The 72,089-nt window shown below is 38.6% G+C and overlaps 2 protein-coding genes across 2 annotated transcripts; both read left to right on the top strand.

Moving 5' to 3' along the window:
• The first annotated feature begins 46,170 nt into the window (after positions 1-46,170).
• LOC145028927 (zinc transporter 1-like) lies at positions 46,171-47,758 on the top strand. The gene is made up of 3 exons (XM_078977614.1): positions 46,171-46,766; positions 47,095-47,244; positions 47,351-47,758. The coding sequence occupies exons 1-3, from the start codon at positions 46,203-46,205 to the stop codon at positions 47,654-47,656; spliced, it is 1,020 nt and encodes a 339-aa protein (XP_078833740.1). The 5' UTR covers positions 46,171-46,202; the 3' UTR covers positions 47,657-47,758.
• A 20,300-nt stretch (positions 47,759-68,058) lies between these two features.
• On the top strand, positions 68,059-69,646 carry LOC145028926 (zinc transporter 1-like). Its single transcript, XM_078977612.1, has 3 exons — positions 68,059-68,654; positions 68,983-69,132; positions 69,239-69,646. The coding sequence occupies exons 1-3, from the start codon at positions 68,091-68,093 to the stop codon at positions 69,542-69,544; spliced, it is 1,020 nt and encodes a 339-aa protein (XP_078833738.1). The 5' UTR covers positions 68,059-68,090; the 3' UTR covers positions 69,545-69,646.
• Positions 69,647-72,089: the final 2,443 nt, after the last annotated feature.

The raw sequence follows: 72,089 nt of genomic DNA, 5'->3' as shown, positions 1-72,089 counted from the left end.
AGGAAAAAGGGTTTTTGGGCTTTATTGCCCTCAAGCCCATATAGAAGTTAAGTTGGATGATTTTTGACCTATAAAAATATTATATGATTTTTACACTTTGTTGGGCTAGTTTATGTTAATCATGGTTCAAAATTATTAATTTATTTCATTCTAGGCCCAATATGGCCCAAAATGTTGAAATAAATGGATGTGGGTCCAATTAGAGCCCATTTAAAGGTTGTAATCCCATGATAGTCAAATTGAAGGCTTATTGGCCCAATGAGTCCAATAAGGAAGTCCTAGTCCCAAAATGGACCTAACAAGAACTTCTAGGGTTTCCAATTGCTTGTTGACTATTTGTAGCACTTATATGGTGTACTTGTTTGAAAATTAGATGTCATAGAGTAAGCATCATACATTCTCTTTGAGTTTTTGATTCTACATTTAACTTGAGTGTAGAGATTACACGACACAAAATTTCTAGTTGTGACATCATCCCCCCGTTAGAGGGAATTTCGTCCCGAAATTCTGTTTGAAAGCTAGATTTGAGAATGCTAGAATAGGTGAGGGTACTTTTGCTTCATTTGGTCTTCGCGCTCCCATGTGAATTCTGGCCCACGCTTCGCGTTCCACCGTACCTTCACGATCGGGATGCGGCTTTGCTTAGTACGCTTCACCTCCCTGTCCATGATTTCAACCGGTTCTTCCATGAACAGGAGATTCTCGTTGATTTCGATTTTGTCAAGGGGAATGACGAGTGTTTCATCCGATAGGCACTTCTTTATATTAGAGACATGGAACACGGGGTGAACACTGTTTAGCTCTGTGGGTAGCTGCAACTTATATGCCACTGGACCTATTCGGGCGACGATCTCGAAAGGTCCAATGTATCGTGGGTTCAGTTTTCCCTGTTTTCCGAAACGTATAACCCCTTTCCAGGGTGAGACTTTCAACAGTACTCGATCACCGACCTGAAACTCTAAGGGCTTTCGCCGTTTATCGGCGTAGCTCTTTTGTCGGTCGCGTGATGCTTGTAATCGGGCCCTGATTTGGACGATCTTTTCTGTGGTTTCGCGAATGATCTCCGGTCCCGTTAGTGCTTTGTCCGATGTATGTGTTTTCGCTAGTTGGGTATCACCCACCTCAGCCCAACATAACGGTGATCTACACTTACGCCCGTACAGTGCTTCGAAAGGAGCCACCTTGATGCTCGAATGATAACTATTGTTATACGAGAATTCGATTAAAGGTAAGTGGGTATCCCAAGACTTCCCAAAGTCCATCATGCATGCGAGGAGCATGTCTTCGAGCGTTTGGATGGTTCGTTCGCTTTGACCATCCGTTTGCGGATGATAAGCGGTGCTCATGTCGAGATGAGTTCCCAATGCCTTATGCAGTGATTGCCAAAAATGTGAAGTGAACCTACTGTCCCTATCCGAGAGAATAGATATTGGCACTCCGTGGAGTCTCACAATTTCTCGAACATATAAACGCGTCAATCTCTCCATCTTGTAGCATTCTTTGATTGGCAGGAAATGGGCAGATTTTGTCAATCGGTCGATTATTACCCATATGGTGTCTAGTCCATCCGACGTTTTGGGTAGCTTGGTCACGAAATCCATAGAAATCCCCTCCCATTTCCACTCAGGAATTACCGGTTTCTGTAATAACCCTGAGGGCTTCTGGTATTCCACCTTTACCTTGGCACACGTAAGGCACTTACTAACATAGGTAGAAATTTTCGCCTTCATGTTAGGCCACCAATAGTGTTGTTTAATATCCAAATACATCTTGTCTGAGCCAGGATGAATGGAGTATCGCGTCTTGTGGGCTTCCTTCATAACTACCTCCCTAAATCCTCCGATTTTAGGGACCCAAATACGGTTCATGAAGTAGTGTACTCCATTCTCCTTTGCCTCTAGGTTCTTCTCCATCCCGCACAATGCTTCGCTTGCCCTGTTTTCCGCTTTCATGGCCTCCGACTGGGCTACCGCAATTTGAGTGGCTAAGTGAGATTGGATGGTTATAGAGAGAGTTTTCGTATGACGATTTGAGTACTCATTCCGACTTAATGCATCGGCTACCACGTTGGCCTTGCCCGGGTGGTACTTGATCTCACACTCGTAATCGTTTAATAATTCAACCCATCTTCGTTGCCTCATGTTCAACTCTTTCTGGTTCAAGATGTGCTGGAGACTTTTGTGGTCTGTGAAGATGGTGCACTTTGTACCGTACAGGTAGTGCCTCCAAATTTTTAGGGCGAAGACCACGGCTCCCAATTCCAGGTCATGGGTCGTATAATTTTACTTCGTGCGTCTTTAGTTGGCGAGATGTGTAAGCTATCACCCTTCCACGCTGCATGAGAACGCAACCTAAGCCCTGATTTGACGCGTCACAGTAGACCACGAAATCTTCCATTCCCTCCGGTAGCAATAGTACCGGGGCGCTACAGAGAGCTTGTTTCAGGGTTCAGAATGCGGCTTCTTTGTTTGTCCGTCCATTTGAATGGTACGCCCTTTTGTGTAAGCGAGGTAAGTGGCTTGGTGATCTTATAGAAGTTTTGAATGAATCTCCTATAGTAGCCTGCTAGACCCAAGAACTGACGGATTTCCGTAGGTGTGGTCGGGATTGCCCATCCTTCAACATCTTTGACTTTAGAGGGATCCACATGGATTCCATCTTGGCTGACTACATGACCTAGGAAGTTCACACTCCAGAGCCAGAACTCACACTTGGAGAGTTTGGCGTATAGCTTTTCTGATCCCAGAGTTTCTAGGACTTGTCGGAGATGTTGACCATGCTCTTCTTTGTTTCGAGAATAGACGGGGATGTCATCGATGAAAACAATGACAAAGTTGTCGAGGAATGGTCGACAGATTCGATTCATTAGGTCCATAAATGCGGCAGGGGCATTTGTCAGACCGAAGGGCATTACGACAAATTCATAATGTCCGTAGCGAGTTCGGAAAGCGGTTTTTTGAATATCTTCTTCCCGGACTTTGAGTTGGTGATATTCGGACCGCAGATCTATCTTAGAAAAATAACTAGCTCCTTGGAGCTGGTCAAATAGATCATCGATTCGTGGGAGTGGGTAGCGATTTTTAACAGTGAGTTTATTTAACTCTCTGTAATCGATGCACATTCTCAATGATCCGTCCATCTTTTTGACAAAGAGGACTGGAGCTCCCCATGGCAACTAACTAGGGCGGATGAATCCCTTGTCCAAGAGTTCGCTGAGTTGGCTGGACAATTGCTTCATTTCAGCAGGAGCTAGTCGATAGGGTGATTTAGCGAGAGGAGTTGCTCCTGGAACGAGGTCAATTCGGAACTCCACTTGTCTCTCCGAGGGTACTCCTGGAAGATCTTCAGGAAACACGTCTGGAAATTCACATGCTATGGGAATGTCTTGAACGTTAACCTCTTCCTTGGTTTTATCCACTATGTGAGCCAGGAACGCCAAATTGTTCTTTTGTAGATGTTTTTGTGCCTTGATGCACGAGACGAGGTGGAGGTTCATGCTAGGTTTGTCTCCGTAAATTACTAGGGTTCCATGATTGGGGAGGCGAAGGCGAACGGCCTTCTCATGACACATAATTTCAGCATGGTGGGGGCTTAACCAGTCCATGCCAATAATCACATCGAAACTCCTAATTGATACGGGCATCAAGTCTATCCGAAAGACGTGTTGATTTAGGGTTAAGTTACATCCGATGTAGATTTCCCCGGTGGATTCGGTTTTCCCATTGGCCATTTCCACCGTAAAGGTTTCATTGAGCTTCTGGGGTGGTTGTTTTAATAATTGCTTAAACTTATTACTTACGAAGCTTCGTTCCGCTCCGGTGTCAAACAGGATGCATGCATAGGTGTGGTTTAGGAGAAACATACCGGTCACAACTGCGGGATCCTGAACCGCCTCTCCTTGACCCATGGTCAGCATCCTTCCTGTTCCTCCGTTTCCAGGATTATTGTTGTTAGGGCAGTCTCAGCAGAAATGCCCAATCCTCCCACACCCGAAGCAGGTGTGGCTAGGCCCTGCATTATTGCCGCCGGTAGTGGTGTTGTTGTTGTTGCGATGGTTGTTGTTTTTGTTTCCTTGTTTTTGGTTCTGGGGAGGGTAAGCCCTACAGTTCCTCGACGTGTGTCCTCTTCGATTACAACTAGTGCACTGTAACTCCTTGCATTCTCCATTGTGATGGAAACCGAACTTGTTGCATTTGGGAAGATTACCAGAATAAGGTCTGGAAACATTTGAAGCCGTTGAGGCTGGAGTATGTGGTGTGGCTAGAACCGGTACGGTGGCAGCATTAACTGCCACTGTCTGCTGCTTTTTAGAGGTCTCGGGGCCTTGACGCCCCTTCCTCTTGTTGTTCTTCCCTTTCTTGCCATCACCTTCCTTCTTGCCCTCAATCTCCGCTGGCTTCTCACCCTTTTTGTTGTTATGGTCGTACAACTTCTTCGCCAATCTTTTCGCACTGTCGAATGTTTCCGAGTTTGCAGCTATCACGTTTCCTTGGATTGGTGATGTTAGTCCCCAAATGAATCGCTCAATCTTCTTTCCTTCCGAGGTGATCATACCCGGGAACAACACGGATAGTTCACTAAATCTCGATATGTAGGCATCGATATTCGCATTCTGCACAGTGAGGTTCCACAGCTCCTGCTGCATTTTCTGAATCTCACCGCATAGACAGTATTCAGCCATCAGCATTTCCTTCATTTCCGACCACGGCATGGAGTTGGCTACAGGGAGAGTCATGGCTTCCACGTGTCCGTTCCACCAAGTGAGCGCTTGGTCGACCAGGGTGCAAGCTGCGAACTTCACTTTCATCTCCTCAGGACAGTCGCATATCTCGAATACCGATTCCACCTTCTCGATCCATCGCTTCAGAGTGATCACTCCTCCAGTGCCGTTAAAAGTTCATGGTTTGGCGTTTGTGAAGTCCTTGTAGGTACATGTTTTGGTGGGTCCTTGATTCATCCCATTGTTCGAACTCCCGGACCCTTGCCCGTTGCCTCCTCCGTTGTTCCCTCGGTGAAGTTGTGCCATAGTTGCGGTGACCGCAGCAGACACGGCCTCTTGGAATGCAGCGGAGTCAACTTCGCGTGGGATTGGTTCGGGGTTTCTGCGAGTAGCTCGGCAAGGCATCTTTCTGTCATGCAACGGAAAGACATTGAGTGCTTGGGGGTTTCTGGAAGGTTACGACCCTACTGTAGTCACTTAAACATAGAGTCGAGTAAGAGCATACATGAGTGACACTAGTTCGACAGCATAACGGCTCTATGAGTAGTGTAGTCACTTAAACATAGAGTTGAGGTACATAGCATAGTTCCTAATGATCTACTAAGATAAGTCTAACCCTAGTCGCGATGAGCTGCGTCCTACGTGGTGGCGAGGTCATATGCCAAAATGTTGTGCCAGTAACTGAGCCATCTCCGTCATGTCTCCGATAACTTCATCCCTCTCATGCTCAGCTCGCACTGCCCGGGCCTCCATCGCGTACAACTGTTGTCGCAGTGCAGCGATCTCAGCTTCGGGAGAACGGTTCTCCCTTGGGGGGTTCATTGGTGGAGCAGGGTGGTCTGGTTGCGCCTCATCCACACACGACGTGACGTGATCCTTTTCCCGGTCTTGCCCTTCCTCGACGTCATCGTCGGTCTCTCCAAACTCATAGTCGGTGTCTATGTATTCGTCATGTTCGATGTCGTGTGCTTCCTCCGGATTCCCTTCTGGTTCATCCTCAAGCATCCCGTGAGCCACTAGGACTTGATGGAACTGGATAACCTACTGATCTTCCTCCATGACGACTGGGGAAAATATAAACTATCGTCACTCTCCTGACTATGATTTACGCTAAATACACGCTCTCTTTTTGATGATAAAGGGGTATAGTTTTAGGTTCCCTAGCTATCACGATCTCATTAGAACGTGTGTTAGTTATACTTTGGAGAGAACGTAGTTGATCAGGCTACATCCACTCCTTGGTACTACTAAGAACAGTCCTGATTCAACCGAGATACTAGCATTATCTTGTTTGGTTTGGTGTTATGCTCCTTGTTCCTAATGCAAGCAAAGGTGTTTTAGTGTTGTATTTTACTTGTTTTGTTCAGAGTTATGTTAGTCCCGCTTTTGGTTTATAGTTGCATATCAATGTATGGTTAGATATGCTAGTTCACTATAAACAGAGCTCTGATACCAACATGTCACACCCCCGAACCAGACGACGAAAACGTCCGGGGGCTGTTGTGACTCAATTGAATACCATCACAATGAATATACATGAAACATAACATCATTCATCACCAAGCATTTGAATATTACAACTGATAGTGTTTACATCCATTACATTGTTCCATAATATTACATGCCCAAAAGCAAATTGTTCGTTACTAATTAAACAACAGCAAAACGTCATAGAGTACAATTCTTCCTTCACTTTATCTGTTACCTAAGAATACAAGTATTTTGAAAAACGTCAACATATGAAATGTTGGTGAGCTCATAAGTAATGTTTGAAATCCAATGTTTTGTATTGTTTTGAAAACCACAAGAAAATCCGATATTTTCTGAAAATAGTATAGTATAAAAGGTGTGAAGATCCATAAGTATGCTTGTTTGTTTCTATAAATGTAAGTGTACGATTTGTAAAACTCGATATGTAGTTCGTAGGTGTAATAATTGAAAACCCTAGGAAAACCCGACGTTTTCCTATCACTTCGCCTTAATTAGTTTATGTGTTGTTATTTCGTTACGACAGGTGTATTCGTTGAGCTCCGGAGACGTTGGATTAATTGTGGATTGTGAATTGTTGTAACGTACATTAATGAAAACGACCAGTTGACAACTGTACAAACGATCCCTTAGGCATCGCTTGCACTAATTCACTTAACCCAACCCCCCGGACTCATGTAGCCCCACGACCGAGGGGAAAAAGAGGGTGCGAAGCCCCCAGTAATTCCCTACGTCGTTCAAGGCTATCGTGAATGCAAAGGGCCCTTAGCCGAACTCGCATTGGTGAATTCTCGACTTCGCTAGCAGTACCGAAGGACCCTTGGGGACCAGCAACACGTTTTCCATTGAAAGTCCTTTTACACGGAATTAAGTTGTATTAGACCCAACTACATGTAAGCAAATTTCCTTCGGGCCTAAAGATCATGTCATTAGGCTAGCAAGGCCCAACAAGCAAGATTTGAAACTTTTGGGCCCAAGGACGGTGTATCGACGTCTGGTGTATTCTCGTGTGTGTATCGAGTTTCTGAGATTTCCATGTGTGTATTGAAGTATCGTCGCGTTAGTAGTTTCGGATTTGTTATCGATTCGAGACCGAATCAATTCGTTTGGTAACGATTTTTGGTGTTGTAGGTGTATTGTAATTTGCCGATAGTCGCGGTACTAGCATTTCATCGTGTCGGGTTCATTGCTTAAGACATTAGTCTTTTACATTTTTCAGACGCTTCTTTTTAGATGAATTTACACTTTTGGACCCTTATAAAATAATTTATATTTTAGTCCCTAAACCATTTTTCTTGGCACTTTAGTATCAAAACTTGTAGAAAAAGTATTTTTCAGCTCAAAGCTTTTTGAAAAACAGTTTTACTCCCTCAAAATGAAACTTCTTCGGCTGGAACCTTCATTTTCGCAAATTTTACAATTTTGGCCCAAAATAGAGAATTTTTGCATTTTTGGTCCCTTTTAAATGTGAAAAGCATTTTTAACATTTGAAATGGACTTGGGACACTAGTAGTCCCCTGTTTTACAAAAAATTGCATTTTCAGCCCCTCAACTTTGAAATTTCCGCATATTGGGCCTTATTGGGCCGAAAAGTTCTCTTTTAGCCCATTAAGTTTAAAAAGTTACATTTTAATCATTCTAAAGTGTAAATTTCTTTCAAATTCCTTTATGAAACTGTTTTGACACATATTAACCTCCAGAATTTATATTTTGACATTTTGAGCCCTTAAATTTCATATTTTTAGCCTTTTAAGTCCAAAATTGTGATTTTTAGCCCAAGATGTTCATCTAAACCCACTTGGTTATTTTTCTTGTAATGACTTATGTATAATGATATGTTTTAGCACTTGATTCATGCATCATAATGCAAATCTTGATTTTTAGATCCTTTTGACTAGTTTCAACACCATAAACACACAAAAGTATGTAAATAAACATAGAAATCATACAAGGCATACACATAATCATAGATCTACACATTTTCTTGTATTCTCCCCCCACAAAACTTATAAAAACCGAAAATAAGGGGGTATGAAGCTCACCTTGGGTGTGGTTTCGGTTTTGGAGAGGATTGGAAGAAGTTTGAGGTGATTTTTGGCCCTAGCACACTATAATGAAGATCTCGGCCTTGAGGTGATTCTAGGATGCAAGATCATGATTTTTGCATGGATTAGGAAGAGATTTTTGATAAAACAAAGAATCTAGATCATAGATCCAAGCATAACCTTACCTTAGATGAAGAGTTTGTGGAAATATCCCCTTGAAAACCTTCTAATTTTCGAGATCTTGATGAAGAATGGAGGGAGTTTTCTTGAGAGAGAGTTGTGAGAGAATTGTGTGTGTGTGTGTGTAATCGGCCGAGAGTGAGAGAGGGAGAGAAGAAGAGGGTGGTTTGCATGGAGAAATGAGACTTGCATGGATGTTTGGGGTGTAAAGGCTTCGATATCCCCCATACAAAAGTGAGGTGGCATGAAGAAGTCAACCCCCCCCCCCCTTTTCTTCTTGGATTTGGGCCTTGGGCCGAGAATTTGGAAGGAAAAAGGGTTTTTGGGCTTTATTGCCCTCAAGCCCATATAGAAGTTAAGTTGGATGATTTTTTACCTATAAAAATATTATATGATTTTTACACTTTGTTGGGCTAGTTTATGTTAATCATGGTTCAAAATTATTAATTTATTTCATTCTAGGCCCAATATGGCCCAAAATGTTGAAATAAATGGATGTGGGTCCAATTAGAGCCCATTTAAAGGTTCTAATCCCATGATAGTCAAATTGAAGGCTTATTGGCCCAATGAGTCCAATAAGGAAGTCCTAGTCCCAAAATGGACCTAACAAGAACTTCTAGGGTTTCCAATTGCTTGTTGACTATTTGTAGCACTTATATGGTGTACTTGTTTGAAAATTAGATGTCATAGAGTAAGCATCATACATGCTCTTTGAGTTTTTGATTCTACATTTAACTTGAGTGTAGAGATTACACGACACAAAATTTCTAGTTGTGACATCATCCCCCCGTTAGAGGGAATTTCGTCCCGAAATTCTGTTTGAAAGCTAGATTTGAGAATGCTAGAATAGGTGAGGGTACTTTTGCTTCATTTGGTCTTCGCGCTCCCATGTGAATTCTGGCCCACGCTTCGCGTTCCACCGTACCTTCACGATCGGGATGCGGCTTTGCTTAGTACGCTTCACCTCCCTGTCCATGATTTCAACCGGTTCTTCCATGAACAGGAGATTCTCGTTGATTTCGATTTTGTCAAGGGGAATGACGAGTGTTTCATCCGATAGGCACTTCTTTAGATTAGAGACATGGAACACGGGGGGAACACTGTTTAGCTCTGTGGGTAGCTGCAACTTATATGCCACTGGACCTATTCGGGCGACGATCTCGAAAGGTCCAATGTATCGTGGGTTCAGTTTTCCCTGTTTTCCGAAACGTATAACCCCTTTCCAGGGTGAGACTTTCAACAGTACTCGATCACCGACCTGAAACTCTAAGGGCTTTCGCCGTTTATCGGCGTAGCTCTTTTGTCGGTCGCGTGATGCTTGTAATCGGGCCCTGATTTGGACGATCTTTTCTGTGGTTTCGCGAATGATCTCCGGTCCCGTTAGTGCTTTGTCCGATGTATGTGTTTTCGCTAGTTGGGTATCACCCACCTCAGCCCAACATAACGGTGATCTACACTTACGCCCGTACAGTGCTTCGAAAGGAGCCACCTTGATGCTCGAATGATAACTATTGTTATACGAGAATTCGATTAAAGGTAAGTGGGTATCCCAAGACTTCCCAAAGTCCATCATGCATGCGAGGAGCATGTCTTCGAGCGTTTGGATGGTTCGTTCGCTTTGACCATCCGTTTGCGGATGATAAGCGGTGCTCATGTCGAGATGAGTTCCCAATGCCTTATGGAGTGATTGCCAAAAATGTGAAGTGAACCTACTGTCCCTATCCGAGAGAATAGATATTGGCACTCCGTGGAGTCTCACAATTTCTCGAACGTATAAACGCGTCAATCTCTCCATCTTGTAGCATTCTTTGATTGGCAGGAAATGGGCAGATTTTGTCAGTCGGTCGATTATTACCCATATGGTGTCTAGTCTATCCGACGTTTTGGGTAGCTTGGTCACGGAATCCATAGAAATCCCCTCCCATTTCCACTCAGGAATTACCGGTTGCTGTAATAACCCTGAGGGCTTCTGGTATTCCACCTTTACCTTGGCACACGTAAGGCACTTACTAACATAGGTAGGAATTTCCGCCTTCATGTTAGGCCACCAATAGTGTTGTTTAATATCCAAATACATCTTGTCTGAGCCAGTATGAATGGAGTATCGCGTCTTGTGGGCTTTCTTCATAACTACCTCCCTAAATCCTCCGATTTTAGGGACCCAAATACGGTTCATGAAGTAGTGTACTCCATTCTCCTTTGCCTCTAGGTTCTTCTCCATCCCGCACAATGCTTCGCTTGCCCTGGTTTCCGCTTTCATGGCCTCCGACTGGGCTACCGCAATTTGAGTGGCTAAGTGAGATTGGATGGTTATAGAGAGAGTTTTCGTACGACGATTTGAGTACTCATTCCGACTTAATGCATCGGCTACCACGTTGGCCTTGCCCGGGTGGTACTTGATCTCACACTCGTAATCGTTTAATAATTCAACCCATCTTCGTTGCCTCATGTTCAACTCTTTCTAGGTCAAGATGTGCTGCAGACTTTTGTGGTCTGTGAAGATGGTGCACTTTGTACCGTACAGGTAGTGCCTCCAAATTTTTAGGGCGAAGACCACGGCTCCCAATTCCAGGTCATGGGTCGTATAATTTTACTTCATGCGTCTTTAGTTGGCGAGATGCGTAAGCTATCACCCTTCCACGCTGCATGAGAACGCAACCTAAGCCCTGATTTAAAGTGTCACAGTAGACCACGAAATCTTCCATTCCCTCCGGTAGATACCAACTTGTAACACCGTGAATTTTCAAAATAATTTTTCGCATAATATAAAAACATATTCATTTAATTTTCGTAAACATCAATTTTTGAAACTCCAATCAATGTCATACAAAGTATCCCAAGATCACATATCATAAAAATCCCATGTATGTGTACTGATCAAGCCGGCGCCTTCCCACGGTCATCACTAGTACCTGAAACAAATAACACCAACACTGTAAGCACAAACTTAGTGAGTTCCCCAAAATACCACTAATAACACATATTAGCCACTCGAGGCTATAACTCTGTGGGTCCGTAGACCCTACTCTATGAACCCTCTGGTTCTAACTCTGGGAACCTTCCGGTTCCAACTCTATAAACATGCACAACATAAATCACATAGAAATAATGCAGTACAACACATAACCTACATATAGCATACAAATACTCTGTCTCATAACTTTGATTACCTACTCAAGGTAAAGTATAGTGAGAAGACTCACCTCGCGTATCTCGATAACTTGCATTTCCCGGAAATCACTCGCGCACGATCCTCCGAGCTATAATTCTCCTATAACACAATATATCTCTAATTAACACTTCCTCAACTAAGGTTGACTACCCTTATCAAGTCAACACTGGCCAACTCTGGTCAACGGTCAATGGTCCACTTTGACTGGACTCGGCGAGTGCACTAGAGTGACTCGGCGAGTCTATACGTGTTCACTGACTCCCTAGGATCCTCTTTTGACACGTCGAGTACTTCCCTGACTCGACGAGTTCCACCTGGCATGAATCGTGGGGCCACCACGACTCAACTCGCCGAGTCTCAAGAACAACTCGGCGAGTTCCAACTCGACTTAGTCCATCTCTCAACCCTCTCTAACTCTCCCTGACTCACTGAGTCAAACCCTTAACTCGGCAAGACCACTCGCTGAGTGGTTAAGGACAATCTTCATGCTACTCGTCGAGTCTGTTCTTCAGACTCGGCGAGTCCATGCCATGCTACTCGCCGAGTCTGTTCTTCAGATCCGATCCATTAACTCATAGATCTAGTCCTCTCAAGCACATTCATCACGTAAAGTTACAATCTTGGCTACCATGCAACGTCTACATGGCTCCTTTTGGTGAAATGACCTCTAAAATGGTAACCTAAGTCCCCAACTCAAAAGGAAAGACATAAAGCAGGGCATTTGGGACTCTCTGGACCTACTAAGGTCCAGATCTAGGTACCATTTCCCCAAGGGACCTCTCACACTCCAAATACAAGGCAACCAAGGCATGAAGAAACCCTAGATTTGGCCATAACAACAAAAACACGAGCATAAGCTCTGGATATTACCTCAAATAGCTTCCTCTGCCGAAATAGAAGTAGATCCAAGCTCCCCAACTCTCCTAGCTTGGCCTTCCTCTTCCTTTCTTGCAAACACACACAAAAATGGTGAATAATGGCCTCTTGTCTCACTCACAAGGACTCTCAGATGCTCTGGCGCTCTCAAGGTCGAAGGTAGCCGGAATGAAGGGTTATAAGGTCCTTTAAATAGGGCTCAGGGCCAGGAAATTAGGGTTTCATTAAACAGCGTGGACTCGCCGAGTCCACTCTTGGACTTGCCAAGTCCGGACGCGAACCCGCGTCCAAATCCGCGATCATACTCGGCGAGTCTAGGCTCCAACTCGCCGAGTCTCCTCACAAATTAACAAAAATATATAAATGAATAATACCTGGGAAACCGGGCTATTACAGCCTAAGTGTAGTTGTGTGGTTGCAACAAGTCTAAAATCTTACCAACAATACCACGATGAGAATAGCAGAACATAACACTAAACTTAAAATACTATAGGAGTATTTGGTGTTACTATAGGTACTTTATACTTGAGAACTACAGGGGATCTTCATTACTAAGTTGATAGTTGCTAAGTGGATACACTAAATTTATATGTAACTAGGATGTTATAGAGTTAGAATCTATGAAAATTTTGCTTTACCCCTGTTCTTTGTGAATTTGGAGTTAAGGTCACTTATTCGAAGGCCTATCCTATTTCGATTACATATAATTGGTATGCACTTCACAGATAGTGATGTAACTAATGAAGATTTTCTTAATAATTATCTAGATAGTTCATCTAATAATTATTTTCTTACCTCAATCTCACGTAGATAACATGGCTGGACTCCATCCCTACGGAAACCAGTACCTTCCGAACGAAGTCATTGCTGGATGGTTTGGAGAAGAACCAGAGAATGATCATCCGATTCCATTGAATGGTCACCATGATGAAGACCTCACAGATGATGGTAACTCTGAACCCGAGGTTGAGAACCTACCACATGAAGCTCCATTTCCAAATCCTAAACCTCGTCCGGATTTTCATGGCCCGACACCTCCATGGGTGGAATGCTTGGAAACATGGAACCAAGGACAAGATCAACCAATGCCATTTAATAGTGACCAAAGCTTTTATGACCTAAGAAATGGGGGCTCAGCAGACAGAATCTTGCCAATCCTGGTCCGTAGAGTGGCCCGCAATGAGATTCAAGGCAGGACAACCTTACATCAGATCACAGAAGTTGTCACCAATGCGAGAATGCATACCCTCTGCACCATTCGCCTGGAAGATGCTCGTGAGAGATCTGAGAGAAATCATGAAGCCCTACTTCAAGCACTAGCTGAATCACGAGTCGAAGTCATAGAACTCCGAGTACGCCAAAAGGTGTACGAAAGACACCTACTTGATGTGGAACGTCAACTGGCTGAGCTAAGAGTTCACCAGAGAGATGACAGTCGCCAGTAGTAGATGCTTTACTTTATTTTCCTTGTTAAAAGGAATCGTTTTTCTGTTTATGCCCAATGTGGCATTTTCAATAAAACTATTTTGTATTATAAGTACTTTAGTTAGGTCTTTATGTTGTCAAAGACTATCTACTCTGGATATGATGTAAGACCTGTTACAAGGTCATTTTCCCGAACTTTTACGTCATGAATATCAAAGATAATGACAGTTGGCTAACTTCTGTGTCATTCTTTATTCAAGTACTCTCATCATACTTTCATTGGAGTCTATCTGGAACATGCTTTGGTCAAGACATTGGACTATAGCAATTTAACTCCGGAGACATTTCCAAGTCTCTTTTAATGGTTGGATCATGTTATTCCATAGCCAACAAGACCTCGGCTTGAACGACGAACATCTTGAGACCATTCTACGGACTTACTCCCACTCAGTACTAGGACTGCATCATAGGGATCTAGGTCAAAACTTCACGAACATACTTCCAATCCGTACTAGGAATGCATCATAAGGATTTAGGTCAAATTTTCGAGAACATACTCTTACTCTTTACTTGAACAATCGCTGTACATCTAGGGTCAACCAGAATCGCTCACAAAATCCTAATCTTTCATGTTACAAAATCATGTCGTCATCCGGAAACAATCAGTCGAGCAACGAAACCCCTATCCTCCATATCGGCGCCACTACATTACAAGCTGCAGTAGCAGCTGGTGTGACAACTTTCCTTACACACATCAACTCAGGCAACACAAGCAAGACTGGCAAAAGAGTCGAAAATTCTGATGGTAGCACCAAACTGGGAAACCAACAAATGGCAACAGTCATGGACTTGCAAAGCCGTAAGATCGAAAAGAAGAGATGATATCGTCAAGCCCTAAAGGTACGCAAGAGATCCCAAAGACTTGCCATGCCACAACAACAAGTGGCAACTCCTGCAGAACGCTTTAGGAAGAAATTTCCAAGGTGGAGTAATGAGGAAGGCACTCATGTCCACATAACACTGGCTAAACACCTCACTCCCACCACCAATGCTAGTGCTAGCCAGTCATGCAACCAATGTGGTGAGATAGGGCACTTCAAGAAGGATTGTCCTATAACAAAGAACTCTGGTGCAGATGGCAGAACTCTAAGGATCACAGCTGCAGGAGAACCTACTCCGGACCCATGTTAATGTAATTAAGGCGTTTCATTGTAACAAACTTATAAACCGTCCAAAACTATTCCAACCAGAGTCTTATCTTTTGTGGGATCCGTCGGAATAGGGATGCTCGTGTTGCATATACTTGTCTTTTGTAGTATACTTTATTCACAGCAATAGTCTTGTAGTAAGTCTAAAGTACTGTAACTCCGTTGATGGTTGCACGGTTGTGTTTTGTCTGTAATGCCTTATGTTCAAATCTAATGTCTTTAAGTTTCCTTATGATTCCGACATTATCATACGACTCGATTCGATTTGATCCGCTCAATATCAGCTTCATACGTACACCTCTTTCTTCTAAATTTCCTTTCCAGCGAAACCGTCATATCAGAACACTGAAGTACTCATGCATGGAGTACCTCATAATTCTTTTCCTTTCCGAAGAAATCCCTGAAGTACCACTCGTACAGTACGTTAAGTTCAATCCAAATATCCATACGGTTGATCTGTCGCTGAAGAATGTATACATAGGGGTGATATATAATCAAGGTTCTACGGGTTTAGAATTGATGATTCCACTTTAACTTCTTTTTCCTCGATGGATATGAGCTTAAAGAGGAATCAGTTATTCAACTATCTTTTCAATCTTAATTATATACGACTCGTATACACGGGATAGTGATTGTTGAACCAAGTATGAAGTCTAATATGAACTTCAGAACGGAGAACTGCCCAAGACTATGAGTAATCACATTGTCATATGAACAAATTTAGAACCCAGTACGAGTTCTGTAAACAGATCGCCCTACAATCTAAACACTTACGGAGATACAAGAACAGTCCGGTCAACTTAGCAAACTACACAGAAATAGAATTGGAAGACTAGGCTTCTCACCCTGGAGAGCTCTGGTCTTAATCTTGCAGAGGTAGACGGAGTCAATCGTATGTACCTCAGCTATCGAGGACTCCGTCAAGATTTTCCATTCGAAATCATTGTCTTTGCATCGCATATATGAATTGGTTGACCTAACACAAGGAAAGAATTACTTTCAGAAATCGACCTGAGATCCAAATATCACCAGTTTGAGTGTTAGCGAAGGATGTCCGGAAGACTACCTTCCAAACTCGATGCGGACACTTCGAGTCCGTAGTGATACCCTTCGGATAGGACCTATACGCCCATAGTATTCATGAGCTTAATGAAAAGGGTACGCCATTCTTACTTGCATCGGTTCATCATTCCCCTTATAATGACTTACTTATCTACCCTGGTAGTAAGAAGGAATCCATGGAAACATTACCCTCAGAGGAACTTGCGCGAAGTTCTCTAAACACGAGTTTTGGAATTGAAGAGTCAGATTCCTAAGACACACTATTAGTGATGTGGGAATTCTTGAGTACTCTTTCAATTTATCAAAACCGTTGAGAATTTGTCGACAACGAAGACGCCGACAGAAATTCGCCAAACTCTAGGTCTTGCAGACCTGCTATCGTAGTCCATTCAGAACTCCTCGCAAATTACAAAAACCCTTACGACTTTGACCCGGCAGGGGGTGGCCCTTGACTGGGAAGTTAAGCAAGAGAAAGAAACCTTGGAAATTCTAAGTGAGAGACCAATTTCTTTAGGAAATCTCACTCTGGGTATGGCTTAATACGCTCTGTAACGCGTGGAAAGCTAAAACCAAGATAGTCAGGACCTCCGAGAGTCTTACCGGAATCGGTCCTCTATCTCACAAACTAGACCTACTCCGCAAGCGTAGTAATGTACATTTTACCCTTCGCGTCTTGATCTTGAAACCGTACCTTTCCGTTAGGACTCTCGTAAGTCCACTCGACGAGATTCGAATTCACAAGATCCTCGCCTTCGTATAAGAGCTGTAGTGACCCTCGACCGAGAGGTCAAGCGGATGAAGCATCGCCGCCTCCCTGTAGTGAAGGTTCGTTGGGATACCAACTGAGGACCCGAATTCTCTTATGAGCATGAGAACCAATCGATTAGGAAGTTTCCACCTCATGACTCGATCATTCATACCTACTTCCTTACCTTAATTTTAATTTCAAGACGAAATTCCCTCTAACAGGGGGATGATGTGACAACCAGAAATTTCCATTCTGTGCAAACAATATCAAGTCAATAGAAGTTAGATCAGTTGCAGTAAATTTTCAGACTTTTGGTATAAGTGTGAGTATTTCAGGATTTACACTGAAAGAGATATCAGGAGAGAGGATGCAGTAGGGTATTGTGTAACTCTGTTATTCCAAAACTCATTGATATTAGAGTTCACTGCCTGAATAAAATATTTTCTGCCAAAAACCCCAGGAGTATATATATGATTCTGAGCCATAATTATTCATTTGTTACATTTCCAACTAGAGAAAAGTGGAATTCTCTCTCACGGATCTTCGGACTTTCGTCCCAAAACGTGAGTACTTCTATCTAAGTGTGTTATAAGGCTTGTTATGTGTTTAATACACTAGAAATCATAAGAAAACAACTAGATTGAAGAGTTTACGGCCCAAGAACATCTTGGACCGTAAACCCTTCTTTAAGGGACAAAAGGTGCCCTAGTCCCTACCTCTTGCAATGAAACTAGCTTAGCCTTGTATCCTAATCCATTTAGGACTAGAAAACACCCAAGAACACCAATAGTAAGGTGTTCACGGCTCAAGAAGTTCTTGGACCGGGAACTCCAAACTCAAGGGCCAAAAGGTGCTTTAAACCCTCCAAAAGCCTTAGACACTAGCCTAGATTCATTCCTAGTTAAGTTAGGGGCTTGAAAACACCAAAAACACCCTTTCCATGGGAGATTATAGCCGTAATCTCCAAGGGGTTTGGTCCCAGGGTCGTGAACTCCTCAAAGGAGTTATAGGATGCCCTAAACTCTTCCAAAGACCATGCCATTAAGTAGAAATGCTTCTTAGGGTCTTCTATAGCCTCAAAACATCAAGTGGTCAAGTAAGTAGGAGCTTATGGCCGTAAACCCATGAGTTTACGACCATAAACTCCTTTTTTGATGACCTTAGGGCCGTGAACTCCATTATGGAGTTTTCCTTGAACCCTACACACAATAGCTTTTCCCTACAACACTTAGACGCAATCCTAGAGGCTAATAACACTTGTTTAAGGTGTTTAGCATGTTCTAGCGTGCCTTGACTTTGTTTATTATTTGTTTATAGACTAATTTGTTACACATACATGATATTATATGATAACTAGGATCATGGAGTGTGTTCAAGAGTTCACTTGACACCTAGCAATCCTACATCTTCAGTTCATCCGTACCACTCACAACAGGTGAGTTCATACCCCTTAATCAATGGTTTAAATGTTTTTAAATGCTTTATGGGGGGAATACAAGTTTAATACTTATACTTATTACATCAATCACATGTGATTAATAACGACAAAACCAATGTTTTTCTTACTGTTCAAACTGTTTATCAAACTGTATTGCTTCAAAACTGTTTTACAAAATCTTTTACTTATCAAATAATTTTAGTTAAACTCTTTTATACTTATTATCAAATGCATGTCTGTGTATGTATAGTTATATAAGAAATGTTTAAAAGGCTTAGGAAGGCCTGCCTGCCCTATTTCCTTTTCGCCATTGAGATGTGGTCTGGTGGGATATCGGGTACCCATCCGAAGGTCTTTTAAATATTAGTTATATATCATGTGTACATATATAGTCATAAAGGTTCTTCCAGTCCATTCAGTACCATTGGGTAGCAAGGGTATACTTCCATGTTCATACGTACCACGGTAGTCACTTATTACAAATACTACGGTACGATAATATTTTCCCATTATATTCACTTCGTGAGTATTCACACAATGCACGGTAATGTAGAAACTATATTTTTGGTTAATGATAATCAGCATTGGGAAAAACACACACTCTAACAAGAGACATACACACAGACACGAGATGCCTTGGTAGAAGGCTACAGTTAGAAGGAAACATAGGGTTTTCTAGGAGAGTTCAAACAGTATACAAAACATTATACAAAACATTGTACAGAAACATCTTTCAAACGTTTTCATACAAACTCAGACATTAATATACGTATGATCTCACCAGCATTAAGTTGATACTCGCTTTCAAAATAACTTGTATTCTCAGGTCACCACTAGACAGGTACAAGTGCCAGGCTTTTGAGAAGATGGAGTTCGTTCAAGACTCATCTTTTATTTTGATATGTATATTTTTGTTGTCTTTAACTTTGACAAACCACAAATGTATGAAATTATATTACTAATGCAATGAATGATGTTGTTGCTTGTTTACTACTATTCATTGTTGTTATACTGTACATGACGTCCTCCGCCCCAGAATGTTTCCACCATTCATGGTTTTGGGGTGTGACACCTACTCACTCTCTAGGCATCTCATAGCAGCAGCAATTTCCTAGGATAAGGCATCCCAAATCATGCCACTCTAGTCCTAATATGAATACCTAGCCTACTCTAGCATACATATCATATCACATAATATCTCATAACACATAATGTAAGGGTATTTTAGGAAATCACCATTCGGGCACTGACTGATCATGCACACTGTTCCTCCTGCTTTTTCTCAAATTCTATTACTATTTTAGAAAAAATGTTTCTTTTATGAAAAAACTTCCTCAAATCCTCAGTTTGAGTTCAGTTACACCTGAAGGTGCATCCGAATCCCTCAAACCAAGGCTCTGATACCAACTTGTAACGACGTAAATTCTCAAAACAAATTTTCATTTCCAAACATAAATAATTTCATAAAAATTTCAAAACTCATTGTATCAAATCTTGTCTCAGAAAACATATCCCAGAATCTCAAATACATGGATCTTCATCAGTGTGTACAGATCATGTCGGCGCCTTCCCGCGATCCTCATCGGTACCTGAAACACATAAAACACACAACACAGTAAGCATAAATGCTTAGTGAGTTCCCCAAAATACCACATACAACACATACTCCACTCAAGGCTGTAACTCTATAAGACCTTCCGGCCAATCTTTCTCAGGGGGTTTCGTCCCATAATCCTGGTAGACCTTTCGGTCCCACTTCTCTGACATTCCGGTCTGTATCATCTTGACCTTCCGACCCATACATTGTTGACCTTCCAGTCCTTATCATTCTACTCATAACATAACGTAGCACATACAATCATATAACAACATAAATCACATACTCATCTTAGCATGTAAGACCTTCTGGTCACACATAATTACCACTCTAGGTAAAGTATAGTGAGAAGACTCAACTCGTATGATGTCGGATAACCTTTCGTGCTCGATAACCCGACCTATCCTCCTCCTATCAAAATGATAACATCTCTAATCAATAATTTCTCTTGTCCTCATCTCTAAAGAATGGGTAGAAGACCATTCTACCCTTCTGTTACCTCTCTTGAATCAGCTTGACCAAAACCCTAAGGTCAACTAAAGTCAACTCTAGTCAACGGTCAAACTTTGAACAGACTCATCGAGTGCACTTAGGTGACTCGTTGAGTCCATGCGTGTTCTCGGAATCCTCCTAAGGCCTCACTCGACTCGTTGAGTTAGCCTTTCACTCGGCAGGTTACCACTGGTCACAAATCGTGAGGCATCCCGACTCGACTCGTCGAGTCCCCTTATGAACTCGGTGAGTTCCCTCCATGGCAACACTCAAATGACCTTTTAAGGTCAGATCTGCTTCTCTAACTTATAGATTTGACCTCCTAACACCCAATAATCACGTAAAGGTTCAATCTTTAAGCTCATGCAACATTTATATGCCCTTATTTGAAGAAATAGCTCCTAAAATGGCAACCAAGGTCCACAACTCCAAAGGGACTGCATAAAGCTGGAAGGTTGGGACTCTTTGGACCTCTTAAGGTCCAGATCTAATGCTTATTCCACATTGGGACTTCATATGCTCCATATTCCATAGAAAACAAGTGTCAAGAAACCCTAGATTCATGCAATCTACACCATACAGAACAAAAGGGTCGATTTGTTACCTCAAAGTGAAGCTCCTTACTCCAAAGTCTCAGAATAACAACATCCTTTGGTTCTTTTTGCTAAATCTCTTCCTTCCTTTGCAAAATTACACCAATAAAGTTCAAGATGGCTCCTCTCTTACTCTCTATGCTCTTTGGTTCGTAGGGTTCTCTCAAGGGTGAAGGTGGCCACCAAAGAAGGCCATAAGGACCCTTAAATAGGGCACAGGACCAACTATTTAAGGTTTCTGTCCACAGTACGGACTCGTCGAGTCGACTCTCCAACTCGTCGAGTCCATTCATTAAATCCAGTCATCATTCGTTGTCACACCCCAAAACCAAGAATGGCGGAAACGTTCTGGGGCGGAGGACGTCATGTAAAGTATCACAACACAGTATAACAGTAAATAAAACAACATCATCCATTGCATTAAATATCTAATTTTAATACAAGCGTTCTGTATAGTTATAGACACAAAAAGTAAATCAAAATAATAAGATGAGTCTTGTATGCGCTCCATCTTCTCAAAAGCTGGCCTCGGTACCTGTCTACTATCGACCTGAGAATACAAGTTATTTTGAAAGAGTTTATCAGCATTAAGCTGGTGAGTTCATAAGTATTTTAGTGTCGGTGTTTGTATCAAAACGTTCGAACATGGTTTTAAGTATGAATTTGTAAAAGGTATGTAAATGTTTGTAAGTGTTTGTAAAAGTTTGAATCTCCTAGAAAAACATATATTTTCTGTTAAAGTAGCTTTCTACCAAGGCATAATTGTTCCGTATGTTCGTTTGTTGTAAAAGTGTGTAATTTCCCAAGTGTAACTATCATTAACAAAATATAGTTTATACATTAATGTTTAAGTGAAGTGATCACTAAATTACTGTAGTACTGTAGTGTTGTATTATAGGAACTACTGTTGTACTAACTACCTTAAACTGGATTTATATTAAGATATCATGTGATTAATTGTACCATACTATCGACTGGATAAACAACGACAAATGTAAGTCGTAAAAAGGTATGACGTTTGGCACCCGCAGACCTGCAGGTTCGGCTGTAGCTAGCAGCAAGGTGTAGGATAGTCAATCCAGTATAGATCTATACGTAAACTCACGCTCTCCCTCCAAGAGAATCTGGCTACAACTCGGGCCATGACATTTAAGGCATGCTCCAATACAGTGGATCACAATTCTGTCAATGTATATATGTATATGTAATGTATTGTTACTCGTTCTAGTATCGTTGTTTATGTTCTCTTTCTAGTATAGTTGTATATGTTCTCTTTCTAGTATAGTTGTATATGTTCTTCCTCTAGTATAGTTGTATATGTTCTTCCTCTAGTATAGTCGTATATGTTCTTCCTCTAGTATAGTTGTATATGTTCTCTTTCTAGTATAGTTGTATATGTTCTCTTTCTAGTATAGTTGTATATGTTCTCATAGTAACGTAATGTATATGTTCTCATAGTAATAAGTATTGACTCACGAATGAACTGACTCATTGATCTAGCAATAGTATGAGTATGATCCTATGCTACCCCGATGGTAGCTTACTAATGATGTAACTAGTACATATGAATATGGAAGCGCTTTTATGTCTATATATGTACACATGATATATAATCAATATTGAAACGACCTTTAAACGACTACCTGATATCCCACCAGACCACATCCAAATCGACGAAACGGAAACAAGGCGGACGGCCTTCCTAAGCCTTTTAAACATTGCTTATATAACTATACATATACGGGCATGCAATTTATAATAAGGGTAACAAAGGTTAAGTAAAAGTATTTGATAAGTAAAAGAGTTTGTAAAGCATTTTGAAGTAAAACAGTTTGATAAACAGTTTGAACACTAATAAAATCATTGGTTTTGTTGCTATTAATCACATGTGATTGATGTAATAACTATAAGTATTTACCTTGTATTCCCCCCCCCCCCCCATAAAATCATTTAAAACATTTAAAAGTATTTCAAAGGTTAATTAAAGGGGTATGAACTTACTTGTGGTGAGGGGATTGGATTGAAGTGTCGGTTACGGTGCTAAGTGAGAAATGAAGACTTGTACACATGCACGAGCCTAATTATCATATAATGAACATATATAACTAATTAGCCAATTTATAACTAACAAATTAAGTTGGGAGACCCTAGAACATGAAAACACTTTGTTTCAAGTGTTAAAGGTCACAAGGATTGCATCCGAGTGTTGGTAGGGCAAAACTAGTGTGCTTGGAGTACAAGGGTAAACTCCCTTGGAGTTTACAGTTTTGGTGGTCAAGACCTAGGGAGTTTACGGCAGTAAACTCTAGAGTTTACGGTCATAAACTCTAATCTTAATGTCCAAGTGTTGTTTTATGGTTTAGCAAGCCTTTTGAAGCAATTCTACTAAGTGGTTTGGCCTTTGGAAGGGACTAGGGCAACAAGTCCCAAATACAATTAGGTAAGTGTATGTGCTAGTCTCTAAGCCTAAGGAAGGAAAATGTCCAACTTAAACCCACTTTAGGGTGTTTATGGTTTTGGGAGATCCCCAAACCATAAAAACCTATGATTGTTGGTTTTCGATGTTTTTCAAGGTTTAAACACAACAAGGAAAGGTTTAAACATGTCAAGGATGGCTTAAACATCAACTAGGACTTAGATTTGAGGCTTAGACACACTTTGGTGTCATTTATGGTGTTGACGGTCCAAGCATCTCCTTGGACCGTGAACACCTATAACTTTGTGTTCTTGGCAAATTTCCTTGATATACAAATGTAATATTAGCTTAAAATCACTCAAGGATGAAAGCACTTACTATTAGAAGGCTTGATTTGAGCTAAAAGGCAAAGAACACTTAGTGTGTGTTCTTGGTGTTTTGGAAAATCTAAACATGATACATAAATGAATGGATGAATAGATGCACAAACACTAGATTAAGTGTTTTACGAACTTGAAATGGTTAGAACACTTACAAGATTGAAGATTTGGAATTAAATCTTGGATGATACTTGAGAGAGTTTTTGGAGTTTACTCTTTTGACTTATGGGGAGTGAACACAAATGACTAACTTTTTGGGGAGTAAACTTATACATAGGCATGAATTCCCTGTTTTGGGTGATTTCTAAACCAAAAACATAGAAGTTTGGTCGGGTGTTTCTAATACGCGAAGTGTTTGTGGTTTTCAAAAATCAAAACCCGAGACAACACTTTCTTTCACCCGTTCGTTTAAAAATAATATTAAAATAATCAAACGAACTTTATATTTCTTAAAAATAAGAAATAATGATATTAATTTATGATACGAAGTGGTTGACTTTTAGGGTTTAACGGAATGGAAATTTCGGGTTGTCACATCATCCCCCTGTTAAGGGAATTTTGTCCCGAAATTAAAGTCTAAACAAATAAAGTAGTTACAAATAACTAAGCAAAGAGATGAGGGTATTTCAGTTTCATCTGATCCTCACGCTCCCAAGTGAATTCCGGTCCTCGCTTGGCATTCCAGCGAACCTTCACTATTAGGATACGGCTTTGCTTCATCTGCTTGACTTCTCGGTCCATGATCTGTACGGGTTCTTCCACAAAGTTGAGGCTCTCGTTGAACTCGATCTCGTCGAATGCGATTACAAGAGTCTCGTCGGACAAACACTTTTTCAAGTTAGATACGTGGAATGTAGAATGTACGTTACGAAGTTTGTTTTGTAGATTGAGTTTGTAAGCTACAAGACCGATTCTTGCGAGAATCTCGAAGGGTCCTATATATCTCGGATTAAGCTTCCCACGCTTACCAAAGCATATCAAGCCCTTCCAGGGTGAGACTTTAAGAAGGACTCGATCTCCCACCTGGAATTCCAAAGGTTTCCTTTGCATATCAGCGTAGCTCTTCTGTCGGTCTCTAGAGGCTTTCAATCGTTCACGGATCTGAACGATCTTCTATGTCGTTTCCCGAATGATTTCCGGGCCTGTGAGAGTACTGTCAGAAACTTGCCCCTAGCTAATTGGGTATCACCCACCTCAGCCCAGCATAGAGGGGATCTGCACTTTCGGCCGTAAAGGGCTTCAAATGGAGCAGCCTTGATGCTCGCCTGATAACTGTTATTGTAGGAAAACTCGACAACGGGTAAATGAGTATCCCATGTCTTTCCAAAGTCAATCATACAGGCTCTCAACATATCTTCCAGTGTTTGGATGGTCCTCTCACTTTGTCCATCGGTCTGTGGATGGTAGGCTGTGCTCATGTCCAGCCTTGTTCCTAGGGAATGTTGTAGCGATTGCCAGAATCTTGAGGTGAACCTACTATCTCATCGGAGATAATGGATATAGGTACACCATGTAGCCGTACGATATCCCTAATGTAAGTTCTCGTAAGCTTCTCCATCTTGTCAGTTTCTTTGATAGGTAGGAAGTGTGCAGACTTGGTCAATCTATCGACGATGACCCATATGGTATCAAGTCCACCCGTCGCCTTGGGTAACTTGGTTATGAAATCCATCGTGATCCGCTCCCACTTCCATTATGGAATCTCCGGTTATTGTAGCAAACCGGAGGGCTTCTAGTACTCGACCATAACCTTTGCGCAAGTAAGGCATTTACTTATGAAGGTAGCAATTTCTGCATTCATATTAGGCCACCAGTATAACTTTTTAAGATCCAGATACATCTTATCTAAACTTGGGTGGATGGAATACCGAGTGTTGAGCGCCTCGGTCATGACCAAGTCTCAGAAACCACCATGCCTCGGTGTCCAGATTTGGTTCATGGTTTACGAAGCTTAGCTCCACTCCACTATCGAACAGAGCGCATGCATAGGAGTTATCGAGGAGAAACATACCAGTCACCACCGTCGGGTCAGCAGCTGCTTCCCCATGGCCTATTGCTAGTACTCTCCCTACTCCGCCAACATTCTTCGCTTTAGGGAAGTCCCTCTTAAAGTGGCCTGCTTCACCACATCCATAGAAGGTCGGGCTCGTGCCAAAGCCGAGGACTTGGGTGATCGGGCTCGCCGGGGATTTACAGAAAGGAACGGTATGTCCTTTCCTATTGCAGTTAGAGCACTGCATTTCACAGCAGGGGTTGTCGTGGTGGTAATTGCATTTTCCGCACTTAGGCAAATTTCCAGCATATTGTCGCATCGGAGCAGCAGGGGTTGTTGTGGCATGCACTGCCATAATTTGCTGCTTTTTGGCAGCTCGCTGTTTCTTCTTCTCCTCCCAGAACTTCCGCTTAGTGTCAGAAGGTTTGGAGGGTTCCAAGATGGCTAGGGTTGTTGTTGTTGCAGGGGTTTTGACTCCATGGTCGATGAGTCTCTTTGCCAGTCGCTTGGCACTGTCGAAGGTAGCGGGGTTTGATGATAGGACATTCCCCTGATACGAAGGCACTAGCCCCCATATATACCTCTCGATCTTTTTCCACTCAGTGGGAACCATATTGGGGCAGAGGGCCACTAGTTCGCTGAATATGGCAGTATAAGAGACTACGTTGGTGCCCTTCATGGTTAGGCTCCAAAGTTCCTGCTCCAATTTCTGGATTTCGCCCCTCGGGCAGTATTCCTCAATCATCAGGTCCTTCATGGTTTCCCAATCCATGTCATTCGCCACGAAGAGAGTTAGCGCTTTAACGTGGCCGTTCCACCACGTCAGGGCTTTTCCTTCAAAGGTGCATGTGGCATATTTGACTTTGCTCGCAGCAGGGCATGAACAAATTTTGAAGACTGATTCCGTCTTCTCGAACCATTGCGAGAGGGCAATGACTTCGCCGGTTCCATCGAAAGACTTCGGCTTACAGTTGGTCAAATCCTTGTAGGAGCACTCTCTCGAGCGCACAGGGGTTTCAATAGGAATCGAGTTCAGGGCTGCAGTATCGAAAACCGGAGGAGGACGTGGTGGAGGTGCAGGGTTATTCCTGGGAGATTTGCGAGGATGCATCTTTCAGATATAAGTAAAGATAAACAAAGTGGTAAGAATCGATTGTAAGTGAGGTGAGAGTGACACATGGACTAACTAACCATAGACCAATAGTTGAATGAGTGTTTGAGATCGCAAACAAGAGTATTAGTAGGAAAACACAAGCATACAGATTTTTCCCACAAATTAGATATTGTCTAAAATACTGGTATTACTGATGCAATAAATTTAGGGAAAATCGACCTAACAGTAGGTCTTACATCATACCATACGAAAAAGTTTGACAGTTCCTAGATTCCTAATTAGAGTACTGAAAGTTAGGAATATTTTACAGACAAGTGCTACCTAGAGCACAGATATTAAAGGCTATTTCTTAATCAAAAGACAAAGATGTACTAGACATCTTCTAACGGCGATGGGAATTCCTCGGGCGAACCCTGAGGTCTGTCACTTGACGAAACATTTCCTGAAGGTGTCATTCATGAGCCCTATGATGGGCTCGAAGCTCCATGACTTCGGCTCGGGAGGCAGCTAGCTGTTGCCGCAGGGTCTCATTGGTCATCCTGGTCCGTTCCATGTCTTCTTCAAGACAGCGGATGCGGACTGTGTTGACACCAGAGTTGGCGTCAATCTCCATGACTTGGTCGATGGTTACTCGACCTTGCTCAAAATTAAGAGCTATCCTGTGGATAATGATGGGCAGAGCTCGGTCAGCAGAACCACCTTCGCTGACGTTGTAAAAGCTTCGGTCCCCAAAGTATGGTAAGGGTTTACCCTTTTCGTCACTACAACGATTTAAGTTGGTTGCCCACAAGGGAGTGGGACTTGGGAAAGCTAGTCGAGGGTTGTTGTTCGGGGCATGACCTACCGGTGGTTAGTTGTTGACTTCAGGCTCAGAGTCAGATCCATCAGAAAAGCCTTCTGCGAGGTGATCATCCAAAGGGATTGGATGCTCATCTTCGGGCTCTTCTTCGATCCACCCAGCTTTGCCTTCGTTGCGAAAGTACGGGTCGCCATGATGGAGTCCAGCCATTTAATCTACACGAGAAGAGAGGTATAGGAATCTAGTATATAAGTAGCTAGTAGTAGCAAAAAATACACCCATAGTATTTTAAGTTTAGGTTCTACTGTTCTCCTTATGGTATTGTTGGTAAGTTTTTAGACTTGTTAACATATCACAACCATTCTGGGGCATATGCTAATCACCCCTCGGACCAGCATAGTTGATCAGGCTATGCCATTCCCAGGACTGACCATACATCCCTGAGCTCACTTGTGATATTTAACAATCGTAATACTTTTGTTCTTGTCATTGTGACACTGACTTTAGTATGAATGCAGACTAGTATACTTAATTAACTATTTTAATATTTAACGTATAGACTCTTGGTCAGAGTGTTTTAATCCCAAATGGTTTTATAGTTAGTATACCTTTTATTGGTTGATCTACTCAATTCACTATAAACAATGCTCTGATACTAATCTGTCACACCCCAAAACCAAGAATGGCGGAAACGTTCTGGGGCGGAGGACGTCATGTAAAGTATCACAACACAATATAACAGTAAATAAGCAAACAACATCATCCATTGCATTAAATATGTAATTTTAATACAAGTGTTCTGTACAGTTACAGACACCAAAAGTAAATCAAAATAATAAGATGAGTCTTGTATGCACTCCGCCTTCTCAAAAGCTGCCCTCGGTACCTATCTACTGTCAACCTGAGAATACAAGTTATTTTGAAAGAGTTTATCAGCATTAAGTTGGAGAGTTAATAAGGATTTTAGTGTCGGTGTTTGTATCAAAACGTTTGAATATGGTTTTAAGTATGAATTTGTAAAATGTATGTAAATGTTTGTAAGTGTTTGTAAAAGTTTGAATCTGCTAGAAAAACCTATATTTTCTATTAAAGTAGCCTTCTACCAAGGCTTAACTGTTCCGTATGTTCGTTTGTTGTAAAAGTGTGTAATTTCCCAAGTGTAACTATCATTAACAAAATATAGTTTGTACATTAATGTTTAAGTGAAGTGATCACTAAATGTATATAAAGGGTAAATTACTGTAGTATTGTAGTGTTGTATTATAGGAACTACTGCTGTACTAACTACCTTACACCGGATTTATATTAACGTATCATGTGATTAATTGTACCATACTATCGACCGGATAAACAACGACAACTGTAGGTCGTAAAAAGGTATGACGTTTGGCACCCAAAGACCTGCAGGTTCGACTGTAGCTAGCAGCAAGGTGTAGGATAGTCAATCCAGTATAGATCTATACGTAAACTCACGCTTTCTCTCCAAGAGAATCTGGCTACAACTCGGGCCATGACAGTTAAGGCATGCTCCAATACAGTGGATCACAATTCTGTCAATGTATGTATGTATATGTAATGTATTGTTACTCGTTCTAGTATCGTTGTTTATGTTCTCTTTCTAGTATAGTTGTATATGTTCTCTTTCTAGTATAGTTGTATATGTTCTTCCTCTAGTATAGTTGTATATGTTCTTCCTCTAGTATAGTCGTATATGTTCTTCCTCTAGTATAGTTGTATATGTTCTCTTTCTAGTATAGTTGTATATGTTCTCTTTCTAGTATAGTTGTATATGTTCTCATAGTAACGTAATGTATATGTTCTCATAGTAATAAGTATTGACTCATGAATGAACTGACTCATTGATCTAGCAATAGTATGAGTATGATCCTATGCTACCCCGATGCTAGCTTACTAATGATGTAACTAGTACGTATGAATATGCAAGCGCTTTTATGTCTATATATGTACACATGATATATAATCAATATTGAAACGACCTTCGAACGACTACCCGATATCCCACCAGACCACATCCAAATCGAGGAAAAGGAAACAGGGTGGACAGCCTTCCTAAGCCTTTTAAACATTGCTTATATAACTATACATATACGGGCATGCAATTTATAATAAGGGTAACAAAGGTTAAGTAAAATTATTTGATAAGTAAAAGAGTTTGTAAAGCAGTTTGAAGTAAAACAGTTTGATAAACAGTTTGAACAGCAATAAAATCAGTGGTTTTGTAGTTATTAATCACATGTGATTGATGTAATAATTATAAATATTTAACTTGTATTCCCCCCCCCCCCCATAAAATCATTTAAAACATTTAAAAGTATTTCAAAGGTTAATTAAAGGGGTATGAACTTACTTGTGGTGAGGGGATTGGATTGAAGTGTCGGTTACGGTGCTAAGTGACAAATGAAGACTTGTACACATGCACGAGCCTAATTATCATATAATGAACATATATATATATATATATATATATATATATATATATATATATATATATATATATATATAACTAATTAGCCAATTTATAACTAACAAATTAAGGTGGGACACCCTAGAACATGAAAACACTTTGTTTCAAGTGTTAAAGGTCACAAGGATTGAATCCCAGTGTTGGTAGGGCAAAACTAGTGTGCTTGGAGTACAAGGGTAAACTCCCTTGGAGTTTACGTTTTGGTTGTCAAGACCTAGGAAGTTTACGGCAGTAAACTCTAGAGTTTACGGTCGTAAACTCTAGTCTTAATGTCCAAGTGTTGTTTTGTGGTTTAGCAAGCCTTTTGAAGCAATTCTACTAAGTGGTTTGGCCTTTGGAAGGGACTAGGGCAACAAAACACCTCCTTTGAGGAGTTTACGGCCTAATGGCATTTTCCCTTGGGTTTACTACCGTAAACTCTTATGGAGAAGGGTAAGGCCATGTTTTCAAGTCCCAAATACAATTAGGTAAGTGTATGTGCTAGTCTCTAAGCCTAAGGAAGGAAAATGTCCAACTTAAACCCACTTTAGGGTGTTTACGGTTTTGGGAGATCCCCAAACCGTAAACACCTATGATTTTTGGTTTTTGATGTTTTTCAAGGTTTAAACACAACAAGGAAAGGTTTAAACATGTCAAGGATGGCTTAAACATCAACTAGGACTTAGATTTGAGGCTTAGACACACTTTGGTGTCATTTATGGTGTTAACGGTCCAAGCATCTCCTTGGACCGTGAACACCTATAACTTTGTGTTCTTGACAAATTTCCTTGATATACAAATGTAATACTAGCTTAAAATCACTCAAGGATGAAAGCATTTACTATTAGAAGGCTTGATTTGAGCTAAAAGGCCAAGAACACTTAGTGTGTGTTCTTGGTGTTCTTGGTGTTTTGGAAAATCTAAACAAAATACATAAATGAATGGATGAATAGATGCACAAACACTAGATTAAGTGTTTTACTAACTTGAAATGGTTAGAACACTTACAAGATTGAAGATTTGGAATTCAATCTTGGATGATACTTGAGAGAGTTTTTGGAGTTTACTCTTTTGACTTATGGGGAGTAAACACAAATGACTAACTTTTTTGTGAGTAAACTCATACATAGGCATGAATTCACGGTTTTGGGTGATTTCTAAACCCAAAACATAAAAGTTTGGTCGGGTGTTTCAAGTACGCGAAGTGTTTGCAGTTTTCAAAAATCAAAACCCGAGACGACACTTTCTTTCACCCGTTCGTTTAAAAATAATATTAAAATGATCAAACGAACTTTATATTTCTTAAAAATAAGAAATAATGATATTAATTTATGATACGAAGTGGTTGACTTTTAGGGTTTGACCGAATGGAAATTTCGGGTTGTCACATTGGCAATCCTACTCGACGAGTCTAGGCATCGACTCGTCGAGTCCATGTTCTTGACTCAAAATAAATAATTAAAATACGGGATAATGTCATAAAAAGCCTTAAATTTGGCAGAAAATATCGGTTTATCCTTTGACAGATTTTTGGTTCATTTATACCGCAAACTTGTCATTTTTTGTTGGTTTTCCCTTTTTTTAACAGTAATTCCAGGTTACCATGAATTATTCTTTGCGAAAAAACCCTTAAGTTTACAAATATTTTGCAAATAAAAACCCTCAAGATTATAATTATATTATATTATATTATTTTATATTATATATATATATATATATATAAATTCACAATTGGATAAAACTAAATAGTTTTTTAAAAATTAAATGTCAAAAGTTTATATCAAACTAATATAAGTTTTATTGAACTTATATTATGAAACCAAAACTGAAATATATTTATAGCTTTACCTACGGTAAATTTTATATTGGTTCGATATAAACTTTTATTATTTAAATTTTAAAAAAGTTACATAGTTTTATCAAAATTTGAATATATTTCTTAATTAATACTTAAAATTTTCAAAGCAAAATTAAAAAAACATCTATTAGTTAATAATTAATTTTGCTAAAATAGTTAAACATATGAATAATATTATATAATTACGTTCAATTGATTTTTTTAAAAGAAAAATAATAATATTTTATATGTTTAAAATGTTTGTATTTCAGAAAAAATAACGTATTATATTTTTTATATGTTTAAATAAATAATAATATTATCATATTTTTCTTATAATATATCATAAACATTTTAAACATCAAAAGTAAACATAAACATTTTAAACATATAAATTATAAATATATTTGTCTAATTTATTATATAAATAAATTTATTTTTATAAAAAATATGATAGTTTATTATTTCTGAAATAAAAACCTTTTAAACTTATAAAATATTATTATTTTTCTTTTAAAAAAATCAATTGAATGTAATTATATAATATTATTCATACGTTTAACTATTTTAGCATAATTAATTATTAACTAACAGACGTTTTTTAATTTTACTTTGAAAAGTTTAAGTATTAATTAAGAAATACATTCACATTTTTATAAAATTACGTAACTTTTTTTAAAACATAAATATAAAAAGCTTATATTGAATCAATATAAAATTTACCGTACGTAAAGCTGAAAATATATTTCAGTTTTTGTTTAATAATATAAGTTTAATAAAACTTATACTAGTTTGATATAAACTTTTGACATTTAATTTTTAAAAAACTATCTAGTTTTATCAAATTTTGAATACATATTTATATTTTATATGTTTATAATCTTGAGGGTCTTGTTTTTCAAAATATTTGTAAACATAAGGGTCTTTTTTTCTCAAAAAATAATTCATGCTAACCTGGAAACCTGCTATTACAGGTAAAAAGGGAAAAACCGATAAAAAATGACAACTTTGCAGTATAAACGAACCAAAAATCTGCCAAATGTTATAACCGACATTTTCTACCAAACTAAAGGCTTTTTATGACATTATCCCTTAAAATAATATACCTGGATTTTTGGATGTTACACCTTTCCCCTTGGACCTCCAACCTTCTTCTTGCTCTTCCAAGCTTCAAGAATGCTTCAAGAGTCACAAAATGGCTCACAAGATCAATTGAGGCTCTAGGGTTTTCGTTCTGGACTTGAGAGAGTATCAAGGGGGGTTGATGAAGGCTATAAATCTATAATGATCCTTAAATCGGGTACAAGTCCCGCATTTAGGGTTTTCCCAAAACCTGGCTAACTCGCCGAGTCAGTCTTCTGACTCGTCGAGTAGGTTACTCAACCCACGACCAAATCGGGCTTCTTCTCGTCAAGTCACCCATTGTCACACCCCCAAACCTGAACAGCGGAAACGTTCGGGGGCGGATGACTTCATGTGGTAACGTAACAAATGAATACATAGTAAAGAAAGCAATACAACCATCATATATATAATTGAAAGTTTACATTTGTCAAAAGTTACATGTTCAAAACCAATTACAATATGATGTCAAAATACGAGATTAAACTGGCGCCGCAGCATCCGTTCATCAAAAGCAAAATGAATACCTGAAATTTACTGATTTCCTGGGACATACAAGAAATTTTGAAAGAGTAGATCAGCATTTAAGCTGGTGAGTTTCATAAGTATTTAAATGACAATGTTTGAATGAAATGAAATGTTTTGTCCTTGTTTGTTTGTGTTTAGAAAATCCTATATTTTCTACTAGTATAAAAGTAGCCTTCACTCAAGACCAATGTTTGTTTCTAAAATGTATGTAAGTGTAAAATAACCAATGAGTTTGAAAACCTTGTAAATCAATGCATTTTTAATACCCCTTGTGAGTTTTATAACCATACTATCGACTCGAAATGCCTATACACAACGTTCTTCAGGTGTTGGAAGGTTATGACGTTTGTCACCCCAAATGGTGGACTGCAGCTAACAGTCAGGGTGCGGCTTGTCAAGCCCGTATAGATCTATACACAAACACCACGCTCCCCCTCCAAAGGATTCGGGTATATAATACAGGACTTGAAATGTGTACTCGAATGTACATGAAGTTAGTATCTCATAAAACCGTGGTATAAAAACAGATCTACTTGTTAAAATGTTACATTTGTTCTTGTATACGAAAGTAAACTTCTTGAAATTCAGGTTTCTAGTACATAAGAGTTAGAAATTTGTTCGTAAAACTATACCTATTATAGTTTTCTAAAAGTGTGTCTTGTTTGTTTAGAAATACCTAGAAAAGGAATCACTTGTTTATGAAAGCAAAGATTTTTGGTGTAGAGTCTAAGATAGACAAGAATAATCTAAGAAAAGTTTAGTTTATACATGCATTACAACAAATTCATATTTCAAAAGATAGAATGCTATTTTAACATATGTTATATATATGAAAGTTCCTTAAAGGTTTATAAATCGCATGTGATTTGGATATATAACAGCATATAAAAGAGTTTCTTTATGTAACACACGATAATACTCGTGTGTTTTACTTGTAATCCCCCCCCCCTTGAAAGCGTATAAAAGAATTTATAAAATATTTAAAAGGTAAATTAAGGGGTATGAACTCACTTGAAAGTTTGAAGATAACGAGATGGAAAACCGGGCAGAGTTTCGTCTCGGGAAACGGATTTTCCTCGGGATTCTCGGGAATCTCGGGAGTAAAATCGACCCTCGGGACTTGAGCAAAAAGACCAGAGCTTCGGGTTTGAATGGGCACGAAAAACGAGGCAAGATTGGGAGAGAGAGGAGAGAAATGAGCCCTTTTCTCGGAAGCCCTCGCATCCTATTTATAGGAAGGCTGGACTGCCTCGGTACGGGGGCGTACGCTCGTACGCAGCGCGTACGCGTACGTCATGCATGACCGAAGCCTCGACTGCCTCGGCTTCGGATGGGATGGGTTGCTGGGAGGCGGGTCGGATGGGACGGCGGGTCGGACGCTTCAGACGGGTCGGACGGGTCGGACGCCTCGGATAGGGCGATGTGGACGATCAGAGGCCAAGTCTCTCGGGTACGCAGGGCATACAGGGGTACGCAACGCGTACCTCGGATGAGGATGCTGACCCCTCTTTGGATAAGGTCCGATTTTTGAATTAAATAAATATATAATTTATTTAATAAACTTCAAAAATTCATATCTTCTTCATACGAAGTCTGTTTTCGATGGTCTTTATATCCACGCGTAGGTGAGACTACGCTCTACAACTTTCGTTTAGACTCCGTCGGCAAATTCCGAAATTATTTTTTTTATTATATATTTTAAACTCATCGTGTTTAAGGAATTTCTTTGAAAATTCATAACTTCTTTATCTGATGTCGGTTTTTGCCAGACTTTTTACCGCTGGAATACCATTGTCGAGACCTTCTATTCTCGTTTAGGTCATTCCGGCCAAAAGTCGCTCGATCTCCGATTCGAGTTTTTAGATGTCTGTTGCTAAGCCGAACTTGGAAAAATCATAACTTCGCTATATGAAGTCGGATTTGGGCGTTCTTTTCACGTACGATCATGGTTCAAAGACATTTAAACATAGAAGGAAATTAAATAGAACTATTTGTACCTTTTATTATGAAAGTAAATTTTATTACTCAAAAGTGGTTACAATACTTGACCCTTTTTGGTCATTACAAAGAGTTGAAATATCGGGTTGTCACATCATCCCCCCGTTAGAGAGAATTTCGTCCCGAAATTTAAAGTAGTAAAGATACTAGTGAACATGAAAGAGATGAGGGTACTTTTGTTTCATCTGATCTTCGCGTTCCCATGTGAATTCAGGTCCCCGCTTGGCGTTCCAGCGAACCTTCACGATGGGTATGCGACTTTGTTTTGTTTGTTTGACCTCTCGGTTCATGATTTCTACTGGTTCTTCCACAAAGTTGAGGCTCTCGTTGATCTCGATCTCGCCGAGTGCAATAACAAGAGTCTCGTCGGACAGACACTTTTTCAAGTTTGAGACGTGGAAGGTTGGATGGATGTTACTAAGTCCGCGCGGTAGGTTAAGCTTGTAAGCCACAGGGCCGATTCTGGCAAGGATCTCGAAAGGCCCTATGTATCTTGGATTTAGTTTCCCCCACTTTCCAAATTTTATTAAACCCTTCCACAGTGAGACCTTTAATAAGACGTGATCTCCTACTTGGAATTCCAAAGGTTTCCTCCTTTGGTCAGCGTAGCTTTTCTGTCGGTCTCTAGAGGCTTTCAATCGTTCACGAATTTGAACGATCTTCTCTGTCGTTTCTCGTATGATTTCCGGACCGGTGAGAGTGCTTTCAGGAACTCTTCCTCTAGCTAATTGGGTATCGCCAACTTCAGTCCAGCACAGAGGGGATCTGCACTTTCGACCATAGAGGGCTTCAAACGGAGCAGCCTTTATGCTTGTATGATAACTATTATTGTATGAAAATTCGACAAGGGGTAAATGAATATCCCATGCCTTTCCAAAGTCAATCACACAGGCTCTCAGCATATCTTCTAAAGTTTGTATTGTTCTCTCACTTTGTCCGCTATTTGTGGGTGGTAGGTTGTACTCATGTCTAGCCTTGTTCCCAGGGAACTTTGTAGTGACTGCCAGAATCTTGAAGTGAATCTACTATCTTTATCGGAGATAATGGATATCGTAACACCATGCAGTCGCACTACTTCCCTTAAGCAAGTTCTTGTAAGCTTCTCCATTTTGTCAGTCTCCTTGATGGGTAGGAAATGCGTGGATTTGGTCAATCTGTCGACAATGACCCATATGGTATCGAGTCCACTTGTCGTCTTGGGTAACTTGGTTATGAAGTCCATAGTAATCCGCTCCCATTTCCATTCTGGTATCTCTGGTTGTTGTAGTAATCCTGACGGTTTCTGATACTCGACCTTGACCTTAGCGCAAGTAAGACATTTTCTCACGAAGGTAGCAATTTCTGCTTTCATGTTAGGCCACCAGTACAGCTTCTTAAGATCCAGATACATTTTATCTGAACCCGGGTGAACGGAATATCTTGAGTTGTGAGCCTCGGTCATGACTACGTTTCTGAAACCACCATGTTTCGGGGTCCATATTCGGTCCATGAGATAGTAGGCTCCGCCACCCTTGACTTCTAGATTCTTCTCCATTCCTCGCAGGGATTCACCTGCCACATTTTTAGGTTGCAAAGCTTCCATTTGTGCCTACTTAATTTGTGTGGATAAGTGGGAATGGATAGTCATGGTCAGAGATTTGACCCTCCGACCAGTGTATTCCTTTCGACTGAGGGCGTCAGCTACTACGTTGGCCTTTCCAGGATGATAACGAATTTCGCATTCATAGTCATTCAGTAACTCAACCCATCGTTGTTGTCGCATGTTGAGTTCCTTTTGATCGAAAATGTGTTGAAGGCTCTTGTGATCGGTGAAAATAGTACTCTTTGTCCCGTATAAGTAGTGCCTCTAGATCTTCAGAGCAAATACCACTGCTCCTAACTCGAGATCGTGTGTCGTATAGTTCACTTCGTGTGTCTTAAGCTGTCGGGAGGCATAAGCGATAACCTTCCCTCTCTGCATAAGAACACAACCAAGTCCTTGATTTGACGCATCGCAATACACTACGAAGTCTTCTATCCCTTCGGGGAGGGATAGTATCGGTGCGGTGCACAAGGCCTGATTTAGTGTCTGGAATGCCTTCTCTTGTTTCGCTTCCCAGTCAAAGGCCACACCTTTCTGGGTTAATGTAGTAAGAGGTTTCGCAATGCTCGAAAAGTTCTTTATGAATCTGCGATAGTAGCCAGCTAGACCTAGAAATTGACGAATTTCTGTAGGTGTCTTTGGTGCCGACCACTTCTCAATAGCCTTAATTTTGGAGGGGTCCACGTGCATACCTTTCTCGCTAACAACGTGGCCTAAAAATTCGACTCTTCGAATCCAAAATTCGCATTTAGATAACTTCGCATAGAGTTTCTCCGTTCGCAGTGTTTCTAGGACTTTTCGTAGGTGCTGACTATGCTCTTCCTCACTTCGAGAATAGATAAGTATATCATCGATAAAGACGATAACCAACTGATCCAAGTAAGGGCGGCATACCCTATTCATTAGGTCCATAAATACTGCTGGTGCATTGGTTAATCCGAACGGCATCACTACAAATTCGTAGTGTCCATAACGAGTTCGGAAAGCTGTCTTTGGAATGTCCCCCTCTAGAACTCGTAATTGGTGATATCCGGATCGTAGGTCTATCATTGAGAAGTAGTTCGCTCCTTGAAGTTGATCGAATAGGTCATCAATGCGGGGTAGAGGATAGCGGTTCTTGACAGTAAGTTTGTTCAGCTCTCTGTAGTCGATGCACATACGGAACGATCCGTCTTTCTTCTTTACAAACAAGACCGGTGCTCCCCAAGGTGAGAAACTTGGTCTTATGAATCCTTTTTGAAGGAGTTCATTAAGTTGACTGGAAAGTTCCTGCATCTCTGCTGGTGCGAGACGGTAAGGCAACTTCGCTACTGGGGTAGCTCCTGGAACTAAGTCGATTCTGAACTCGACTTGGCGTTGCAGTGGTAATCCTGGTAGTTCTTCTGGAAATATATCGGGAAAGTCGCGTACTACTGAGATGCTCTTGATGTCATTCAGTTCTTGACTTGTATCAACGATGTGCGCTAGGAATGCTCGACAATCCTTCCGCAAGCACTTTCGAGCTTGGATGCACGAAATGATGCGAAGGTTTGTACTAGATTTGTCGCCGTAGATAACTAAGGTTTCGTTGTTAGGGAGATTAAGACGGATTGCTTTCTCAAAGCACATGATTTCGGTGCGAAGAAGACTCAACCAATCCATGCCGACTATGACGTCGAAACTTTTAATTTGGACCGGCATGAGATTGATTGGGAAAGAATGGCCGTCTAAAGTTAACGTACAACCCATGTATATGCAATTAGTGTTTTCGGTTTTTCCATTGGCTATCTCTACAGTGAATGATTTTTCTAACTTGTTAGGTTTAGGTTTAAGTAAATGAATAAAGTTTTGACTCACGAAGCTTCTCTCCGCTCCACTATCAAATAATATGCATGCGTAAGAATTATCGAGAAGGAACGTACCAGCAACTATAGTTGGGTCAGCTACAGCTTCGTCGTGGCCTATTGCCAAAACTCGTCCCACACCTCCGGTGCCTGCTGCCTTAGGACAGTTCCTCTTGTAGTGGCCCACCTCGCCACAACCGTAGCAAGTCTGCCCTACACCCGCACCGGGAACTTGAGTGATAGGTTTTGCAGGGTCCTTGCAGAAACGGGCTGTGTGTCCCTTCCTGTTGCAGTTGGCGCACTGCATTTCCCGACAAGGTCCATGGTGGTGGTAATTGCATTTGGTACACTTTGGGAGGTTACCTTCATAAGGCTTTGTTGGGTAGGTATTTGTAGGAGCTGTAGTAGGTACAGTGGCAGCATTCACTGAAACCAGTTGTTTCTTTGCGGATTCTTGGGAAGACCCACCCTTCCCTTTATTCCACACTCTCTTTCTGCCATTGTTGTTGTTGTTGTTGTTGTTGTTGTAGTTGTTGTTGTTGTTGTTGTTTCCTTTCTGTGGTGCTGGTGCAGAAGTGGTTGAGTTCTGATGACCTCCGTAGTCAATCAGAGATTGTGCCAGTTCCTTAGCACTTTCAAAGGTGTCAGGTTTAGAAGCTAACACACTTGATCGCATTTGGGGCGTCAGTCCCCAGATGTACCTTTCTATTTTCTTGCTCTCGGGAGCAATCATATCTGGACAAAGGATTGCCAGCTCGTAGAATCTGTTGGTATAAGTAGCGATGTCGGTACCAACCATTCCGAGAGTCCATAGTTCGTGCTCAAGCTTTTGAATCTCTCCCCGTGGGCAGTATTCTCTCATCATCATGGCTTTCAGGCTCTCCCAGCTTATGGAGTTTGCCACGATTAGGGTAAGTACTTTAACGTGGCCATTCCACCAAGCTAAAGCTTTATCAAGAAGGGTGAAAGTTGCAAATTTGACTTTGCTGTGCTCGGGACAGGAGCAGATTTCAAAGACTGCCTCCGTCCTTTCAATCCACTACCTCAGGGCCATTACACCACCAGTTCCATAAAACATCTGGGGCTTGGCATTAGTGAAGTCCTTATAGGTGCATTCTCGAGGTGGTCCATGACTCTCGCCATGGTTGGATAGGTGTGTGCCAGATCCCGAGCCATTAGTACTCGAGTTATTGATCTGTGACATGGCAGCTGCCACCGCTGCGGTGACTACTGCTTGAAACATAACAACATCAAATTGAGGTGGTGGAGGTGGTGGTGGTACAGGTGCTTCCTCACCGTTGTTTCGCCTTGGATTCCTACGTGGAGGCATCCTTCAACTATAGGTTGAAAAGACAAGGATAAGAATTTCATAGAATAGAAAATGTATGTGTCTCATGAACTAAATCGCTATAGTTCAACAACAGATGATAGTATGAGTCTTAAAGTAGAAGAATGAAAGTTATTTGCAAGACTGAAGGTATGAAACAAGTATTTGGCTTCCCAAAGACCATTCAAGGTTTGAACGAAATACTTAACATAGTAGTAATAGTGTCACTTATATTAATATAAAAGTTGTTACAACGATCATGAAAATTTGACCCCTATAAGGGTCTCCGGTTACAAAGTTCGAGAAATTTAAAGACTTTTAGCCGAGGTCCTAAACTATAACAAAATTTGAGTCCTTGACAAGCACTACTTGCGTCGTAGGTTGCGCTTGGAGCTTGACTCCGCATCTGATTGCTTCGACTCCATTAAACGCCTATCAAAAGCGGCTTGTTGTTCCCTCAGTTCAGCGAGGGCTGCAATCATTTGCGCTTGAAATGCTTCGGTTTGGAGTTGAGCATTGTCTTGTATCTTGTCTAGCCTACGGATGTCAGAAGTGTGAACCTGCACTTCCACGTTGACATCCCGGAGTCGACTAGCTTGAACTCCAGACTGATAGGACTGATTGGCTAACTTACCCACCATTACCGGGAGTGCTCGATCAGCTGAACCTCCGCCTCGGACATCGTAGAAGTCCTGGCACATGCCGTAGGGAGGGCGTAGGTTTTGCTGTTGGCTCCAATGGTGCAGGTGACTTCCCTAGACGAGAGTCGGTCCTTGAAAGTTCCTTATGAAGACGGGAGGTTGAATGGGTGGTGGATCGATAACTTCCGGCTCTGAGTCGGTACCGGAGTCATCACCCACTTCTATGGGTTCCTCGTCCTCTTCGGGATCATCTTCGATCCATCCTCCGTTGCCTTGGTTGGGAAAGTAGGGGTCGCCAGGGTGGTGAAATCCAGCCATTTGACTGTACAGGCAATAGGGTTATAAGAATGGAATAAAGTTGAAACGTTCAAAACATGTAAGTTAAACTAGTTTAGATAGAAAATACTCCTATAGTATTTAACTTCTTGTGTTTGATTCTAGTAATGGTTTGGTGAGGTTTGACTTGTTGCTTACTACGATCATTCCTCGATATACGTTGGTCCAATCTCGGGCAAATATAGTTGATCACGCTATATTTGTCCAAAATCTGATTACATATATCGAGTCTCAATCGTAGTGTCAACTTGTCTATATACTTGTATAGTTGTATAACATGAAAATAATTTGTGGTATGCATGTAATTGTACTTAAATGAACTATCAATTTAAGTTGAACACAAAGCTGCTTGAGCGTAAAAAGAAAATTTGTTTTGTCAGAGAGTATTAGTCCCTTAAGCATTTATAGTTTGTATATCTTATGTGGTTCGATATACTTAGTTCACTATAAACATTGCTCTGATACCAATCTGTCACACCCCCAAACCTGAACGGCGGAAACGTTCGGGGGCGGATGACTTCATGTGGTAACGTAACAAATGAATACATAGTAAAGAAAGCAATACAACCATCATATATATAATTGAAAGTTTACATTTGTCAAAAGTTACATGTTCAAAACCAATTACAATATGATGTCAAAATACGAGATTAAACTGGCGCCGTAGCATCCCTTCATCAAAAGCAAAATGAATACCTGGAATTTACTGATTTCCTGGGACATACAAGAAATTTTGAAAGAGTAGATCAGCATTTAAGCTGGTGAGTTTCATAAGTATTTAAATGACAATGTTTGAATGAAATGAAATGTTTTGTCCTTGTTTGTTTGTGTTTAGAAAATCCTATATTTTCTACTAGTATAAAAGTAGCCTTCACTCAAGACCAATGTTTGTTTCTAAAATGTATGTAAGTGTAAAATAACCAATGAGTTTGAAAACCTTGTAAATCAATGCATTTTTAATACCCCTTGTGAGTTTTATAACCATACTATCGACTCGAAATGCCTATACACAACGTTCTTCAGGCGTTGGAATGTTATGACGTTTGTCACCCCAAACGGTGGACTGCAGCTAACAGTCAGGGCGCGGGTTGTCAAGCCCGTATAGATCTATACACAAACACCACGCTCCCCCTCCAAGGGATTCGGGTATATAATACAGGACTTGAAATGTGTACTCGAACGTACATGAAGTTAGTGTCTCACAAAACCGTGGTATAAAAACAGATCTACTTGTTAAAATGTTACGTTTGTTCTTGTATACGAAAGTAAACTTCTTGAAATTCAGGTTTCTAGTACATAAGAGTTAGAAATTTGTTCGTAAAACTATACCTATTATAGTTTTCTAAAAGTGTGTCTTGTTTGTTTAGAAATACCTAGAAAAGGAATCACTTGTTTATGAAAGCATAGATTTTTGGTGTAGAGTCTAAGATAGACAAGAATAATCTAAGAAAAGTTTAGTTTATACATACATTACAACAAATTTATATTTCAAAAGATAGAATGCTATTTTAACATATGTTATATATATGAAAGTTCCTTAAAGGTTTATAAATCGCATGTGATTTGGATATATAACAGCATATAAAAGAGTTTCTTTATGTAACACACGATAATACTCGTGTGTTTTACTTGTAATCCCCCCCTTGAAAGCATATAAAAGAATTTATAAAATATTTAAAAGGTAAATTAAGGGGTATGAACTCACTTGAAAGTTTGAAGATAGCGAGATGGAAAACCGGGCAGAGTTTCGTCTCGGGAAACGGATTTTCCTCGGGATTCTCGGGAATCTCGGGAGGAAAATCGACCCTCGGGACTTGAGCAAAAAGACCAGAGCTTCGGGTTTGAACGGGCACGGAAAACGAGGCAAGATTGGGAGAGAGAGGAGAGAAATGAGCCCTTTTCTCGGAAGCCCTCGCATCCTATTTATAGGAAGGCTGAACTGCCTCGGTACACGGGGCGTACGCTCGTACGCAGCGCGTACGCGTACGTTATGCATGACCGAAGCCTCGACTGCCTCGGCTTCGGATGGGACGGGTTGCTGGGGAGGCGGGTCGGATGGGACGGCGGGTCGGACGCTTCGGACGGGTCGGACGCCTCGGATAGGGCGACGTGGACGATCAGAGGCCAAGTCTCTCGGGTACGCAGGGCGTACAGGGGTACGCAGCGCGTACCTCGGATGAGGACGCTAACCCCTCTTTGGATAAGGTCCGATTTTTGAATTAAATAAATATATAATTTATTTAATAAACTTCAAAAATTCATATCTTTTTCATACGAACTCCGTTTTCGATGGTCTTTATATCCACGCGTAGGTGAGACTACGCTCTACAACTTTTGTTTAGACTCCGTCGGCAAATTCCGAAATTATTTGTTTTATTATATATTTTAAACTCATCGTGTTTAAGGAATTTCTTTGAAAATTCATAACTTCTTTATCTGATGTCGGTTTTTGCCAGACTTTTTACCGCTGGAATACCATTATCGAGACCTTCGATTCTCGTTTAGGTCATTCCGGCCAAAAGTCGCTCGATCTCCGATTCGAGTTTTTAGATGTCTGTTGCTAAGCCGAACTTGGAAAAATCATAACTTCGCTATATGAAGTCGGATTTGGGCGTTCTTTTCACGTACGATCATGGTTCAAAGACATTTAAACATAGAAGGAAATTAAATAGAACTATTTGTACATTTTATTATGAAAGTAAATTTTATTACTCAAAAGTGGTTACAATACTTGACCCTTTTTGGTCATTACAAAGAGTTGAAATATCGGGTTGTCACACCCATCTACCAGGTTCCACCTAAAATAGCACAATCACACAGGCCTCACCCACGGGTCCTACTTACCTAGAGCAACACTGGCCCGACTCTGCCTCGGATCCATCGGTCTCAATCCAAGACATAGAGATACTCCTCGATGATCCTGACCGGCATGCCCAAGGCACGAACTGGTTCCCCTTCCACGCTTGTGACCATCTCCAAAAATATTCTTCCTCGAACTGGTGAATGCTATGATCCTATTGGAGTTTTACAACACACCGACTAAGCGTGCTTACCGCCCATGGCCTTACCGCACCTTAATCATCACAACTCCATGCATCCTGAGCCGTAACCTGCATCCAACTACATCCTGACAGATGTTCGGGACATTATTAGAATTCCGAAACCCACAACCTGGACTCAACCATAAGACTACTATGCATAACAAAGGAGACACCATCCAACAGTTGGAAGTTTCCTGAACTCCCACCTACACAACCTCAATCTGGAAAGCCACATGGGTCATCTCTCCCCGTAGCCAGGATGTGAAACTTGCACTAGTTCCCTACCATTCCTAACTCCCAGAGGTCTGGATCGATCCTCCCCCACTTGGATTCGACGAAGCTCTCTCTCACCTTTTAATTCTGAAGGATCTCCGAACCATCTACCTCAAATAGAATGAACTGCCTATAACCTGTGCGAATATAGAACTCCCCTACGATTACCAATGACCAAACAACTCATGAAACTAACACTCTTATCTTCCTACTACCGCTCCTTTGTTAGCAATGGTAGTGTTTGAAACCAACAGTTCTCCCATAGGCAACTACGAATCCTACCAGAACAATTACTAAAACCACTGAACCTTGACAATTACCGGACAACTAACCTATTAAATCTTGACCAACGCCTTCCACACAATACCCTTGAACCGATTCTGACTAAAACCAGAATAGCAACCGAACACATTGGAACCCGCTACACGAGATACAACCCCTCAATAACCCACTAATGACAACAGCATGTAAAAGGCATAAAACAATTCTCGAAGATATAACCCAACATTATCATAGAATTAAACCAACGGTAACGCTTACCCAAACCAATATAACGTTCCATGCAACATAAATACTGATAACAACCGAAAAAAAGCAAAAGACAGCATACCCGCAATATTACCTACTGGAGCATTGGCCTCCCCTGCCTGACACTGAAATGATTGGCTCTTCTCTGCTAGGAGCTCTATTTCATGGCAAATTTTTGGACATTACAAACTCAGACCACTAAAACATGATCAATTTTTTTTCGTAATACATATAACTCCAATTTAATAATAAGTACCCATGTACTAGTGTGCACATAAATCCTCGTATTATCGTATGCGGTAACAAAATTTTGAAATTCGAAGTGCCCATTTTTGTATTTGCCAATGGCCTCAAATTGGCTTGGGCACGTGTACCCCATACCCTACAAGTATCACAGTTGAGCCTTCACGTAGAATTTTGGTTTTTGATATCAAATTAATAATGGATCCCATCGAGCAAAAAATATGGCTACCGGTGGTGCAATCAGAACATACATTTTCCAATGAATAAACGGGTTGATATGGTCACATGCGTCAAGGTGAGAAAAAAAATGGGTTTTATTTGTTTTTTATTAGCCACACTAGAAGAATATGGTGTCTACACAACATCATTTAAACGGGGTTACCATGTATTTGTAAGAACCTTCAAAACAACGGCATTGAACTTCTTAAAATATGATATATTTTTACGCAAAAAAAAAATAAAATAAAATAAAAAAAATAAAAAGTGGATGGGATGATTCCAAAATTAAATGGATTTTTGCAGATATGGATTATTAGTTTGTGATAACGACAAGTTTGCTTAAGGAGAGTGAGTTTGTATGTCATACAATTTGTACATCATAACAAATGCGTGATATCTTTGAAGAGTGATATGTTATAAGATTTGTTTTTTACCCTATATAATAAAAAGCGGACGCACTAACAAAATACATTGACAATTAATTCGAAAATTAAATGGAATTTCAGAAACCAATAGTTACGGCAATTTTGTTATTAAGCCTAGTCATTAGAGTCTTTGCTGATTGCAGTTGTGAAGACGAAGAAATCCACGGCAACAAAAGCGAAACCCTTAAGTACAAATTAATCGCACTTGCTTCCATATTGATTGCGGGCGGAATCGGCGTATCTCTACCTTTCGCTGGCAAAATCTTCCCGGCTTTACGCCATGAAAAAGATGGTTTCTTCCTAATAAAATCATTTGCTGCTGGTGTGATGCTGGCTACCGGTTTTATCCATATACTTCCAGACGCGTTCGAGAGCCTGACGTCTCCATGTTTGAAAGAACAGGTTTGGGCGGATTTTCCTTTATCTGGGTTTGTGGCTATGATTGCAACCATTGTGACGTTGATGTTTGAGAGCTGGTCAGCGGCATGCCAGCCTAAGAATCAGACGGTAGTTGAAGGGGTTGACGATGAAGAAAATAACGTTGGGGTTGTGACTGTTCACATGCATGCAACCCATCACCATTCTCACGCCAATGATAATTCCCAAGTTTATCGATATCGGATTATTTCCCAGGTAAATTACTTCATCTTTCAAATCTTTTTGTTTCTTTTGAACGACAAAGTTGATTGAAATATAAATAGGCTGCAAACAGATAAATTATTAAAGACACTAATTAAGATGAACCAATTGATAATTCTAATTTCAATTAGAATCTTGTAGGAAGACAAGCACACATATCATTTAAGCATAGATGGTAAGATTCATTAAATAAATAAGTTGATCCGATTATATTGATCTGTTATACAGACGATATCCTTTCGTTATGTCTATAATTAAAACTTAAGGTGAGTTAGAGGAAGTAATATATTGGTGAAAATATTATTTATCTTTTGGATCGCAGGTGCTGGAATTAGGAATTGTCGCTCATTCATTAATTGTAGGATTATCGTTAGGTGCTTCCAAAAGTCCGGAAACCATAAAACCACTTATTGTTGCCTTGTCCTTCCACCAATTTTTCGAAGGATTAGGCCTCGGTGGATGCATCTTTCAGGTATGGATATTATCAACAAATTAGATTTATTTTAGTGTATATAATTGGGTTGAATATCAACTATGGCTACGAATAAATCCTAAATAACACGGTTCACATACTTCAGGCAAAAATCAAGTCAATGGCGACTATATCAATGGGAGCGTTTTTCACCCTTACGACTCCAGGTGGAATTGTAATCGGAATATTGATGAGCAACAGCTATAAAGAAAACAATACAAATTCTCTTATTGTGGAAGGCGTGCTAAATGCTGCATCGGCTGGAATGTTGATATATATGGCACTTGTCAACCTACTTTCTCCCGATTTCAATAATCCCAGGATGCAAAACAAGAAGATGCTTCTACTTGGTTCAAATGTTTTTCTTCTTCTTGGTGCCGGCTTGATGTCTCTCATAGCCAAATGGGCTTGAGAATATATTGTTTTCACTGAATGGATTTGTCAAATTACAATTTCCTGACAATTAAGAGCATTAATTTTACATTTGTTAAAATGATTCCAGATTAATCATAATCCTCACCATCATCATGCGATTCTTTGTTTCCTTCTATAGCTCTTTTTCATGAAATTATTTGTACCCGCCAATAGTCACCAACAAGTGAATTAAATTATAGGGGTCAAACCAGACTTTTTATTTATTAGTTTACTTTCCAGGGTACGAAATTGCCCTATCTGCATTTCAAAAGCATGAGCAAACAAACAATTTCACAAATAAAAATAATGGTACCATCTTTTAATGCGACCTCATGGAATTCAGATGCCACAGACACTTAACCTTAATTTCAAGTTTTAGTTCACACGTGCTGCGTCTCAACAAGAAAACAAGTCATTGGCAGCGATAAAAATGACCGCTAAAACATAGCATCGTCGCGGATAAAAGTAATAGAGGCGACACGTAGCTGCTAAAAAGTCGTCAGTACTATCTCATCACTATTGTTTAAATTTGTCGCATTTTAAAGATAATTGTCGCTGCTATAAAATAGTTGTGCCGGTATGGTGTGCGTCGTTGGTAATCTTGCCGGTAAAATTATATATATATATATATATATATATATATATATATATATATATATATATATATATATATATATATATATAGGTAAAGGTTCAAATGAGAACCATAAAAAGTTAAGAACCATAAGAAACACTATTTTTACGTTGTAACTTAAATCATCAGATATATTTGCTCAATTTTATCTCACTAGACAACTTTTCTCACTTCTCTCTCATCTCTCTCTTTCTCTCTCTTACATCCTACCGCTGCCGACCACCAGCACCATCGTTGGCACCGTCGTCGTCGCCAGAATACAACGATCTTCAGATTTGTAGCCGCCACCTTCAGATCTGAAGCATTCACCTTCAGATCTGGTGCATTCGCCTTCAAATCTAGAACCCCTGACTTTAGATCTGTCATCACCACCGAGCGCCACCTCCTTCCACTGCCATCTATCTCACCAGTACCGACTATCGCCTTCAATCGGCCGCTTTGCTTTGCTGGAACACCTAGAAAACACTAAACTCGATTTTGAAGTTTGAATATGCTTCTTCTCCAAATCTCTAACATTTCTGATTTGATGAAGCACAAGAAAAACTCTTTGAACTGTTTCACCGGAATAACAGATGTGATGGAGTATGAAGCTCTTTGTTGGATTTGTACCAGATCTGTTATGTGTCACCCCCTTCCCATCTATAACTCATTTTCGTCTCTGTCTCTCTTATTTCTGGTCAAAACACCACCAAATCGACACTTGGTCTGATGTGTTTGTCCATTTTCAGGTTAGCTCTACTGTGTATGGTGTTTACAAAAGGAAGTTCTGAAAAAAAGATGTAGACAAGGTGTGTGATGAAATGCCTTAATGAAATTTGGTAAGTTATTAAGCTGCGAATTTAGTTGTGAATGTATATTTTTTTGTATATTAAACTATGAAGTTTGTGTATTTAGCTGTGATATTTGTGTTTAAAATTGTGAATAAAATGCATTAAGCTGTGATTTTGTTGTTTAAACTGTAAATTGACTATATTAAGCTGTGAGTTTTGTATATTTAACTAGGAATTTATTGTATTAAACTGTGAATTGATTGTATTAAATTTTTAAGTTCATAATATGCTTTTGAATACATACTTTTTTTGTATTAAACAGTGATTTTTCTATATTTAACTATGAATTAAAAAATTTAAGTTGATAATATGCTTTTCTACTGGAATTTGTTGTGGATCTCAATGCTATCGTTTTTTTTTTTTGTTAATGTGTGAATTTGATGTTTTAATCTCTCATTTGTCGTATAATTTTGGTAATCTTAGTTTTAACTGCTATTAAGTTGTGAATGTATAATTATTTTTGAATTAAACTTTAAATTTATTATACTAGTTTGTGAATTTTCTATATTAAATTGTGTATTAATTGTAATAAGTGTTTTAAGTTGATAATATGGATGTGAATACTACTTTTTGAGTATTAAAATGTGAATTTAGTGTACTAAGTTGTCATTTTTGTGTTTTAAACTGTGAATTGATTGCATTAAGCTTTAAATTTTCTTTTTAATCTATGAATTGACTGTATTAAGCTGTCAATTTCCTATTTGAACTGTAAATTGACTAGATTAAGTTGTGAATTATGTGTATAAAACTATGAAGTTACTTGTATTAAGCTATGAATTTTGTGTATAAACTTTGAATTGGCTATATAAAGAGTGTTAAGTTGAAAATATGGTTGTGGATGCATACGTTTTGTATATTTAACTTTTAATTTTGTGTATTAAACTATGATTTTTATGTTTTAAACTGTGAATTGACTGCATTAAACTGTGTATTTTCTTCTTAGACTATGAACTGACTATATTATGTTGTGAATTGTGTGTATTAAACTATAACTTGATTGTATTAAGCTGTGAATGAATTCACATTAAGTTATCATTATTTTATAATTTTTTTGTTTGCTTTTGAAATAACGTAAATTTTATTCACGGCTTAATATATTAAATTCACAATTTTAAAATATAAATGGTTTATGTATAAATTTTTTTGTTAATTTTTTTCTGAATATATTTATTTTTTTTGATATATAAGTATGTAAGAATACATTAGTTTTAATAATAATTTTTCATTTAATTCAAAATGAGTGAAATAAATGTTTTATTAGACTGTGAATGTAGTAGATATATTATTAATGCATTATTTTGTTTACAGATCTGATTTAGAAGAAAATAATGGTTGCGATGCTGGTACAGGTGGTTGGTTGCAGCGTGTAGTGGTGGTAGTAGGGTTTGAATTTTTTATTTCTTTAAGTTTGTGAATTATTATAAAATGGTTTGTATTAAGTTGTGAATTAAAGTATCAATGTATTGTATAAACTTGTAATTTATATAAGTTTTGTGTTCAAATACGATGAAAATATTATACTACAAAAATTACAATTTTGCCATTTTTGTATCAAAAAGAGAAAAAAAAGGATTTTCACATGTTCAATAAGAATATCATGTAAATATTTACTAACTAATGGGGATTCTTAAGGTTCTTAATCTTTTATGGTTCTCATTTGAACCACTCCATATATATATATATATATAGTAGCTGTGCACCCGCGCCAAGCGGTGGTGCAAATAATTTTTTCAGAAATTAGTTTCTTGAGACGACTAGTTCTTTTGGGAAATAGTTTACCACATCTAATTAACTATGAATAAGAGTTGTGTTAACAAATCCAAAATCATTAAGTACATCCGATGGGTTTTATACAAAAGAACATCCGATGTGCTCATGCAAAACCCTAAAGCTTGGATCTAGGTTTCTCTATTGTACATGCAATTCATCCAAGACTTGTAACCTAAGATCTAGCATGCATAATTCGAAATTAACATAACAAGAACAGATCTAGATGATTACCTCTTCAATTTGGCTTGTAACCTTATTCTCTCTTCTTCTAGTCTCGGCCGAAACCTCTCCCCTCGCCCTCCATAAAAATTCATTCAAACTTCATGTTGAATCCTCTCATACTCCACATAAGAACATAAGAAAATACTTCTTTCGTCCCCGTCAAAAATTGTGCTTTGTGTGGGTGTTTCAAGAGTTTTTCATCAAGGTTTCAACCTCTTGGTAAGTTATCATCTTATACAAGTTGTTACCTTCCATTTTAATGCTAAGAGCTTCTTCTTACAATAGCTTCATTCGTGTTCTAACTTCCTAGAATCATCTAGCTTCGAGAACTTCTTCCAAAGAAGCACTTTAGGCCAAAAACATCTCAAATCTCCTTCCAAAAACCCATCCAAACCCGAAAGTGAGTTCATACCCCCTTGTTTTCGGTTTTACTATGTTTTGGGGGAGAATACAAGTTGCTTTTGTGATAGATCTATGTATTTGTGAATGTTTATGTGTGTTTCTAGGTTATATGTTGTGATTATGTGATGAAACTTCATAAATCTCGAATTCTCTACCAAAACATGGTCATATTTGTAAACTAAAACACTTTAGGGAACTTATCTTGAAGATGAAAGTGTTAAACATGTAAAGGATGTTGAAAAATTAAACAAAATCTTGTTAAGGGACCATTTGTGACAAATAAACAAAAAGAGGAAGCTTTTATGATACTTACGGTTTTAATGTGATGGGTTTTATACAAAAGAACATCTTATGTGCTCATGCAAAACCCTAAAAGCTTGGATCTAGGTTTCTCTATTGTACATGCAATTCATCCAATACTTGAAACCCTAGATCTAGCATGCATAATTCGAAACTAACATAACAAGAACAGATCTAGATGATTACCTCTTAAAATTGGCTTGAAACCTTTTGATTCTTCTTGGTTCTTGAGCTTAGACTCACAAGTGTAACTCCTATAATGGCTTACAAACACCACACAAGTAAGAAGGCAATTATGATGGAGAAGGAATGATGCTAAATTCATCCCTAGGGTTTTCTTGGAATCAAGTGGCCGATTTCTGCATGTAGGGATCTCTATTTATACTATAGGCTACTAGGGTTTCAGGTAAAACCCTAATGGACAACTTAATCACCTATCAGCCCAAGCAACTGAATGAGGCCTTGGACAAAAATATGATGGATCTCCATCATAATTTTGTTCCCCCTTAGTCCATTAGGTTTCCCAGCCCAAAACTCAATTATCACACTTTTGACAGTTTATACCCCTTTATTCAATTAATCTCTTTTAGTCATCAAATTAATTCCTAATTAATTTATGACCAATATTAATTAAATAATATGATTTCTCATTTAATATAATATTCTTATAATATATTAATAAATCATTATATCCTCTGTCTCCCAAAATTACCTTGTCAAGTTGTTTTGGTGAAGGTAACCCAAAAGGACCATGCACAACCGGGTCAAGTACATACCAAATATAGTTACGACGTTAGATACTGATCCAATAGTCTCTTACTTGGATAAGTCTAGTAACTATATCTCACATATGACTTCAGGATCTGATTAGCAATCGTAGCTCTCAGAAACCGCTGTCAACTTTGATCTTATCAGAAGCATGTCCTCTAGATAAGGGATCATATATATTCCTCCATTCTAAATATCGTATAGACTGAAACACATATTTAAATCATTTTCTTTGTCTATGAGCTGTTTTCCGACTTTTGATTTATGACGACTGACAATAGACTACAGCTGAACACATCAATTTAGTCCCGGCTTGGTCAAGCGCTTAGGGTGTCATCACTAAATCATCGAGGGGCCCACATATATCGCTTTTATCCCACTTTGGCTAAAAGGAATGGATAAACTTCGACTCAAATGCTCGCTTGCACCTACTGAGCGAATCACACACAACATTAAGTTTTATAACACCAAGTTACTAGTGTGTTTACCTACTATCAATGTGCAACCGATTAGCAAGAAGCAACTTAAACGTCTTGGTTTCAAGAATATAAGATATTATCCTCTCATAATTACTCGTGAGAAAATCCATGAAGTGTTTCAATTGAGCATGGGTTTAATCCAATACTCTAATCTTATTACATGAGCACTCATGAAGTCTGCAACAAACTTGTGCTATGTCTAAACACTTTAGACAATCTACAAACAGATTCATGAAAGTCTTCCTTCATACCTACTCCCGACGTATGAATGACTGTGAATGTTTGAATAACCTAGTTATTCTGGAAGTCAAAACATGCAAAGTGAAACACAATAATAAAACTCAATCCTATATGGTCCCAAAACTATTGAGCGTAAATAAAAACACTTTTATTTAAACACAATATTGACTACTCATTATTCATTGTTTAATGTTTTGGATAATCAACTTAGTACTTGAATTATAACCGTTTTTTAAAATTTTCCAAATGCCTAGGGCATTAAGAGGGAAAAAGGGAGCACTTATGAATAGTAAAGGAAGGACCATGTCTCACATAAAGACATGACACTTTATTAGTCTTCTACCATAATATTTTATGTGCCATGTTCTCAAATCCGAAATCATTAAGAACATCCGATGGGTTTTATACAAAAGAACATCCGATGTGCTCATGCAAAACCCTAAAGCTTCGATCTAGGTTTCTCTATTGTACATGCAATTCATCCAAGACTTGTAACCTAAGATCTAGCATGCATAATTCGAAATTAACATAACAAGAACAGATCTAGATGATTACCTCTTCAATTTGGCTTGTAACCTTACTCTCTCTTCTTCTAGTCTCGGCCGAAACCTCTCCCCTCGCCCTCCACAAAAATTCATTCAAACTTCATGTTGAATCCTCTCATACTCCACATAAGAACACAAGAAAATACTTCTTTCGTCCCCGTCAAAAATTGTGCTTTGTGTGGGTGTTTCAAGAGTTTTTCATCAAGGTTTCAACCTCTTGGTAAGTTATCATCTTATACAAGTTGTTACCTTTCATTTTAAGGCTAAGAGTTTCTTCTTACAATAGCTTCATTCGTGTTGTAACTTCCTAGAATTATCTAGCTTCGAGAACTTCTTCCAAAGAAGCACTTTAGGCCGAAAACATCTCAAATCTCCTTCCAGAAACCCCTCCAAACCCGAAAGTGAGTTCATACCCCCTTGTTTTCGGTTTTACTATGTTTTGGGGGAGAATACAAGTTGCTTTTGTGATAGATCTATGTATTTGTGAATGTTTATGTGTGTTTCTAGGTTATATGTTGTGATTATGTGATGAAACTTCATAAATCTCGAATTCTCTACCAAAACATGGTCATATTTGTAAACTAAAACACTTTAGGGAACTTATCTTGAAGATGAAAGTGTTAAACATGTAAAGGATGTTGAAAAATTAAAAAAAATCTTGTTAACGGACCATTTGTGACAAATAAACAAAAAGAGGAAGCTTTTATGATACTTACGTTTTAATGTGATGGGTTTTATATAAAAGAACATCTTATGTGCTCATGCAAAACCCTAGAAGCTTGGATCTAGGTTTGTCTATTGTACATGCAATTCATCCAATACTTGAAACCCTAGATCTAGCATGCATAATTCGAAACTAACATAACAAGAACATATCTAGATGATTACCTCTTAAAATTGGCTTGAAACCTTTTGATTCTTCTTGGTTCTTGAGCTTAGACTCACAAGTGTAACTCCTATAATGGCTTACAAACACCACACAAGTAAGAAGGCAATTATGATGGAGAAGGAATGATGCTAAATTCATCCCTAGGGTTTTCTTGGAATCAAGTGGCCGATTTCTGCATGTAGGGATCTCTATTTATACTATAGGCTACTAGGGTTTCAGGTAAAACCCTAATGGACAACTTAATCACCTATCAGCCCAAGCAACTGAATGAGGCCTTGGACAAAAATATGATGGATCTCCATCATAATTTTGTTCCCCCTTAGTCCATTAGGTTTCCCAGCCCAAAACTCAATTATCACACTTTTGACAGTTTATACCCCTTTATTCAATTAATCTCTTTTAGTCATCAAATTAATTCCTAATTAATTTATGACCAATATTAATTAAATAATATGATTTCTCCTTTAATATAATATTCTTATAATATATTAATAAATCATTATATCCTCTCTCTCCTTAAATTACCTTGTCAAGTTGTTTTGGTGAGGGTAACCCAAAAGGACCATGCACAACCGGGTCAAGTACATACCAAATATAGTTACGACCTTAGATACTGATCCAATAGTCTCTTACTTGGATAAGTCTAGTAACTATATCTCACATATGACTTCAGGATCTGATTAGCAATCGTAGCTCTCAGAAACCGCTGTCAACTCTGATCTTATCAGAAGCATGTCCTCTAGATAAGGGATCATATATATTCCTCCATTCTAAATATCGTATAGACTGAAACACATATTTAAATCATTTTCTTTGTCTATGAGCTGTTTTCCGACTTTTGATTTATGACGACTGACAATAGACTACAGCTGAACACATCAATTTAGTCCCGGCTTGGTCAAGCGCTTAGGGTGTCATCACTAAATCATCGAGGGGCCCACATATATCGCTTTTATCCCACTTTGGCTAAAAGGAATGGATAAACTTCGACTCAAATGCTCGCTTGCACCTACTGAGCGAATCACACACAACATTAAGTTTTATAACACCAAGTTACTAGTGTGTTTACCTACTATCAATGTGCAACCGATTAGCAAGAAGCAACTTAAACGTCTTGGTTTCAAGAATATAAGATATTATCCTCTCATAATTACTCGTGAGAAAATCCATGAAGTGTTTCAATTGAGCATGGGTTTAATCCAATACTCTAATCTTATTACATGAGCACTCATGAAGTCTGCAACAAACTTGTGCTATGTCTAAACACTTTAGACAATCTACAAACAGATTCATGAAAGTCTTCCTTCATACCTACTCCCGACGTATGAATGACTGTGAATGTTTGAATAACCTAGTTATTCTGGAAGTCAAAACATGCAAAGTGAAACACAATAATAAAACTCAATCCTATATGGTCCCAAAACTATTGAGCGTAAATAAAAACACTTTTATTTAAACACAATATTGACTACTCATTATTCATTGTTTAATGTTTTGGATAATCAACTTAGTACTTGAATTATAACCGTTTTTTAAAATTTTCCAAATGCCTAGGGCATTAAGAGGGAAAAAGGGAGCACTTATGAATAGTAAAGGAAGGACCATGTCTCACATAAAGACATGACACTTTATTAGTCTTCTACCATAATATTTTATGTGCCATGTTCTCAAATCCAAAATCATTAAGAACATCCGATGGGTTTTATACAAAAGAACATCCGATGTGCTCATGCAAAACCCTAAAGCTTGGATCTAGGTTTCTCTATTGTACATGCAATTCATCCAAGACTTGTAACCTAAGATCTAGCATGCATAATTCGAAATTAACATAAGAAGAACAGATCTAGATGATTACCTGTTCAATTTGGCTTGTAACCTTACTCTCTCTTCTTCTAGTCTCGGCCGAAACCTCTCCCCTCGCCCTCCACAAAAATTTATTCAAACTTCATGTTGAATCCTCTCATACTCCACATAAGAACACAAGAAAATACTTCTTTCGTCCCCGTCAAAAATTGTGCTTTGTGTGGGTGTTTCAAGAGTTTTTCATCAAGGTTTCAACCTCTTGGTAAGTTATCATCTTATACAAGTTGTTACCTTCCATTTTAATGCTAAGAGTTTCTTCTTACAATAGCTTCATTCGTGTTGTAACTTCCTAGAATCATCTAGCTTCGAGAACTTCTTCCAAAGAAGCACTTTAGGCCGAAAACATCTCAAATCTCCTTCCAGAAACCCCTCCAAACCCGAAAGTGAGTTCATACCCCCTTGTTTTCGGTTTTACTATGTTTTGGGGGAGAATACAAGTTGCTTTTGTGATAGATCTATGTATTTGTGAATGTTTATGTGTGTTTCTAGGTTATATGTTGTGATTATGTGATGAAACTTCATAAATCTCGAATTCTCTACCAAAACATGGTCATATTTGTAAACTAAAACACTTTAGGGAACTTATCTTGAAGATGAAAGTGTTAAACATGTAAAGGATGTTGAAAAATTAAACAAAATCTTGTTAAGGGACCATTTGTGACAAATAAACAAAAAGAGGAAGCTTTTATGATACTTACGGTTTTAATGTGATGGGTTTTATACAAAAGAACATCTTATGTGCTCATTCAAAACCCTAGAAGCTTGGATCTAGGTTTCTCTATTGTACATGCAATTCATCCAATACTTGAAACCCTAGATCTAGCATGCATAATTCGAAACTAACATAAAAAGAACAGATCTAGATGATTACCTCTTAAAATTGGCTTGAAACCTTTTGATTCTTCTTGGTTCTTGAGCTTAGACTCACAAGTGTAACTCCTATAATGGCTTACAAACACCACACAAGTAAGAAGGCAATTATGATGGAGAAGGAATGATGCTAAATTCATCCCTAGGGTTTTCTTGGAATCAAGTGGCCGATTTCTGCATGTAGGGATCTCTATTTATACTATAGGCTACTAGGGTTTCAGGTAAAACCCTAATGGACAACTTAATCACCTATCAGCCCAAGCAACTGAATGAGGCCTTGGACAAAAATATGATGGATCTCCATCATAATTTTGTTCCCCCTTAGTCCATTAGGTTTCCCAGCCCAAAACTCAATTATCACACTTTTGACAGTTTATACCCCTTTATTCAATTAATCTCTTTTAGTCATCAAATTAATTCCTAATTAATTTATGACCAATATTAATTAAATAATATGATTTCTCCTTTAATATAATATTCTTATAATATATTAATAAATCATTATATCCTCTCTCTCCTTAAATTACCTTGTCAAGTTGTTTTGGTGAAGGTAACCCAAAAGGACCATGCACAACCGGGTCAAGTACATACCAAATATAGTTACGACCTTAGATACTGATCCAATAGTCTCTTACTTGGATAAGTCTAGTAACTATATCTCACATATGACTTCAGGATCTGATTAGCAATCGTAGCTCTCAGAAACCGCTGTCAACTCTGATCTTATCAGAAGCATGTCCTCTAGATAAGGGATCATATATTCCTCCATTCTAAATATCGTATAGACTGAAACACATATTTAAATCATTTTCTTTGTCTATAAGTTGTTTTCTGACTTTTGATTTATGACGACTGACAATAGACTACAGCTGAACACATCAATTAAGTCCCGGCTTGGTCAAGCGCTTAGGGTGTCATCACTAAATCATCGAGGGGCCCACATATATCGCTTTTATCCCACTTTGGCTAAAAGGAATGGATAAACTTCGACTCAAATGCTCGCTTGCACCTACTGAGCGAATCACACACAACATTAAGTTTTATAACACCAAGTTACTAGTGTGTTTACCTACTATCAATGTGCAACCGATTAGCAAGAAGCAACTTAAACGTCTTGGTTTCAAGAATATAAGATATTATCCTCTCATAATTACTCGTGAGAAAATCCATGAAGTGTTTCAAGTGAGCATGGGTTTAATCCAATACTCTAATCTTATTACATGAGCACTCATGAAGTCTGCAACAAACTTATGCTATGTCTAAACACTTTAGACAATCTACAAACAGATTCATGAAAGTCTTCCTTCATACCTACTCCCGACGTATGAATGACTGTGAATGTTTGAATAACCTAGTTATTCTGGAAGTCAAAACATGCAAAGTGAAACACAATAACAAAACTCAATCCTATATGGTCCCAAAACTTTTGAGCGTAAATAAAAACACTTTTATTTAAACACAATATTGACTACTCATTATTCATTGTTTAATGTTTTGGATAATCAACTTAGTACTTGAATTCTAACCGTTTTTAAAAATTTTCCAAATGCCTATGGCATTAAGAGGGAAAAAGGGAGCACTTATAAATAGTAAAGGAAGGACCATGTCTCACATAAAGACATGACACTTTATTAGTCTTCTACCATAATATTTTATGTGCCATGTTCTCACAATTCGAACTACGAAGAGTGATGCTGTAATCATAATCGAATTTTGAGAATGCAATTATCCTTTCCATATATAGAATTTCCTCATGTTGAGCCATTCCAACAGAACATTCATATATATATATGACTAAATTTGATTAAAATTCTACAATATAAGCCTTTAGATTTGAAATGAAGTATAATATTCTCTCCCTTAATTATTGAAAAACAACTTTTCAACCCCTACAACTTTGTAAAGTGAATCTTTGTTTTCTATAATTAATATTTCTAACTTGCAATACTTGAAATAATAATCATGCTCCCACTAACACGATGATTATTACCATACAAGCATAACACTTATGCTCCCACTAGCTCTGACATGTATTGAGAAAACAGCTGAACTTCCATAAAACAATGCTTATTGAATTCCTTAAGTTCATATTTCTAAACACCTGATGCTTTGATAAGCCTTTATCTAAGCTTCTTAAGCTCATACACCTTTGCCTTCGAAATCTGACATGTGTGTCTAAATAAATTCAGAACTTATGTTACTAGGTCCCAAATGTTCAGACCAATTGCCAAATCTCACAAATTGAACTATGAAAAGGGATTCCGTAATGATAATCGAATTTGAGAATACAATTTTCACAATTGGAATCTTCTTAAAATATCTCTTAGTGAAAGCATTTCCTCACAATCATATTCATGAAGGAGAGAAACCTTATGACACTTCAATTTTAAGGTGTATGTTTTCCTTTCCATGTGAATTTGCCATAACAACAATTACAAAACAATGTTTGTGACAAATGCAACTCATATGGATTGAACTTGTTCAATCTTGATTTCTCCTCTTCTGGCAGCATGAATGCCCACCATTGCTTCCAAGTTGTTAAGCAGCTTATCCTTACCTTATCAATGTACTTTCCATTTATCAGGGTGCCCTACTTTTATGCAATCCAATTGAGAACTCATAGAACTCATATTGCATAGTTGACTTAATCTAGAATGGTACAGAAACAAAATTTATTTCAACACGATAGGTCGCCAACTTCAAGTCGTGTGCTAGTGATTTACTATCGATTTATTCTTGATTAGCTCTTCAACCTTTTAAGACAATTGAGACTCCCACTGAATTCTTGTTATATATGATTCTCTTGTCAAGAAACTTCTCGTGACAAAACAAATATTCAAGATTTAGTGCGAAATTCTATCAAGACTAACACTTCACTCAATTGGTTCTAGTTGGTCTTTGTCTTCTGCAAGTCATTAAAACTTACCAATTTCAAATGTGCGGGAATAAGAAACTTTCCTTATTCCACATTTGATAGGTCTTACAAACCTACACACAATTTGGTACTACTTGGTCTTTGTTTCATTCAAGACATCACAACTTACCAAAACGTACAAGTGTAAGAACATTCCTACTAAAGGTAATATCAATCAAGTCACAATCTTGGAGTTTGACTCTAAGATTTGATACAAAAGAACATCCGATGTGCTCATGCAAAACCCTAAAGCTTGGATCTAAGTTACTCTATTGTACATGTAATTCATCCAAGACTTGTAACCTAAGATCTAGCATGCATAATTCGAAATTAACATAAAAAGAACAGATCTAGATGATTACCTCTTCAAATTGGCTTGAAACCTTTTGATTCTTCTTGGTTCTTGAGCTTAGAGTCACAAGTTTGACTCCTCTAACCAAACACACATGCACTAATACAAGATTTGACACAAAAATTTCAAACCATTTTTACATAAAATATCGGATTTTTTGGTGTTGCAAAACGATATGATACATTTTCACAAACTTGCTTATGAACTCACCAACATTATTATGTTGACCGTTTTATAATTAACTTGTATTGTCAGTGAATCGTTAAGCTGGCTGGTCAACAAGAACTTGTGGAATTTGTTGTAATTTTGTTATCACCATACATTAAATCTTTTGGCATGTAATTTATGATACAATACTTGATGTAAACAATGTCAATTGAAATACTGTATGTGTGGTGATGATGATGTTATGTTTCATTTATATTCATGGTGATGATATTCCAAGATAAAGTCACCTAAACCTCCGTACGTTTCCGCCGTCTGGTCCGGGGGTGTGATAGTAGTGATGTGGATTCCATTTATAGAAATAAAGAACCAAGGAGATGCATATATGTGAGAGTTGAATACATATATCCGAATGAGGTTCATGATAAAAACATTTGGTTGGTTAAGTGACTAATTTAATGGTTATCAACATTTGTGAGGTTTTAGTAACAGATTAACACTAAAGATGGTTTCAGTTACATTGTTTAACAAGTTTCTTAGTGGTGTTGAAAATCCTGGATTTTTATATATGCAGACAAGAATAGTGTGTTAGATATTCGACAACAAAAACCTAAAATATTTGAATATGACTAAAATATATATATTTGTTCATGAATAATATTTTTTTTGGAAACTTATATTATAAAAATACATTTCCTTCGTTGGTAATACATTGGTTGCTTCTAGCCCTAATTTATTGTACTTAATTTTATTAAGCATATGGACAAAGCAAAATAAAAAGAAAATATTGGCTGGTTGACAGAGTTCCATCACATTATTTTGTGTTGTTTTTCAATAGGAACCGAATAAGTATGTGGTTGTTGGCTTTGTCATTCTGAAATATAGTTTATGTGAAATATGGTTGGAAAGTTTATGGCTAATTAAAAACAATACAAGCAAACACTAAAAAACTAAGATCCAACTTTATGGGTGTAGCTTTCCCCCCGGTGTGAAATCAATATTATTGCACAAGGTGTTAATTAATATTAAGCAGTTTAGTTCATTGCCGTCTGAGCAGCAACAATAAGTAATTCAGTTTCAAAAGAAGCACACTCAACTTAGCTAAAGACTCAATCTCCACCCACGTAAACAAAAGTAGCTCCAAGGCATTTGGCAACAAAATTCATTGGTCTTCCCAAATTGGCAATTTTTTCACATACAAATATAGTGAAGTCCTTATAGGTGAAGTCCTTATAGGTGCATTCTCGCCATGACTCTCGCCATGGTTGGAAAGGTGTGTGCCAGATCCCGAGCCATTAGTACTCGAGTTATTGATCTGTGACATGGCAGCTGCCACCGCTGCGGTGACTACTGCTTGAAACATAACAACATCAAATTGAGGTGGTGGAGGTGGTGGTGGTACAGATGCTTCCTCACCGTTGTTTCGCCTTGGATTCCTACGTGGAGGCATCCTTCAACTATAGGTTTAAAAGACAAGGATAAGAATTTCATAGAATAGAAAATGTATGTGTCTCATGAACTAAATCGCTATAGTTCAACAACAGATGATAGTATGAGTCTTAAAGTAGAAGAATGAAAGTTATTTGCAAGACTGAAGGTATGAAACAAGTATTTGGCTTCCCAAAGACCATTCAAGGTTTGAACGAAATACTTAACATAGTAGTAATAGTGTCACTTATATTAATATAAAAGTTGTTACAACGATCATGAAAATTTGACCCCTATAAGGGTCTCCGGTTACAAGGTTCGAGAAATTTAAAGACTTTTAGCCGAGGTCCTAAACTATAACAAAATTTGAGTCCTTGACAAGCACTACTTGCGTCGTAGGTTGCGCTTGGAGCTTGACTCCGCATCTGATTGCTTCGACTCCATTAAACGCCTATCAAAAGCGGCTTGTTGTTCCCTCAGTTCAGCGAGGGCTGCAATCATTTGCGCTTGAAATGCTTCGGTTTGGATTTGAGCATTGTCTTGTATCTTGTCCAGCCTACGGATGTCAGAAGTGTGAACCTGCACTTCCACGTTGACATCCCGGAGTCGACTAGCTTGAACTCCAGACTGATAGGACTGATTGGCTAACTTACCCACCATTACCGGGAGTGCTCGATCAGCTGAACCTCCACCTCGGACATCGTAGAAGTCCCATTGGTGCAAGTGACTTCCCCAGACGAGAGTCGGTCCTTGAAAGTTCCTTACGAAGACGGGAGGTTGAATGGGTGGTGGATCGATAACTTCCGGCTCTGAGTCGGTACCGGAGTCATCACCCACTTCTATGGGTTCCTCGTCCTCTTCGGGATCATCTTCGATCCATCCTCCGTTGCCTTGGTTGGGAAAGTAGGGGTCGCCAGGGTGGTGAAATCCAGCCATTTGACTGTACGGGCAATAGGGTTATAAGAATGGAATAAAGTTCAAACGTGCAAAACATGTAAGTTAAACTAGTTTAGATAGCAAATACTCCTATAGTATTTAAATTCTTGTGTTTGATTCTAGTAATGGTTTGGTAAGGTTTGACTTGTTGCTTACTAGGATCATTCCTCGATATACGTTGGTCCAATCTCGGGCAAATATAGTTGATCACGCTATATTTGTCCAAAATCTGATTACATATATCGAGTCTCAATCGTAGTGTCAACTTGTCTATATACTTGTATAGTTGTATAACATGAAAATAATTTGTGGTATGCATGTAATTGTACTTAAATGAACTATCAATTTAAGTTGAACGCAAAGCTGCTTGAGCGTAAAAAGAAAATTTGTTTTGTCAGAGAGTATTAGTCCCTTAAGCATTTATAGTTTGTATATCTTATGTGGTTCGATATACTTAGTTCACTATAAACATTGCTCTGATACTAATCTGTCACACCCCCAAACCTGAACGGCGGAAACGTTCGGGGGCGGATGACTTCATGTGGTAACGTAACAAATGAATACATAGTAAAGAAAGCAATACAACCATCATATATATAATTGAAAGTTTACATTTGTCAAAAGTTACATGTTCAAAACCAATTACAATATGATGTCAAAATACGAGATTAAACTGGCGCTGCAGCATCCCTTCATCAAAAGCAAAATGAATACCTGAAATTTACTGATTTCCTGGGACATACAAGAAATTTTGAAAGAGTAGATCAGCATTTAAGCTGGTGAGTTTCATAAGTATTTAAATGACAATGTTTGAATGAAATGAAATGTTTTGTCCTTGTTTGTTTGTGTTTAGAAAATCTTATATTTTCTACTAGTATAAAAGTAGCCTTCACTCAAGACCAATGTTTGTTTCTAAAATGTATGTAAGTGTAAAATAACCAATGAGTTTGAAAACCTTGTAAATCAATGCATTTTTAATACCCCTTGTGAGTTTTATAACCATACTATCGACTCGAAATGCCTATACACAACGTTCTTCAGGCGTTGGAATGTTATGACGTTTGTCACCCCAAACGGTGGACTGCAGCTAACAGTCAGGGCGCGGGTTGTCAAGCCCGTATAGATCTATACACAAACACCACGCTCCCCCTCCAAGGGATTCGGGTATATAATACAGGACTTGAAATGTGTACTCGAACGTACATGAAGTTAGTGTCTCACAAAACCGTGGTATAAAAACAGATCTACTTGTTAAAATGTTACGTTTGTTCTTGTATACGAAAGTAAACTTCTTGAAATTCAGGTTTCTAGTACATAAGAGTTAGAAATTTGTTCGTAAAACTATACCTATTATAGTTTTCTAAAAGTGTGTCTTGTTTGTTTAGAAATACCTAGAAAAGGAATCACTTGTTTATGAAAGCATAGATTTTTGGTGTAGAGTCTAAGATAGACAAGAATAATCTAAGAAAAGTTTAGTTTATACATACATTACAACAAATTTATATTTCAAAAGATAGAATGCTATTTTAACATATGTTATATATATGAAAGTTCCTTAAAGGTTTATAAATCGCATGTGATTTGGATATATAACAGCATATAAAAGAGTTTCTTTATGTAACACACGATAATACTCGTGTGTTTTACTTGTAATCCCCCCCTTGAAAGCATATAAAAGAATTTATAAAATATTTAAAAGGTAAATTAAGGGGTATGAACTCACTTGAAAGTTTGAAGATAGCGAGATGGAAAACCGGGCAGAGTTTCGTCTCGGGAAACGGATTTTCCTCGGGATTCTCGGGAATCTCGGGAGGAAAATCGACCCTCGGGACTTGAGCAAAAAGACCAGAGCTTCGGGTTTGAACGGGCACGGAAAACGAGGCAAGATTGGGAGAGAGAGGAGAGAAATGAGCCCTTTTCTCGGAAGCCCTCGCATCCTATTTATAGGAAGGCTGAACTGCCTCGGTACACGGGGCGTACGCTCGTACGCAGCGCGTACGCGTACGTCATGCATGACCGAAGCCTCGACTGCCTCGGCTTCGGATGGGACGGGTTGCTGGGGAGGCGGGTCGGATGGGACGGCGGGTCGGACGCTTCGGACGGGTCGGACGGGTCGGACGCCTCAGATAGGGCGACGTGGACGATCAGAGGCCAAGTCTCTCGGGTACGCAGGGCGTACAGGGGTACGCAGCGCGTACCTCGGATGAGGACACTGACCCCTCTTTGGATAAGGTCCGATTTTTGAATTAAATAAATATATAATTTATTTAATAAACTTCAAAAATTCATATCTTTTTCATACGAACTCCGTTTTCGATGGTCTTTATATCCACGCGTAGGTGAGACTACGCTCTACAACTTTTGTTTAGACTCCGTCGGCAAATTCCGAAATTATTTGTTTTATTATATATTTTAAACTCATCGTGTTTAAGGAATTTCTTTGAAAATTCATAACTTCTTTATCTGATGTCGGTTTTTGCCAGACTTTTTACCGCTGGAATACCATTATCGAGACCTTCGATTCTCGTTTAGGTCATTCCGGCCAAAAGTCGCTCGATCTCCGATTCGAGTTTTTAGATGTCTGTTGCTAAGCCGAACTTGGAAAAATCATAACTTCGCTATATGAAGTCGGATTTGGGCGTTCTTTTCACGTACGATCATGGTTCAAAGACATTTAAACATAGAAGGAAATTAAATAGAACTATTTGTACATTTTATTATGAAAGTAAATTTTATTACTCAAAAGTGGTTACAATACTTGACCCTTTTTGGTCATTACAAAGAGTTGAAATATCGGGTTGTCACACCCATCTACCAGGTTCCACCTAAAATAGCACAATCACACAGGCCTCACCCACGGGTCCTACTTACCTAGAGCAACACTGGCCCGACTCCGCCTCGGATCCATCGGTCTCAATCCAAGACATAGAGATACTCCTCGATGATCCTGACCGGCATGCCCAAGGCACGAACTGGTTCCCCTTCCACGCTTGTGACCATCTCCAAAAATATTCTTCCTCGAACTGGTGAATGCTATGATCCTATTGGAGTTTTACAACACACCGACTAAGCGTGCTTACCGCCCATGGCCTTACCGCACCTTAATCATCACAACTCCATGCATCCTGAGCCGTAACCTGCATCCAACTACATCCTGACAGATGTTCGGGACATTATTAGAATTCCGAAACCCACAACCTGGACTCAACCATAAGACTACTATGCATAACAAAGGAGACACCATCCAACAGTTGGAAGTTTCCTGAACTCCCACCTACACAACCTCAATCTGGAAAGCCACATGGGTCATCTCTCCCCGTAGCCAGGATGTGAAACTTGCACTAGTTCCCTACCATTCCTAACTCCCAGAGGTCTGGATCGATCCTCCCCCACTTGGATTCGACGAAGCTCTCTCTCACCTTTTAATTCTGAAGGATCTCCGAACCATCTACCTCAAATAGAATGAACTGCCTATAACCTGTGCGAATATAGAACTCCCCTACGATTACCAATGACCAAACAACTCATGAAACTAACACTCTTATCTTCCTACTACCGCTCCTTTGTTAGCAATGGTAGTGTTTGAAACCAACAGTTCTCCCATAGGCAACTACGAATCCTACCAGAACAATTACTAAAACCACTGAACCTTGACAATTACCGGACAACTAACCTATTAAATCTTGACCAACGCCTTCCACACAATACCCTTGAACCGATTCTGACTAAAACCAGAATAGCAACCGAACACATTGGAACCCGCTACACGAGATACAACCCCTCAATAACCCACTAATGACAACAGCATGTAAAAGGCATAAAACAATTCTCGAAGATATAACCCAACATTATCATAGAATTAAACCAACGGTAACGCTTACCCAAACCAATATAACGTTCCATGCAACATAAATACTGATAACAACCGAAAAAAAGCAAAAGACAGCATACCCGCAATATTACCTACTGGAGCATTGGCCTCCCCTGCCTGACACTGAAATGATTGGCTCTTCTCTGCTAGGAGCTCTATTTCATGGCAAATTTTTGGACATTACAAACTCAGACCACTAAAACATGATCAATTTTTTTTCGTAATACATATAACTCCAATTTAATAATAAGTACCCATGTACTAGTGTGCACATAAATCCTCGTATTATCGTATGCGGTAACAAAATTTTGAAATTCGAAGTGGCCATTTTTGTATTTGCCAATGGCCTCAAATTGGCTTAGGCACGTGTACCCCATACCCTACAAGTATCACAGTTGAGCCTTCACGTAGAATTTTGGTTTTTGATATCAAATTAATAATGGATCCAATCGAGCAAAAGATATGGCTACCGGTGGTGCAATCAGAACATACATTTTCCAATGAATAAACGGGTTGATATGGTCACATGCGTCAAGGTGAGAAAAAAAAATGGGTTTTATTTGTTTTTTATTAGCCACACTAGAAGAATATGGTGTCTACACAACATCATTTAAACGGGGTTACCATGTATTTGTAAGAACCTTCAAAACAACGGCATTGAACTTCTTAAAATATGATATATTTTTACGCAAAAAAAAAAAAAATAAAATAAAAAAAATAAAAAGTGGATGGGATGATTCCAAAATTAAATGGATTTTTGCAGATATGGATTATTAGTTTGTGATAACGACAAGTTTGCTTAAGGAGAGTGAGTTTGTATGTCATACAATTTGTACATCATAACAAATGCGTGATATCTTTGAAGAGTGATATGTTATAAGATTTGTTTTTTACCCTATATAATAAAAAGCGGACGCACTAACAAAATACATTGACAATTAATTCGAAAATTAAATGGAATTTCAGAAACCAATAGTTACGGCAATTTTGTTATTAAGCCTAGTCATTAGAGTCTTTGCTGATTGCAGTTGTGAAGACGAAGAAATCCACGGCAACAAAAGCGAAACCCTTAAGTACAAATTAATCGCACTTGCTTCCATATTGATTGCGGGCGGAATCGGCGTATCTCTACCTTTCGCTGGCAAAATCTTCCCGGCTTTACGCCATGAAAAAGATGGTTTCTTCCTAATAAAATCATTTGCTGCTGGTGTGATGCTGGCTACCGGTTTTATCCATATACTTCCAGACGCGTTCGAGAGCCTGACGTCTCCATGTTTGAAAGAACAGGTTTGGGCGGATTTTCCTTTATCTGGGTTTGTGGCTATGATTGCAACCATTGTGACGTTGATGTTTGAGAGCTGGTCAGCGGCATGCCAGCCTAAGAATCAGACGGTAGTTGAAGGGGTTGACGATGAAGAAAATAACGTTGGGGTTGTGACTGTTCACATGCATGCAACCCATCACCATTCTCACGCCAATGATAATTCCCAAGTTTATCGATATCGGATTATTTCCCAGGTAAATTACTTCATCTTTCAAATCTTTTTGTTTCTTTTGAACGACAAAGTTGATTGAAATATAAATAGGCTGCAAACAGATAAATTATTAAAGACACTAATTAAGATGAACCAATTGATAATTCTAATTTCAATTAGAATCTTGTAGGAAGACAAGCACACATATCATTTAAGCATAGATGGTAAGATTCATTAAATAAATAAGTTGATCCGATTATATTGATCTGTTATACAGACGATATCCTTTCGTTATGTCTATAATTAAAACTTAAGGTGAGTTAGAGGAAGTAATATATTGGTGAAAATATTATTTATCTTTTGGATCGCAGGTGCTGGAATTAGGAATTGTCGCTCATTCATTAATTATAGGATTATCGTTAGGTGCTTCCAAAAGTCCGGAAACCATAAAACCACTTATTGTTGCCTTGTCCTTCCACCAATTTTTCGAAGGATTAGGCCTCGGTGGATGCATCTTTCAGGTATGGATATTATCAACAAATTAGATTTATTTTAGTGTATATAATTGGGTTGAATATCAACTATGGCTACGAATAAATCCTAAATAACACGGTTCACATACTTCAGGCAAAAATCAAGTCAATGGCGACTATATCAATGGGAGCGTTTTTCACCCTTACGACTCCAGGTGGAATTGTAATCGGAATATTGATGAGCAACAGCTATAAAGAAAACAATACAAATTCTCTTATTGTGGAAGGCGTGCTAAATGCTGCATCGGCTGGAATGTTGATATATATGGCACTTGTCAACCTACTTTCTCCCGATTTCAATAATCCCAGGATGCAAAACAAGAAGATGCTTCTACTTGGTTCAAATGTTTTTCTTCTTCTTGGTGCCGGCTTGATGTCTCTCATAGCCAAATGGGCTTGAGAATATATTGTTTTCACTGAATGGATTTGTCAAATTACAATTTCCTGACAATTAAGAGCATTAATTTTACATTTGTTAAAATGATTCCAGATTAATCATAATCCTCACCATCATCATGCGATTCTTTGTTTCCTTCTATAGCTCTTTTTCATGAAATTATTTGTACCCGCCAATAGTCACCAACAAGTGAATTAAATTATAGGGGTCAAACCAGACTTTTTATTTATTAGTTTACTTTCCAGGGTACGAAATTGCCCTATCTGCATTTCAAAAGCATGAGCAAACAAACAATTTCACAAATAAAAATAATGGTACCATCTTTTAATGCGACCTCATGGAATTCAGATGCCACAGACACTTAACCTTAATTTCAAGTTTTAGTTCACACGTGCTGCGTCTCAACAAGAAAACAAGTCATTGGCAGCGATAAAAATGACCGCTAAAACATAGCATCGTCGCGGATAAAAGTAATAGAGGCGACACGTAGCTGCTAAAAAGTCGTCAGTACTGTCTCATCACTATTGTTTAAATTTGTCGCATTTTAAAGATAATTGTCGCTGCTATAAAATAGTTGTGCCGGTATGGTGTAACTTAAATCATCAGATATATTTGCTCAATTTTATCTCACTAGACAACTTTTCTCACTTCTCTCTCATCTCTCTCTCTTACATCCTACCGCTGCCGACCACCAGCACCATCGCTGGCACCGTCGTCGTCGCCAGAATACAACGATCTTCAGATTTGTAGCCGCCACCTTCAGATCTGAAGCATTCACCTTCAGATCTGGTGCATTCGCCTTCAAATCTAGAACCCCTGACTTTAGATCTGTCATCACCACCGAGCGCCACCTCCTTCCACTGCCATCTATCTCACCAGTACCGACTATCGCCTTCAATCAGCCGCTTTGCTTTGCTGGAACACCTAGAAAACACTAAACTCGATTTTGAAGTTTGAATATGCTTCTTCTCCAAATCTCTAACATTTCTGATTTGATGAAGCACAAGAAAAACTCTTTGAACTGTTTCACCGGAATAACAGATGTGATGGAGTATGAAGCTCTTTGTTGGATTTGTACCAGATCTGTTATGTGTCACCCCCTTCCCATCTATAACTCATTTTCGTCTCTGTCTCTCTTATTTCTGGTCAAAACACCACCAAATCGACACTTGGTCTGATGTGTTTGTCCATTTTCAGGTTAGCTCTACTGTGTATGGTGTTTACATTGATGGTGTTTACAAAAGGAAGTTCTGAAAAAAAGATGTAGACAAGGTGTGTGATGAAATGCCTTAATGAAATTTGGTAAGTTATTAAGCTGCGAATTTAGTTGTGAATGTATATTTTTTTGTATATTAAACTATGAAGTTTGTGTATTTAGCTGTGATATTTGTGTTTAAAATTGTGAATTAAATGCATTAAGCTGTGATTTTGTTGTTTAAACTGTAAATTGACTATATTAAGCTGTGAGTTTTGTATATTTAACTAGGAATTTATTGTATTAAACTGTGAATTGATTGTATTAAATTTTTAAGTTCATAATATGCTTTTGAATACATACTTTTTTTGTATTAAACAGTGATTTTTCTATATTTAACTATGAATTAAAAAATTTAAGTTGATAATATGCTTTTCTACTGGAATTTGTTGTGGATCTCAATGCTATCGTTTTTTTTTTCTGTTAATGTGTGAATTTGATGTTTTAATCTCTCATTTGTCGTATAATTTTGGTAATCTTAGTTTTAACTGCTATTAAGTTGTGAATGTATAATTATTTTTGAATTAAACTTTAAATTTATTATACTAGTTTGTGAATTTTCTATATTAAATTGTGTATTAATTGTAATAAGTGTTTTAAGTTGATAATATGGATGTGAATACTACTTTTTGAGTATTAAAATGTGAATTTAGTGTACTAAGTTGTCATTTTTGTGTTTTAAACTGTGAATTGATTGCATTAAGCTTTAAATTTTCTTTTTAATCTATGAATTGACTGTATTAAGCTGTCAATTTCCTATTTGAACTGTAAATTGACTAGATTAAGTTGTGAATTATGTGTATAAAACTATGAAGTTACTTGTATTAAGCTATGAATTTTGTGTATAAACTTTGAATTGGCTATATAAAGAGTGTTAAGTTGAAAATATGGTTGTGGATGCATACGTTTTGTATATTTAACTTTTAATTTTGTGTATTAAACTATGATTTTTATGTTTTAAACTGTGAATTGACTGCATTAAACTGTGTATTTTCTTCTTAGACTATGAACTGACTATATTATGTTGTGAATTGTGTGTATTAAACTATAACTTGATTGTATTAAGCTGTGAATGAATTCACATTAAGTTATCATTATTTTATAATTTTTTTGTTTGCTTTTGAAATAACGTAAATTTTATTCACGGCTTAATATATTAAATTCACAATTTTAAAATATAAATGGTTTATGTATAAATTTTTTTGTTAATTTTTTTCTGAATATATTTATTTTTTTTGATATATAAGTATGTAAGAATACATTAGTTTTAATAATAATTTTGCATTTAATTCA

This window comes from Lactuca saligna, chromosome 2, assembly GCF_052625555.1.
Source record: "Lactuca saligna cultivar CGN05327 chromosome 2, ASM5262555v1, whole genome shotgun sequence".
In the NCBI taxonomy this organism is placed as follows: Eukaryota; Viridiplantae; Streptophyta; class Magnoliopsida; order Asterales; family Asteraceae; genus Lactuca; species Lactuca saligna.
The sequence above is the reverse complement of the archived record's forward strand: the minus strand, read 5'-3'. Positions and strand labels throughout refer to the sequence as shown.

What these genes read in the sequence shown, in the direction of transcription:
- LOC145028927 (XM_078977614.1), top strand. Translation starts at nt 46,203, where the DNA reads ATGGAATTTCAGAAACCAATAGTTACGGCAATTTTGTTATTAAGCCTA. An exon ending in GATATCGGATTATTTCCCAG is followed by an intron (nt 46,767 to 47,094) that starts GTAAATTACTTC and finishes TTTGGATCGCAG; the next exon opens with GTGCTGGAATTAGGAATTGT. An exon ending in TCGGTGGATGCATCTTTCAG is followed by an intron (nt 47,245 to 47,350) that starts GTATGGATATTA and finishes CACATACTTCAG; the next exon opens with GCAAAAATCAAGTCAATGGC.
- LOC145028926 (XM_078977612.1), top strand. Translation starts at nt 68,091, where the DNA reads ATGGAATTTCAGAAACCAATAGTTACGGCAATTTTGTTATTAAGCCTA. An exon ending in GATATCGGATTATTTCCCAG is followed by an intron (nt 68,655 to 68,982) that starts GTAAATTACTTC and finishes TTTGGATCGCAG; the next exon opens with GTGCTGGAATTAGGAATTGT. An exon ending in TCGGTGGATGCATCTTTCAG is followed by an intron (nt 69,133 to 69,238) that starts GTATGGATATTA and finishes CACATACTTCAG; the next exon opens with GCAAAAATCAAGTCAATGGC.